This window comes from Eucalyptus grandis, chromosome 3, assembly GCF_016545825.1.
Source record: "Eucalyptus grandis isolate ANBG69807.140 chromosome 3, ASM1654582v1, whole genome shotgun sequence".
In the NCBI taxonomy this organism is placed as follows: domain Eukaryota; kingdom Viridiplantae; phylum Streptophyta; class Magnoliopsida; order Myrtales; family Myrtaceae; genus Eucalyptus; species Eucalyptus grandis.
In genome coordinates this window covers 53,702,588-53,764,625 of record NC_052614.1, presented here as the reverse complement: position 1 = coordinate 53,764,625, position 62,038 = coordinate 53,702,588, and the positions used below count along the sequence as shown (strand labels likewise).

General features: G+C 40.6%; 9 protein-coding genes across 10 annotated transcripts; 6 read left to right on the top strand and 3 right to left on the bottom strand.

The window, feature by feature from the left end:
• The first annotated feature begins 10,546 nt into the window (after positions 1-10,546).
• On the top strand, positions 10,547-10,953 carry LOC120291221. Its single transcript, XM_039308290.1, has one exon. The coding sequence runs from the start codon at positions 10,573-10,575 to the stop codon at positions 10,951-10,953; it is 381 nt and encodes a 126-aa protein (XP_039164224.1). The 5' UTR covers positions 10,547-10,572.
• LOC104437762 (protein tesmin/TSO1-like CXC 5) lies at positions 10,571-15,891 on the top strand. Its single transcript, XM_010050786.3, has 8 exons — positions 10,571-11,065; positions 11,364-11,471; positions 11,919-12,096; positions 12,210-12,560; positions 13,670-13,776; positions 13,864-13,958; positions 14,474-14,893; positions 15,420-15,891. The coding sequence occupies exons 1-8, from the start codon at positions 10,953-10,955 to the stop codon at positions 15,668-15,670; spliced, it is 1,623 nt and encodes a 540-aa protein (XP_010049088.2). The 5' UTR covers positions 10,571-10,952; the 3' UTR covers positions 15,671-15,891.
• Positions 15,892-16,798: 907 nt separating this feature from the next.
• LOC104437761 (D-amino-acid transaminase, chloroplastic) lies at positions 16,799-19,094 on the bottom strand. Its single transcript, XM_010050785.3, is given in 6 exon segments — positions 16,799-17,136; positions 17,224-17,448; positions 17,451-17,896; positions 18,211-18,389; positions 18,506-18,555; positions 18,687-19,094. Coding segments are annotated over 6 exon segments (1,185 nt in total). The 5' UTR covers positions 18,877-19,094; the 3' UTR covers positions 16,799-17,041.
• Positions 19,095-20,053: 959 nt separating this feature from the next.
• LOC104437760 (hypothetical protein) lies at positions 20,054-22,684 on the top strand. The gene is made up of 3 exons (XM_010050784.3): positions 20,054-20,703; positions 21,498-21,578; positions 21,826-22,684. Exons 1-3 carry the CDS (start codon positions 20,325-20,327, stop codon positions 22,245-22,247), a joined length of 882 nt encoding a protein of 293 aa, XP_010049086.2. The 5' UTR covers positions 20,054-20,324; the 3' UTR covers positions 22,248-22,684.
• Positions 22,685-24,043: 1,359 nt separating this feature from the next.
• On the top strand, positions 24,044-28,627 carry LOC104437759 (eukaryotic translation initiation factor 3 subunit L; the record flags this gene model as incomplete). The annotated part of the gene is given in 9 exon segments (XM_010050783.3): positions 24,044-24,478; positions 24,997-25,155; positions 25,989-26,320; positions 26,407-26,438; positions 26,441-26,745; positions 27,243-27,391; positions 27,475-27,568; positions 28,023-28,094; positions 28,181-28,627. Coding segments are annotated over 9 exon segments (1,623 nt in total), but the record flags the coding sequence as incomplete, so codon positions are not given.
• Positions 28,628-31,727: 3,100 nt separating this feature from the next.
• LOC108958668 (tetraspanin-19-like) lies at positions 31,728-35,959 on the top strand. 2 transcript variants are annotated; one of them, XM_039310209.1, is made up of 6 exons: positions 31,728-32,217; positions 32,371-32,643; positions 33,348-33,447; positions 33,636-33,716; positions 34,317-34,421; positions 35,063-35,959. In XM_039310209.1, exons 2-6 carry the CDS (start codon positions 32,480-32,482, stop codon positions 35,312-35,314), a joined length of 702 nt encoding a protein of 233 aa, XP_039166143.1. In that variant the 5' UTR covers positions 31,728-32,217; positions 32,371-32,479; the 3' UTR covers positions 35,315-35,959. The 2 variants fall into 2 exon arrangements, with proteins under 2 accessions (XP_039166143.1, XP_018726743.2); XM_018871198.2 differs by having other exon boundaries at positions 31,728-32,643; positions 33,368-33,447.
• A 954-nt stretch (positions 35,960-36,913) lies between these two features.
• Positions 36,914-42,048, top strand: LOC104437758 (aspartate aminotransferase, cytoplasmic). Its single transcript, XM_018871195.2, has 12 exons — positions 36,914-37,208; positions 38,373-38,444; positions 38,876-38,937; positions 39,008-39,091; positions 39,220-39,319; positions 39,423-39,543; positions 39,727-39,890; positions 40,009-40,146; positions 40,535-40,656; positions 40,805-40,899; positions 41,244-41,364; positions 41,739-42,048. The coding sequence occupies exons 1-12, from the start codon at positions 37,014-37,016 to the stop codon at positions 41,821-41,823; spliced, it is 1,359 nt and encodes a 452-aa protein (XP_018726740.2). The 5' UTR covers positions 36,914-37,013; the 3' UTR covers positions 41,824-42,048.
• Positions 42,049-43,612: 1,564 nt separating this feature from the next.
• On the bottom strand, positions 43,613-51,369 carry LOC104437757 (transcription factor MYB3R-1). Its single transcript, XM_010050781.3, has 12 exons — positions 51,133-51,369; positions 50,492-50,681; positions 49,991-50,045; positions 49,610-49,667; positions 49,116-49,210; positions 48,878-48,981; positions 47,683-47,811; positions 45,753-47,559; positions 45,039-45,373; positions 44,681-44,795; positions 44,348-44,581; positions 43,613-43,923 (listed from the first exon to the last, which is right to left on the bottom strand). Exons 2-12 carry the CDS (start codon positions 50,566-50,568, stop codon positions 43,798-43,800), a joined length of 3,135 nt encoding a protein of 1,044 aa, XP_010049083.2. The 5' UTR covers positions 50,569-50,681; positions 51,133-51,369; the 3' UTR covers positions 43,613-43,797.
• A 1,832-nt stretch (positions 51,370-53,201) lies between these two features.
• LOC104437756 (sulfite exporter TauE/SafE family protein 3) lies at positions 53,202-58,022 on the bottom strand. Its single transcript, XM_010050780.3, has 12 exons — positions 57,364-58,022; positions 56,833-56,992; positions 56,358-56,558; positions 56,220-56,284; positions 55,454-55,481; positions 55,266-55,348; positions 55,110-55,196; positions 54,942-54,992; positions 54,555-54,776; positions 53,972-54,065; positions 53,688-53,828; positions 53,202-53,547 (listed from the first exon to the last, which is right to left on the bottom strand). The coding sequence occupies exons 1-12, from the start codon at positions 57,577-57,579 to the stop codon at positions 53,462-53,464; spliced, it is 1,434 nt and encodes a 477-aa protein (XP_010049082.2). The 5' UTR covers positions 57,580-58,022; the 3' UTR covers positions 53,202-53,461.
• Between the last annotated feature and the right edge of the window lie 4,016 nt (positions 58,023-62,038).

The following is a 62,038-nucleotide window of genomic DNA, read 5'->3' as shown; positions in this document are numbered from 1 at the left end:
AGCCGGCACTTGAGTATGGATTTGGAGTTAGGTTTAGGCGGAATGCAAACCCCATCTTTCTTTTTATATCTATATTTTGATCATCATCCAAGTTGATATTTTATGTCGTGATTGGGCCTATTTCATCGCATGCTTATGTGTTACTGCTGTATATCTATATGAGTATACCTAGCAGTATTCTTTATGTGAAATTAATGAGCAAAAGAATTCAATTAGATTAGTTACGAATTGCGAAATAAAGATTATTGAAAGTTGTTTGTTGGATTCTACCTCAAAAGAAATCTAGTTGCTGGAACATGCACCTCAGAAGAGAAAGAAGCTGAGTTGTAGAAGCCTTGTCTGAATTTGAGAACTATGGAACATGTTCTTTGGAATTGTAGTGGAATTCTGAATTCCTTTGATTCCCATGTTTGGCTAAAAGAAGTCTGTATAAAGAGTAACTTGAATGATGATTCTAAAGGTACAATGACAAACTTAGAGTTAGGCGACTAGCTAGTTTTACGATCAATGAGGCCGTTTATAGGAAAAACTAATAGGTACAATTACATTCATTAATTATCCAACGTCCTAGTCACACGTGAGCTTTTGCGACACCACCAATTCAAGCCATCCGTGATGTCACTAAATCAAGCTAAGTCATGAGCAAACTTTTCATTAGCTTGCGTGGCTGGTGCCTTGACTATTTGATATCTTGCATGACGAGATTCCAAGGTTTCTAAAAGAATAGTGGGCACCGCGATGATAAGCTCGTTTAACCACAAACCTTTATGTCATGGATGCATGACTAGTTATGCCTCGAACGGTACACTGCATAATAAGTATGAGACCCTTATGAAAACACATCAGAGGGGTAGCTGTAATAATTGATCCTCCCACCCTTTCCCTAGAAAGACATTGCTTTCATCAATTTAGCAGTTCAATGTGCATGAGCCCATTGATAATGTGTGTCCCACAAGAAATATAGAGTTTTAGATGTATGAAATACTCCCAAACTAACTATTGATTCAGAATTTGAAGTTGAGAGGAAGTTGACTTGCAGCATACTTGCAAGGAAGGAAAAGCTTGTGTCAACTGGCTTGCCAATTTTGCTTTTCACTTTAGTTCGACAGTATAATTCATAAATGTTCCGCCAATTGGGATTATTTTTTTGTCAGCAGAAGACTTTAGGGCCTGGCTACTAAGGATTGCGGTGACTTTTGATGTAATTCTCTCTTTTAATCTCTTGTACCAAAAAAGAATTTTCAGGGTTAGCTAATTTAAAATATTTTATTACCTATATTATTGCAAGTGATTGAATCCCACAATAGATTGAGAGGGTGCTATTTTTAGGTTTTGTTTAAAAAAAAAAATTGTAGTGCCAGTTATTTTTATGATAAATAAGTTGCACAGTTATGAATATTATTGCGCGGTATGCCACGTAAAATCCCCTTATGGAATGTAGTGTGCTCTTGCAGGAAAAGGACTTTACTGGGGTATTCCCAAATATCCAAAACCAAAAGAAAGTCTTCTAGGTTCTTTTTTATTTTGGGATCTTGTAGGGAAACTTTCCGACTTTCTGCAGTAGGTTTCTGGTAACTTTTCAGCTCTCTTGTCGTTTTTGGACTTCCCTAATGCTAGTTTGAGATTACAATTTAATGATATAAATGTTTGATAACTTTCGTTTAAAAGTATAGCTTATATTTTTTGGGAATTAAGGATTTGTTTGGGGTGATTTATTACTTTTAATTTCTATAAATATTTTCTGGTGTTGCTTTGAAATTGGGCTTTGGTCTAACATTGGATATCCAAATCTTTCAAGATATTTAAGTGCTGAACGTGTGAAGTTATTTAGAATTCCCACAAAAAAAAAAAAATAGTAATTTAGAATTTTTGTAATTTTTAGATTTTAAAATGAGTTATTTAAATTTTCATAATTTTGGAGAGAAATATGGAAAGACCCTTTTGAGATGAGACTCAAACGTTCGATGAGGTAATAATCATTTCCTTTTACCAAACTAATAAGGCAATAATTGCTTCGCTTGCTTGTCAAACTTACTCTAATCAATTGAGAGCTAGCGCCAAATGGGATTTTCCAAGTGTTAAAAAAGAAGTTATGGCGTATCTCAAATTTTGGCGAGTGTGAGACATTTATGATAGCGTCGTTAGCGGACTTGTCTCTCTCCATTCTTTTATTAATATGAGCTCATGTGTTTTTTACGTGCGAATTTCCATTTGGCAATTCCTCTATCAATGCGGGAATGCGTGGTTTGGCTTACCAAGAGTTTTTAAAATGGAAATAGAAAAGGAACACCAATTATTTTTGACGCGCGGCTTCTTTTAGTTTATACCAAAATAAAATAATAAAAGGGTATTGAGTGTACCCAAGCCTCTTGTGCAACATGCTTGAGGTAGAAAATATTCAATTTTCAAGGCATTAATTGTCATAATTGTTTAAGATGAGTATCGTGAATCAAAATTTTAAATTTACAAATTATGAATCAAGAATCAAATAGAATTGTAAGTTTCAGTTACACATCTAAGATTAGCATTTTGCGTCATAATCTATAAACTCCGTAACAAATAATATAGATATGAAATATTAAGCTAGTTTAATGATCTACGAAAAAAGAACTCTTAATTTTGAGTATATATGATGATTACTATGCATAAGAAGATACTATTTCACATTATTTATTGACATAAAAGTTACATTCAAATATGAATTACAAATCTTTATCCGTCATTTCATTTATAATTGTTTTGTAACAGTGCAAACTTTACTTTCAATTATTTAGAAACTATCAAACGTAGCATATTATCACAAAATACAACAAAAAATTACATTATTTGTTAGGTAAGCATGCAAACAAGTGAATCCTTGAATCAATAGATCTGTGTCTAATCGTGACTTAATAGATTCACATGTAATTTAGGAGATTAACCACTTACCTATATATGTATTTATATATATATCATATATACGTATTGCTTAGAACTTGCCTTGTAATGAATAGTACAACAAGAATGGGGAATTGATCGATTATGATAATTATGTTGATTTCATTGATAGGGAGAACAGTCTATGTATTACAAATTGTGATAATTTTTATTTAGTTACTTAACAAAAGCTTTAGAGACTCTTTTTGACAAAATATGATTAAAAGAAAATCATTTCATTGTAAGAGTAGGAGAAATTTAAACAACTTTGATGTTTTGTCAGAGAGAGAAAGCAGGAGGAGAAAATGTGAGGCGGATGTGAAAAATTCAAGCTTAATTAACTTTAATTACCGAAATTACAAAGTGATTAACTTTAATAAGTATAACTCACTTCAGAAACACACTAAAAATTTCACTTGTTGAAAGCAAAAAGAAACGAAAAGACACACTACTGGTTCTTATAGTCTTCAGTCGTCTTTGCTTATTATTAAAATAATTGATGATGATTATGTTTTGTCAACTTTGCCATGCAATTCCCAGTTTTACTCATTTTTTTAAAACCACTCTCTTTAAGTAGTTATCACTATTTCCTCCACTACTCTCTCTCTCTCTCTCTCTCTCTCCTTCGACTTTGCAGCTCACTTACAATTACGATGACATGACATTACGATAAGTTTCACATATATAATAAAATTACGTCACAAATTAAAATACTTCCATAATGCGTTTCCTCTTCTTAAGATAAGAGAGAATCAAAGCGTGTAAATTATCTTTTTCTTAGATTATTTTTACCATACATAATATGGATCCTTTTTTAAGTAGGACGAGCAATTAAATCGGATTATAAACAATTAAGGAATGAGATATTATAAGGTGGCATATACGTAAAACACAGTAAGGAAGGAATAAATCTCTGCTTGCCAATGAATGATTTGCCGAATAAGAACAAACAAGAAAGCAATGGTACGGGAGTTTTTCACTGAGATGTGTCCCATGGAATTGATTGAACATGACAGAACTCAAAAATTCACATCGCCTCGGAAACAGACCCCTTGCGTTCTAAATGTAAAGGCTGAAGTAATGCTTTACCTCCATCTTGATTAGAAGCAGACCGATCCAAAAAAAAAAAAGAAGAGGAAGCAGAACTTTTCTTTTTTAATTCTCTAATATTTATTATTGTTGAATTTCGATGTAGATGAAGTCTTTAACCAATAGACTCAATTTGAACATTATTTTTCTTTTTTTGTAAACAATCCTTTGCACCAATAGGAAACGAAAAGAAAAGAAATGTGTAGGCCTTTGCCGATGGCCGTATTTCTCTGAAAATGTGCACGAGTTGACAGGAAAGAAACCCTTACAAAGAGAGGTGACATGGTCGATTGTTCTATGATCTGGTCCCAGGAGTTTAAGGTCCCTATTGTTCTTGTGCCCAACATTGTAAATTCTCTAGCAGCTCTTTTCTATCAATAAGGTTTCACATTCTAATAAATTCACTTTGATCTCAGTCATGCTTTTTGTAAATATTCGCTTGTTAAATTTTTTTTAATTATTATATCCTTTTGTATTTTCACTTGAGAAATATAGACTGCAGAATGTCCTTGAAAGAGATACCGAGTAGGAGCGTAGTGTACGGTAGGTATTGAATCCATGAAATGCACAATTTTCTCTATGTGGGATAATAGATTGAAAAAAAAGAGAGAGTAAATGATAGTTGAACATAAAATTAGACAAGTCGTGTAACTCTCGAGCTTTTTCCTTCTTTTTTCTTTCTTCTTTCTAAAGTTGAGAAAGTCCATCTTAGTAAACAAACCCTAAACCTATTTAACACTCAATCAATTTTATAGATCAGATAAAACTCGGGCGATGGTGCAAACGTTGAACTGTTTATACACTGCCAAAAAAGGCGTTCGTGAAGCCTTGTTAAATTAAGAGAAATGGTTGTTTTAGAGATGAAATTCGATGTTGTCGAAAGTGCACTTGAGCAATGGCGTGGTTCGCCGAGTAAGTTAAGGAAACAAAAGTTCTCCATTCAATTATGAGTCTTCTAAAAGGAGCTTTATCTACCTTGTTAAGCTGTCTACTTTTTTTTCTTTTTTTTTGTCCTCAAGCTAAGTTAGATCTCGAGAGATGCCCTTTTTCTTTTTTGCTGTCAGGTCTCAAAAGGGTACCTGTTAATTTAACAAAGGATCCAAATCCATGGAAAAATTATTTTATCGAATCTTTTGTAGTAAGATAGCTGTAGGGTTTTTACATGTTACGGAATACGTTACCCCGATACATGCCATTAGATGTGCTTAATTTAGTAACTAAAGTGTCCTAAGAGCATGTCAATAGATGTAGGGTACCTTTAGACTTTAATCATTTTTGATATGTGAAGAGATTGCATGAGACAACAACTCATTGATACTCTTGTTTTTGTGATCCGGGCCCCTTTGCTGAAAAAGACCTAAACAGATGGGGCTATTGCTTACCATAGCTATTCATCATTTAGTAGCTCTAGTATCTACATGAGTGATGAGAAAAAATGGGCTTATCCTTAAAGAGGTATGTGGTACAGACAAATGAAATTCCAAGACAGATATGGTATCTCTTTTAACACGGCCCTTCTCTCGACTTTATAAGGGACCGCCTCTTACTTTTTAAAATACCATTAATTTACACCATAAGGTTCTTGGGTCTAAAATTTTTTCTAATATACGGGATTTAGAGCGGTAAATGGAGAGCATATTCACAAAATTAACTTATTATAAGCCGAGCGTTTAACCTAATCAAGTGAGAGCATACTCTCATTCGTTCGACCTAATCGAACAAGACTTGGAAGAGAAGATACTCATGCGTCTCGATCCCACGTACCATTTGTTCAGCACGCTTTTGCAAGTTCTCCCATGTCACCATACTGGCCTCGGGCTGGTCGTCGGCAGAGAAGCCCTAAATGGATGGCAATGGAAAAAAAAAAAAATAAAAACAAGGTGAGTCGTGCAAAGAATTATTTAAAATTAGCAGCAATAATTACATTTACTCAAGAAATTTGCTTTGGTCCTATAATTGTATGACACCAAAAATATGGGAAAAATTAAGAGTATACGAACAGCTCAAAAAGCTAATCCATGAGGACCACATCTCATGTTCATATCAGTAGATGAAATATTATTTTGGAAAAAAGAAAGTTTATCTGAATAGTCAATTTGTTTCGGTTCATCTCGATTTGATTTTGGCATGAGTGTTTAATTCACGGAAAACAAATTATTTAGATAACATAACATTTTTTTGAAAAATGATCGCTTATATCATCAACAAAAACAAACAAACGAAAAATATTTTCCATCGCCTACAAAAATATTTAAATATAAATTATTGTTGATAATGGGGAAAAAACTTTTCTTTAGCTAATTATTTTAAGGAATATGAGGGATCATTCATAAGAATATATTTTTCAAATTATTTTATCTTTCGCAAAATAGATGAATCCTAAATGATGTCCGTACTTTCTCTTTATATACTAAGCGAGAATTATGGTGCCTTCGTGGGGTTTTTAATTTTTTTTCTTTATGGTCTAACGAGGCTAACAAAGTGGGTTTGCTATTGATTGGCCGTGCCCGAAATATTCAGATCACGTTTTGATCAGCGAGTCGTCCGAGGATCGCAGAAGGGTGAGAATGAAGCGCTGCGTATGCTTTGATAAAAGCTGAGGAATCTCCCCCATTCTCCATTTAGTGACGGAGGAAGAAGGCAGGAAAAGGGGAGAATCTGATGTTCGAATGATGGCAACCGGACATGTGTGGAGTTGTACCCACGAGGTTGACGGTGTGTCCCCAGGACCAAGAGGTCCTTTTTAGCTCGTACGATCCTCGTCATGGTCCATGCCATGCCATGCATCTTTTGTTCGCACTAAACACTTTGAACCTTTAACCTAATTTCGTTCTTTTAATGCTTCTGGGGGGAAAAAAAGAGAAAGATGTAATAAGAGGGAGGAGAAGGAAGAAACCCTCGGGCTTACGAGCTTAGGAGTGTGCAAAATATTCGGGAACCGTTCGGATCGCTCGGAACCGAACCCTAACCGCCGAACCGGCGGTTCTTGAGGAACTAGTCCGGTTCCCGGTTCCATGGGCGGGTCCACCCGCCCGCCCACCCGGCCAGAACGGAACCTTTTTAATATGAAAAAAAAAATTACTAAAAGAAACCCTAGATCTCACTCACTTCCTTCGTCTTCGGCTCCTAATCCTATCACCATTTCGCCGCGTTTACTTCTCCCACTCGTCCGCATCTCCATGTACTTAAATTTGGTTTTTCTTTCTTTGGCTTGCTTTGATGTTACGTAGTGTTCTATGTTGAAAACCAAAATTATTTCATGTTAAGATCGGTTCCATGGATCCACCCGGGAACCCACCGAACCGACGGTCCGGTTCTCGGTGGTTCCCGATTCCAATTTTTCTGGAACCCAGGTCCTTAGTGGGAGTTCCGGTTCTAGGTCGGAACCGCCCGCCGACCATGCACACCCCTAGTCGAGCCCTTGATGGATCTTGAAACTTTTTGTTTTTAGTTTTTATTTATTTTTGAGGAGGAAGGCTCGACTATTGAGTTGATGGTGTGTAAATTAAACTTGGAGAGGATGGTCTTAGTGATGATGTATGAATCGTAGTAGCAAAGAAACTCAATTGCAGATCGCAAGTATATGACGGGAAATGGCCCTCTAAATCACTCCCCTCTCTCTTCATCCAATGGTGGGGTATGCTCACGCACCATTCCTTTTCAATTGATACACTGTTGGGCGACCCATTTGATCATCATTGGATAAATAGAATATGAAGGTCAACTTATATCAAGGGTTAGCTTTCTCGTACCACTCACTACGTCCACTTTTTCCAGTTTAATCAAGGACAAATCGTCGATGCATCGAGATTAGGGAATTCACTGTGAATTGGTGCCTTAACCCCAAGTAGATGTCAAATACGAGACGTCATGTTTCCTGAAATGTACAAGGTTTGTTATTACTAACTTATGTAGCTAACCCCATAAGAGCAGAATTGGGTACCTACATCTTAAGCTAATCTTCATTTAAGACATCAATGAACTGACGCATGAGTCAATCTAAAGGAGTTGGCCGTGCTTAAAAGAAAGGACTTCTACTTGTTACCTCCACTATCAATGCAGCTAAACATAGTTTACACGTTGGATGATTGACATGTAGAAATACTCCACCGTAAATCAATTTGAAACAAACATATTGATGACCTAACGGTGAGTCAGTTACAATTTCTTCATATTGGCTTTGGGGCTAGTAACAATTCTAAAAGGGGGTCAATTTCATTTTCGGCGTAAAAAAATCGATTACCCATTCACAGTTGGATTAAATGCTCGGCAAACTCAAAACGTATAGTACCCTCAATTTGATGCCACCTAGATTAGTTTCTATCACCTTCAATGTAGATTGGCAAAAAGTTAGACAGTATGGAATGGACACCTTTCTTTAATGGAGTAGTGAATTAGATGCACCAAGTGCATTAGTCCCTGTCCATCTTAGTTCTTAAGTCACTGGTGTAGTGCACCTTATGCTATCTTAGCTCCACTCATTCAGAGATACTCAGGGACAATGCACCAGAGGGAGAGAAATTAGATTTTTATTAACACACAAATGATTCATAAATTATCCTGATTTGTGCATAACATTTTGTGAAAGAGTGCCCTAGGTACACTAAGTTAGCAACTAGCTAAAGAAGTTTTACCGCTTTTCACGTTGATTATATTACATGTGATCGTAACCTAGAAATGTGAATTATGTTTAACGAGTGTCTTCAAAGTACTCATCAAATATAATTTTCGTTACCACTCGCATAATTTGGCACAAGAACATAGAAAGTGAAAGGATGATAAGTTAAATGGGTTTTGAGATGGAAGCGGTGGATAGCTAGTGATGGGGTAAGAAGTTGCCATAGCTGCTCATATCAAATTACTACATCAACTTGCTGAGGGAGCAACTTCCATGAACAAGTTGAATTATTGCGAAGGGCAACCTGAGGAATTTCATGTTTAAATTTTGATGAACTATGATCAGAGAAGCAATTCTTTCTAACTAAGAGTAGTAAAATATAAAGTTCAACGAATCCTATACAACAACACGTTAGTCAAACCATGTTCTTGAAAGTCAAGTATGTCATGATGCTGCAAAAGACTCATTCATCTCCCATTTAACTTGTAGATCACGTGCAAAAATGATTAGCTGTCAATTACATTGCTCAAGCTACTATAGACACATCAAGATTTTAAGGTCTTTTGTAAGGAAAAGGATGATGCAAAAGCTATATCTAAGCACCTTTTTTTCTATATGCCCTCGAGATTTTTCAAAAGGATACCGATGAATCTATTGACTTCGCAATTCTAACGAGAAAAGTCCAAAATTTCTTTCTTAGAATAGACACTGATAAATCTATCGACTTCATAATTTTGACAAGAAAAGTTCAAAAAATTTCTTCCTCATAATGTACAAAAAAACTTGAGAAAAATTCGAATTTTTTTTTCTCTACTCCTTACGAAAAATTCAAAATTACCCAATTTTACTTAGATGAGATTTGCGACTACACAATAAAAAAAATCAACGCATACTTAATTCTTTACTTTGGTATCTTTAAAAACTCCTTACCAAAATAAATATTTTTGAACTCTTTGAAATGTTATTTAAGTTTTTTTATCGCAGTAATGGGCATCTCAATGATAAGAGATCACTTAATTAAATCTTAAACTTGATTTATTAAATTAATCGCTAGCTGTTTTACAATATTTAAAGCCATTTCAGTTTCAAATGCCCCAAGCTCCAATCCCAGCCAAAAAAGGTCAGCGTCTTGTTCCTAATTGGAGTTCGAGTTTCAAATTGCGACCGTCCATTCAGGGCCATCTCGATTCTCCCGTAGGATCCGCCGTACACGTGTCTTCACGCCAAAACGCCACCGACCCCTTACCGCCAAACTCGACCCCCGTCGCTTTACCCATTTTCCCAGCAAAAAGGGCAAACCTAAAGAGCCCGAGCTCATCCGACGGCTTTACATCAGTCGCCTCGCTCCTCTCCCGATCTCTCCCGTCCATCGGAACTTTCAATCTGATCCGCACGATCGTCCACATCGCCAGTCTCACCGTCCGATCGCGACAGGATCACAAAATTCAAAACCATTAGAGGGAGATGAACACGGACTCGCAAGCTTCGATACAGAATCGCAGCACCATCAGTCCCAACTCTCTCTCTCTCTCTCTCTACATCTCTCTCTAAACCCAAAACCTCTCCGCCGTCCGTACGGTCCGCCGCTCGCCGCCGACGGCCGGACGACCTCAATTCGCCGGAGCTTCGGTAACGCGTTCGGTCGGCGGCGAACCGTAACGCCTCGTCGCCCACGCAATGCCGTTTTGCTTCGTCGCCGTTACGGCAGAGAACGAACCTCCGGCAATCGTCCCTTCCGTTCGCGCCGGCGTCCTCGTCCTTCGGATCTCGGAGATAACGCGGTCCCGCCATTGGTGACGTCGTTCGTCGTTGGCGACAGTGACGTATGTGTGGCCTTCAATCTGCTCGCCGTCAATTGAGTTTCGTCTTGCGGAGTCCGAGGTAATCTCGACGACTCGATCGAGCGGCCGAGAGGGAAATCGTTTGGACTAGCGTAGGCCGATTGCGGAATGATGGACGAGAGCGAGGCGGTGTCCGATTTCGCGCCACAGAAGCCGGCGAGACAGTTGGATTTCACGGCAATCTGTAGATCGTCGGCGGCGGCGAGTGTGGCGTTGACGGAGCATCAAGAGCCCCCGGCCCAGCCGCAGCCGCCCCCGCAGTTCGGCACGCAGCTCGAGTTTCGGTTGCCGTCTGAATCGGAATCGCGGCGACAATCCCAGTCGGAGAAGGCGGTTCAGTGGCAGCCTCGGCAAATTCAGCCGCGTCTTTTCCGCCCGGTGCAACTTCAGTCGCCATTGCAGCCGCCGCAGGTTCAGTATCAGTTGAAGTTCTGTGTGCCACAAGGGAAACCGCCACAAGTACAGCTCAGTCTCCACCACCACGGATAATGATCTTGAATTCGAATTTGCAGCCGCAGCCACAGCCGCAGCTGCAGGTGATTCCGTCGACACAGCAGACACATCCTCTGCATAAGGTTCCAGTTCCGGCAGTGGAAGTTGGGTAAAGTTTCTTTTAACGATCACTGTACTTCTATGGACAAATAGAGGTCATTTGCTGCTAATTATTTGTGTTGCAAATCCGTTAGAAATTTCTATAAAAAAAAAAAAAAAAAAAAAGGATTGAGAATTTGAATATTGGGTGTCAATGGTTTCTCTTTACAATGGAATTGAGTTTTGTCATCATTGTTTGGGTGTATATATACCCACACCCACATACACAGACTCGCACATAATTATATCATAAGTTCGAGAATTTTTTTTATATCTGTCTAAACTAAATCGAATCACTTACATTGCAGCAAGCCAGAATCTCCCATTTCACGGCCACAGATTGCTACTGAAGCAAAATATTTTACTCCTACAAAGCCAAAGCTTTGTAATTGCAAGAGTTCTCGATGTCTGAAACTGTAAGCTTATCCTTGTCCATACTGACTTTTGGAATATACAAACTCTGCTCCAAATATTTTGGACATCTTTTATTAGGGTGATGCCTTTCTCTCGTCTCTCCGAGCATGGAGAATTCCGCTGCACGATGAGAGAAAACATGAATACTATGTGTGTGGGGGCTCACCGTGCGGGTGTCTTTGATCACTGGCAGTGGTATAGTACAATTAGGACTCTGTTTCTTTCCACTACTATGTTTAATCCATATTTGTGTCATGATACATAACAGTAGAGTCTCTGGATCTGAGAGTATCCTTGCATTCATGCCAGAAAAGATTAAATTGATCAAATGGATAGCCAGATTTTCATTTTATCAGTTCTGGGTAGTGTCAAGAGATGGTGAGAGCAATGCATTCATTTGTCTCCTGCATTATTATTCTCAATGAGGAAACTGACCTTGAAGCTTTTAGGTACTGCGAATGTTTTTCAGCTGGAGTTTATTGTGATGGTTGCAACTGCATGAACTGTCAGAATAATGAAGAAAATGAGCCTACAAGGAAATTTGCTGTTAGAGCAATCTTAGAAAGAAATCCGGAGGCGTTTAGACCAAAGATTGCTACCAGTCCTCATGGATTACAAGATAATGGGGTATGTGTCTTTTTGTGAATACTCTGTCTTTATTATGTCTCTGTGTGTTGATTACATAGCTACTTCATCTAAAAGTTTTGCTGGGTAATAAACATGTTGAAAACAAAACACAGGATGTGGGGGGAATTCAAATGGTGGGAAAGCACAACAAAGGATGTCAGTGCAAGAAATCTGGGTGCCTCAAGAAATACTGTGAATGTTTCCAGGCTGGTGTTTTGTGCTCTGAAAATTGTAAATGCAAGGATTGCAAGAACTTTGAAGGAAGTGAAGAAAGAATGACTCTCTTCCATGGTACCCATGATGCTATGGCCTACATCCAACGAGCAGCCAATGCCGCGATCAATGGAGCGGTTGGTTCCTCAGGATATGGGGTCCCTCCAGCTATGAAGAAGATAAAACTTGACAATTTTTCCAGTATGCCCCGTAATGGTAGATCCAGCCGAGCAAGTGCCCGGTATCAGCAGGTCTTTTCTCTTTTGCAACCTCGGCTGTACAAGTATATTTCAAAGTGACTTCTGCTTGGATAATTGTGTTTACTTTTCTAAGATGTATGTGTCATAATTGAGACTAACTGGGAAATATAGTCTTTGGAACTATGCGCACTTAAACACACATACACACACAATGTGAGATATGTATGTTTTAAAACTGTTGAAATTATGAAACATGGGTTTGATAGACAGGTCCTTAACCATAGTGTATTGTTGAAGGGACGGTGTGGGCATTTTCAGTGATAATTTGAAAAGGAGAAGGCTCAATCATTCAGTAAAATCCCCCCCCCCTCCCTTTTTTTTTTGTTGAACTACTTTAGCTATCTAATGAAATCACATAGATGGTACTGTGGAGCATATACCTGTTATTGATTGGATAAACATTTCTTATGATGCCCTTGTCACCCTTGGAGCTTAGTGGGGAAAAAGAATGGAGCAATAGAGGTGCTTAGTATCGGAAAAGATGAGTTATAGACTATCACATGATTATTTCGTGCAGTTCTGATACATTCCTTTTTGGGTTTAGACTAGTGTTTGGAACTATTCGGAATATACAAGAAGCGTATGCTTCAAGGATGTTGGAATCTATGAAACATGGTATCTGTAAACCAATCCTTATCCATTTTCATCCATAAGGGACTTCCTGTACATCTCCTGGGGTACAATGGGAGAAAGAGAAGGCGCAACTCTATCACCGGATTTGTCTTTGTCAATTTATTTTAGCTATTTCTAAGTTTGTTAAGAAGATTGGTGGGAAACAAAAGAGAGATTGAAGAAAAGATATTGACTGCCAAATTCATGTGCCTGTGCATGCACTCACATTAGACACACATAAGCATTTAATTTACAATCATCTGCAATAGTGGCTTAATGCCCGATTCTGTTTGAAAAGCTCATGTTTGTGAAACAGTGACTCATCATACACATTTCCATGCTTCTTGAGTTCTTAAGAGGACAAAGCTCTTAAAAAAGAACATTTCAGTCAATTGCCTGGATGGAATTTAGATTCAAACTCTCTTTCTTTGCATTGAGTATCTCTCTTCTCACTGGCCTGTAATGGTGAGTTCTTGCAATTTCTTTAGGAAAGAAAGTCTGGAGCTTATGTCGCTGGTGTGGCTTCTTCCCCATCCACATCTATATTTTACCCAGCTAATGCAGCAATGCCAGGACCTTCCAAATTCACATACAGGTTCTACATTGTTTGTCGAAAATTGAGCATGCTATGGAATAGGGTGATTGTTTTTATCTAACCAAGCATTGGTGATTTTCGCTGAAGATCTCCGCTGGCAAACATGCTCCAACCAGAGGACATGAAGAAATTCTGCTCATTACTGGTTTCCATCTCTACCGAAGCTAGGACTACATTTGCAGGTTCCCACTTTTACATGCAATTGAACTGTAATTTGGCTGTTTTTATGAACTTCGTCTCACGTTTAAACTTATTAATAAGTATGAGGTTTTACAGCTGCCATTTGTTTAATTTTGTTTTCTTTACTAGTTAAATCAGAGCTTTTGAGGCTTTCAACATGCCAATGCTTAAATCTCTGGATGATTCTATATGTTCTTGGACATGTATATTTCGACTGTCTCATTTAGATGGCAATCAAAACTTAGGATGATGGATATTACTATTATTATTATTATTATTGTTATTATTTATGTTTTTTAATATTTGCTTAACTTGATTGTGGAATATCTATTGAGAGTTGCATGAATTGGACCTGCCTTTATGCCATAGTTTGTTGTTTTACATTTTGATGTTTATTTAGTTTTTTTTGCCAGATTTTTTTTTTTATAGTTATTCACCCTTATTTTGTATGAGTTGGACTAGGTTGTTTTGATTTGGTATAGTTCTGTCATCTGAATTTGCTTATTGCTCTATCTAGAGAAGGAAGCCCAGACAGATCAGCAGAAAGAACAGGAAGACATTGAAGACTCACTCCCTCTGTTTGCTAAAGCATTAGAGCATGGTCAAAAGGATAGTGCTGTTCAGAAAGGCATGAATGATGACAACTTGAGTAGGAGTCTAGCAGAAAGAGAAGGAACAATTGATTGTGCGTCCAGTGGAGAGGCTTTGCAAAATGATCAGCCAGTTTCCCCTGAAACGCTTGCATTGATGTGTGAGGAAAAAGATGCTATGCACATGTTAGATGGACTTGAAAATGGAGTTTATGACCATACCTGTCCCACTAGTGCTAAATTTAATAGTGGAGGAGACCGTAGGGGGGCCTATGTGGAGCAGGAAAAGGTTGTCCTAACAACATTCTTGCACTTCCTCGACAATCTCATCACTCATAGAAGTAAAGGTAAGTACCTGGATATCCTTCCTTGCAACCTTTAGGGGTTGTTCCTAATCTGTAGTATTTTAGTCAGTCTGCAATCGATAGCTGCTTGTTCTGTAAATTGCCGTGATGATGTGTTGGCATATTCAACTCCATTTGACTCTTGATGAAAATAATCATTTGCTTTCAAAAGGGGTCCTATAGAGACAACTATTAATGGTCATTTACTTCTCTTTCTCAATATTTTCTTGCCGATGATCTCTTTCTGCATTGTTGGCACAGTTGTTGGCTTTCTTTAGTAATTACAATGTGGCATTTTGTGGAAGTCCACTATTTCTATCAATTATGACAGATATTCTTTGGACTATCATTCGTCATTGAGAAGCTTTGCTCATAAGATTCTACAATGTCTCTAATGTTAGATAACTTGGAAATTTTAATATCTGGTTCAAAAGGACCATTTATGGTTGACCTCAAAGTGTAGATACTCTTATTTGTGTCCTACCAATCTACTCTAAAGGATGATTATGTCCTCTCCACCATGCTGCAGACACATTGTTCGGTCCAGCACTTCAAACTGAGACAAGAAAACGGCCAGAACTCCAAAATGACTGCACAACAGCTGGAAGTGAGCCAGAGAATCGCCCTAACTGCAATGGGGTAAAGTTTCCTCCTACAGAAACTATAGTGGAATCTCAGATAGACAGTGGAGTCTCCTGTTCTAAAGAAAGTTCAACTTTAACCATGGGATTGGCTACTGATAATGCTCATCTAACCTCCAAGATTGAAAATTTGTTGTGATTCGAAGAAAACAGCTGATGAGGCACATTTTTGGCTTTTCATTACGCAGATGCAGCATTTTATTAGGTCCAATAGATATCCTCTGGCAGAAACTAACTAGAGCTTCACTCATTTTTTTATTCGTTTTAACGATTGGGAAGTGGTTTTTCTAGTTTCCCCTTTTCCCCATAATTAACATTCTATATTTAAATTTGGCTAATTATTTTTCTTAAGTTCATGCACGATTCATAAGTGTACAGACCCCGAGCAGTACATATTTCTGGTGGAAAACTCATTATCAGGCTATAGACCACTAGGCTCAACAAAGAATTCAATTGCATGGGATCGTTTGTTAAAACCGTAGTAAATGGGTGGCTCATGAAAGGATAAAGCATTGATTTTTGCACTGCCGGAAAATCATTGCGCTGATATTGAAATCTGTTCTTTGCGTCCATGCGGCGAAAGGAAACCGCAGCAGACAATGTGGTTAAGCAGAGATAGTGAGTACTCATACGTAAAGGTCAGTGCATCAAGCGAACGGTGCTTGAAAAGTTCACAACTAGCATATGGAGTAGAGACGAGCTCAAATATTTGGAAATCATCCCAAATGCTTGATTGAATTATCATTCTGAAAACTATCTAGCTTTGATGAAATTCCATGCTTGTCCAGTTCCCTCGTTTTGTATGGATTCGGAATGAAGTAACACGGTTACAGGGTTTGAATTATGGGTCAGTGATCTGCAGAAACCATATACCGGAGATATACGAAAAGATCTATGTACTGTGCGATAAATTCGACTTACTGAGGATGATATGCCGACGGTATGTTGACTTGCTCATTCGCGACAGAGGTTGCCTTTAGCTTTTCCCAAGGATCCTCGAAAATTATGCATACGTTGTCCGTGACTTTAATAAGTGCAACGCTTGGGTTATGTTAGGCCAGTTCGCACGATAAAGGTCCAATTTCGTTAGCAGATTATAAACACGAACTTCATATCTTCTTGTGGATTTGAGGGAGTTGCAACTTTGATCAACAACAATTACGTCGCGATGGACGATGGAACGGAGAAGACGAGAAGGGGAGATCCGACCTGGTCAAATTCATTAGACGCACGTTTCGATGTCAAGACTGGAAAGGATGCCACGGTAGATTCGAATATTTGCCTGCTTATTCACGCAAGAAGGTGTAACAGAGAGGCAATGGCAGAAACGCTCGCTGGTTCACAGCGTTTTTGAAGTTGCTTAGTGATAATACATTCGAGGCCAACATTTTATCGACGAGGATGAGCATACCCTTTTACAAGACCAACGGATGTGCGTAGCTGTACATTCAAATTGTACGATATGGCGTCGAGAGAAGTCATCTCGGCTCGGCTCAGCCCGGCTCGGCACTCAGTACGGGACGGGAGTACGGACTGTCGAGGGTCCTGATTTCATGTCCTCGATGATGGCATTCAAGAGAAACTGAGTCACGGGACCTTCTTTACCTATCAAAGAGAAAATGCGAAACGCAACTAGTGAACTTGATGCGTGCGATGCTACTAAGACGAGTTGATGCAGCTTATTAAACTTACCGTTGCCGATCACCTGCTCGTCCCACTGGACGACGGAGCGGACGAGAACTCCGCTGCCGATGAGCATCATCTCTTCTGCTGCTTTTCCTTCCTCTACCGTCGCGTTCCCTAGCTTGATCCCCTGAAGTTTGCCCTCGTTCACCAGCGCCTCAGCAATGGTCAGGACCCTTTTCGCGGTGCACCCGCTGAGGATTTTGTCGAAATGCGGCATCACAAGTTCCTTCTCTTCGTGACGAACGCCACGTTCATGTTCGGCCCTTCGGCGATGAATCCTTCGTTATCTAACCATATGGCGGCGTAAGCGCCGTTTTCTTCGGCTTCCATCTTCGACAGCACGTTCGGGAGGTAGTTCACGCTTTTCATGGTGGCGAACTGAGGAGGCTTTATCGGAACCGACGAAGTAACGACTTTGATGCCGCTCGAATCAAATGGCGACTGATCCTGAATCACAATTGCGTACAAAGCGGGTTCGGCACAACCGGAAGGAGAAAGCTGGAAATCACCGGGGCCGGCTGAAAGCCAGTACCTCAGAGACCCTTTTCGACACTTAGAAGCGCTCACGGTTCGGATGAGGATTCTCTTGATGCTTTCTCGATCGAACGGAAGACTGATCTTGGCCATGGATGCCGATCTTACGATGCGATCGAGGTGCTGGTCGAGCTCGTAGAGATGTCTGCGACAAGCGTAAGGAATTACAATCAGCTGTGAACTAAATTTCAGCTACTGCATCTGTATAATTAGAGACACTGTCTCTGTCAATCGACTTGAACATGATTTCTCGATCTCGAACTTGCTACAGCCAGGCATTCGACAAGCATCGGCATCATGAGCGACTCTTAGAATTATCAAAAAAACCATGGAGAGCAGTGGAAAAGAATCGCGCCGACATCGAATCGCTGACGCGCATGCCGACAGTACAATGCCATTCTTCTAGGAATGAACTTTCAGTTTGCGCTTTCAGTTTGCGGAGGCGAAACGCGAACTCACCCATCCGTTATCGCGGCGGTGTCGAAGACGCCGTGCCCCCTGTGAACCATGTGGTCGTCCATGGGGATGACCATGGCCGCCGGATCCGTCACGATGCCGCCGAAGACGCTCGAGTACATGGCGAGATACTGCTGCTTCCCTTTCCATCCCCGCCGCTTCGCCTGCAGCCTCTCGACGGCCTAGACTCACCCCGAAAACGAATTCATCAACCCAAATAGCTACTTTGACTTCGGCCCTTTTGATCAAGCAGCAAGCCACCAGCAAAAACACTCGAACGAGAGAGAGAGAAACTGACCTCCGAGAAAGTCAGGAGCGGCACGTCGGACGCTCGTTGACTGCCGTTATCTACAAAAAGCATCGACATCACTCGAAAACCGATCGAATCACGAAACGGGGTCGAGCGAAAAGAGCGAAGAAGAGCAGTCTGCGGTCAAACGGAGAGGATCCAGCGTTCCGGAGAAGAAAACAGAACTCACCAACTAAAGTCTGCGCTCCCTGGCAGCTCCTGACGATCGCCGTCCTTCCGCGAGTCGCCGCCGTCGCGCGCCGGAGCTTGAAGTCGCGCGGGACCGAGAGCTTGAGCAGGGCCGCGCGAGGACCGGAGTCGGGCGCGCGATCGGCGGGCTTCGCGGCGGATCGAGAGGGGTAGAAGGTCAGGGACGCCATGGGGGAGAGAGAGAGAGAGAGAGAGAGAGAGAGAGAAGGGGGAGGATGACGACGAAGCTCGCCGGAATCGATGGGCAGAGGAGGAGAAAAGAGATGCTGCTGCGACGAAATTCGAGCGGGCGGCAGAGATTCTGGCGGCGCGAGTGGAGCCAAGGAGGTGGCGACGGGGACGACTCCCCGAGCTCCGTCGGAACAAATTCGCCGGCGCTACGGGACGCTTCCACGTCAGCGGCCGGCATTTTGACAAATCAATTTGGCTTTTTTTTTTTGGGAATTTTATTTTATTTTATTCACTGCGTGCGTGTGCAAAGCTGCTCGCCTTCTAGTTAATTAACTAGGGTTCGACGACGCACTTAGCTTAGTAAAAAGCATATTTTAAAGGACGCCGTTTGGTCGAAAGCTTTGGGCCGTAACATTATTTTTTTCGCCGTTGCTTGACAAATGTCTTAAAGTATATTTAGAACTTTCTTTTTATGTCAATTCAAATCATATCGAAAGTAAAAAGACAAGAATTTGTCGTATTAAGAATAAAGAGTATTGCTAACATATAGCCTCTTTCGATGATTGAGTAAGGGTGATTGGCCTCTCACTTCGACCCAAATGCTGTTTGAGTCATCATCACTCAATAGTCAATCAAATTGAAATCAATTACTCAAGGCAAATCAATTAAGCTAAGTGGCTTGATTGCACATTAAAAGTTTGAGAGTACCAATCCCATTGGATAAGAATTGGGTGACGAAAAGTAGACTCAAACTTTAATTCCCTTTGAATATAACTCGTTGGACAAATAAGATAAAAAAAAAAAAAAAAAAAAAAAATTTAACGTGTTTTACAAATGACGAAAATCGAATTATGTAAGTCACAAAATTTGTCGGTCGTAATAAATTTAAAGTAGAAGTCATGCCAAACAGACTTAAGTACATTGGCAACAGAAAGAAAGATGTCCCACAAGGCTCCATTTATGACATGGATGGTACATAGTTATTTACCGTGCCGATCATGACTTATGAACACAGATTACTTTTTTTAATACAAATATATAATATATGTATTCAATTTATTTATTATTGAATAAATTAAAATTTTATTAATCATATTAAATAAATTAAAATTTTATGAATCATGTTAATATTAGATGAAAGTTGGCTATTTTTGTCATCATTCCGGAAAAGAAAAAGAGAGAAGAAAAATGGAGGCACTGTTCCAGAGCTCTCTCCCCATGGGCCCCAAATTCGCGATTCGAAAATTAGGGCTCGCTTCCTCCCCCATTCAATCCGACCCAGCAACCGATCTTCCCAAATCATCCGATCGAATCCCACTCCGAGGAAAATTCCTTCCTGTTCTCCATTTCCGACCGACCATCGATCCTCGAAAGCTCGAACGTTGGAGCGATCTTCCTGCTTCGAATCGGAATTCGACTCGCCCGATCGGGCCTGCAGATTCCCCAAATGGCGATAATCGGCGACGCGCTGCGCCAGGCGTTCATGCCGAAGCGCGAGTACGAGAGCCTCCGCGACGAGGACAAGGCGTGGCTGAAGCTCCAGCGGCCCGCCCTGGTGCTCGTGACCTCGGCGGTCTGCGGCCTGATCCTGGCGTGCACGATCGTCAGCCTGAAGATAGTGTTCCCCGGGGACGGTACCCTGAAGAGGCCGTTCTGCAGCGACCGGAGGGTCCTGCCCCTGTCGATCGACGAGAAGGGCGGGGACGCCGACGCGCTCCCGGGCGCGTTCTACCTGACGGACGCGGAGACGGTGGATTATTATTGGATGGTCGTGTTCGTCCCGTCGGCGATCATTTTCGCGGTGTCCGCCGTGTACCTTGTTGCAGGTGAGCTTGAGTGAGCTCTTTCTTGCTGGGGTTTTATCCTTGAAGTTATTGCGAAAGTTGGCGGTTGTGAGGAAGAGAAGGAGAGCTGAAGAAATGAGCTGTGTGAATTGAGTGGTTGCCTAGTTATGTCCCAAGACTTGATTTTAGGTTCAACCCATGTGTTGTCTTATGAGAGGTCTTTGGAAGGATAAGGTCTTTCAGTATTCGAAACATGCTTTACTGTAGAGAGCCGACCGGAAAATAATTGAGGAAGAAATGGAATGGTAGGTTGGAAGTGAAAATCGTGGATGAGCGTCCATGGCCATCGGAAGAAATGGGCTAAAATGGAAAATGCTGTTGGGAATTCTCGTAGGACTACCTTGCATTCTGTGCAGCAATATGGGAAAGAACAAGTTGAAGTTGAAACTTTGCACATGGTGGTTTTGCCCGATCCTTCTTTGGTCCTTTTGAGATATCGAGTGGACCGTGTACCTGAAGTGTTTCTCTAGTTGGTTATCGCTGCTAATGCACCCTGTTGGCCCAGGGGCTTTGACAAAGAAACGATGATCACACTAACACGTTATGGATTGATAGTTTGATCCTTTCTCCGCCCTTGTATCATTTGGGTTGTTATATATTATATATTCAATGGCCAATCAGTGCGTTGCAAGTCTGCTCTCCATTTTTGGGATCTCCAATGTTGTGCCTTCTTGCTAGATGTCTCAATTTTATCTTGATTATTGTATGAATATGATCATCAAGACGCATAAGACACGATCATTTTTCAGTATCTCATGGTTTTGAGTATTCTGCAGGGTTCACCGTCGCTTACTCTGCTCCAACAAGGCATGGGTGCTTGAAAGTGGTCGAGAATAACTACTGTGCTTCGAGAAGGGGTAAGTGCTGTTTCTTCAATGTTGTGGACACGGTTTGCTCCACCCGCTCCTGCTAATTGAGAACTCAACAACCATTTGCAGTTGCTTTTGGTGGTTGTGTTGCTACAAGTTTTCTCTGTTTGTTATCTGGGACTTCAGAAAACTTCTTTATCAACTTAAATGGATTCCGCCTGGTGTGTGAAGTCTAAAAGAGAAGAAAAGTTCCTCACTGTGCACTGTTTTTAACATTCTTAGTTCATATATGCAGGTGGTGTCCGCTGTCTTTCTATTCTCAATGTCGTCTTTGCTATCATATTTGGCCTTCTGGCGATATTTCTGGGTTCAAGCCTCCTCACATTGGGCAGCAGCTGTTCAGTGCCCCTGTTTTGGTGCTATGAAATATCAACTTGGGGGCTCGTTGTTTTGTACGGAGGGACTGCCTTTTTCCTGAGAAGGAAAGCTGCTTTAATAATCGATGGAGGAGAATACGGTAGTCGAACCCTTGGTCTCGAAATGCTCGAAGCTAATCCATTGGAAGTCACTCCCGACGTGGAAAGACGTGTCAATGAAGGGTTCAAAACATGGATGGGATCATCCCTCTTGTCCTCCGACGAAGAGGAGGATGAGCCGGAAAGCTACGTGGAAGTGCCTCAACCAAGTCTCACTGACTTCAGCGGGCAAAGAGTGTGACTTCAGAAAGAAGAGGTGCCTGGATTCAGACTCGATAGCATTTGCATTTTACCCTGGACCGCTGCAGAGCATTATCGGATTCGGATTTGCTTAAAGCAAATCTGCACTGATGAACTGACACCATCTTAGATTAGATAAGTTTTGGCAATGCTGGGTCAACTGAGGCCTCGTCTCTGACGTCTGGCTATGACCTACTCCGCGGGCAATCCTCATAGCTTGTGAATAATAAATGATTTTTTGCCCTCACATTCTGTAACAGTGTACTTACATGGTATAGCAGTAAAGGAAGCACCATTGCCCTGATGGCTTCTGCACTCAATTCGTTTTGAGTTTTCTCAGTGACAGAAAATGAAACGCTGTGTAGTTTATGACCTTGTGTCACGTGGTTTGATTTGTGACGGGAAAATCACATAAATAGTATTTGAATTTTGTCTCAACATACAATGTGTTTTTTGAACTTTTTTTAATTTGTTCAATATAATCTATTAACTTAATTCAATGTGCAATGTGATTTTGAACTTCTAATTTGTTTAATGTAGTTTATAAACTTTTGTTGAACATTTAATTTGTCTCCAGATTAGATAATTCAAAACTAGATTGAATCAAGTGATATAAAATTTTAGGGATTAAATAGATTATTTATCAAAAGTTGAGGAATAATATTGTATATTATGATAAAACTTAAAAATTATATTGAATAAATTAAAAGTTTATAAATTATTTATATAATTATTTCATTTGTTATATGTGGAAGAATGCACCTGCCAATCTCAAGAAGAGCTCAACTTTGGAAATTGCAAAATTAAAGTGATATCGCATCAACAGGTTGAGTGGAAGTTGCAAAAGTAAATTGAGGAAATTTAAGAACAAAATAGCCAATGACAGTAGAATTTAAGAATAAAATAGCCAATGACTCTACTGTTTGGAAATAGCGCGACTAAATAGTTCCATATATTAATGTCGTAATTATATTGTTGCTTTTTACACGGAAAGATGTTTTAAGCGCAAGCTTATCGCGTTGATATGTTGTGACAATAGTATTTATTAAAGGTGAGCATGGTCCGGATTGAATCGATCAACCCCTAACCTTAGAATCGACCTGTACAGTATTAATCCTCAATTTTTTGGATTGAGAACCAACCCTATTAAGCCTGTGACCAAGGATTGGATCAACCCAAATAGGTTAGATTTGGTTCTAATGTTAATCCGATATTAATCGATAATTTTTTTGTTATATTTTTTTGTACTTTCTAAAAAGGTAAATCTACTATTTCAAATTACATATCCATTGACAATGTGGTGTTGTGCAACCAAAATATAAATACCAATACATATTTAACAAATTTAAGATAAGACAATAGTAGAAATTTCACATACACTAAAAGTAAGAAATCGAAAAAACAATTTAAATCGCTTATAAAGATACGAAACAAGATGAAAAGTTCTCGTAATCATTTATCAACAATACTCGTAACACCATATGCAAAAATTTTACATCCACGAGTGAAGAAGTATGTTGATTAGCGTACGATGTGATGTCGTATTTCGGATTTTCTCCTCATGAATCGTATTTTTGTTCCGTACCATTTTTGTTATCACTTTTCAAGCTGGGCTTTTTGGTCCTTTGACCCAAAAAAAATATGGGCTTTTTGGTCCAAGAAACAAGCCCAATCTCCATCTCCTTCTTCTCTTCTCCTTCTCCGATCCATCCCTCCCGAAACCCTACCCTTCCTCTTTCTCTCCCTCTCTCCGAGATCCATCCTCGGCTCTGTTTCTCTCGCGCTCGCAGCGGCTGAAGCTCGTCTCGTCGTCAGTTCGCCGACGACGATGGCCGCTTCCTACGAGTACGACGATGCCCCCGGCGGCTACGACGACGGTCACCGGCAGCCCCAGGCGGCGGCGGCGCCGTCGCAGGCGGACGCCGCCGGGTACGACCGAACTTCGTGCCCGACTCCGTCAAGTCCTTCGTCGTCCACCTCTACCGCCACATCCGCGAGAAGAACGTGTACGAGATCCACCAGATGTACGAGACCTCGTTCCAGACCCTGTCCGACCGGCTCTTCAAGGACACGCCCTGGCCGTCCGTCGAGGCCGTCGCGCACTACGTCGACAACGATCACGTCTTCTGCCTGCTCTACCGCGAGATGTGGTACCGGCACCTGTACGCCAGGCTCTCGCCCACGCTGAAGCAGCGGATCGATTCGTGGGATAACTATTGCAGTCTCTTCCAGGTACGAGGGGCTTCGGAGTAATTGTTTCTGTGGCTAGAGATGTTAAATCGATTGCGCAGTCTATTGCTTCAAAAGTGACGATGTATTGGTGCGTTTGTGTATATATATATGTAACGTATTGCATTACCTTAACAAGTTAAGTTGAGTGGCATTATCAATTGCGCCAACATTTTCATCTTTTGGGAATATTGCAGCACTGGTCTTACGAATGGTAGTTTGGAGGACCTTATTGGTGGGATTTTGCTGTATGAATGGGCACGGATTATGGGTTTTTGGGAGGATACATTCTGCTCTTATTTGGAAGGCATAGGTTTTGTGTTCATGATGGGCACCGGATTACTGTATGCATGCCCTTGAAAGTAGATTTCTTGTCCTAGTAAAAAATTTTGTGGTCTTTGATGTGCAAAAGACTGGTGATTGGTGGATGCGTATCTATCGGTTTGGGTATCTTTATTGTCATGAAGCTGAACCAGAGGAATGATAGTTTCGGGATTTTTTCTTTTGGTGTCACATATCAGGTAGTCTTGCATGGAGTGGTGAATATGCAATTGCCAAACCAGTGGTTGTGGGACATGGTGGATGAGTTTGTTTACCAGTTTCAGAGCTTCTGCCAGTATAGGGCGAAGATGAAGAACAAGACTGAGCAGGAGATTGCATTATTGAGGCAGTATGATCAGGTAATTGTAATTGGGAAACATTATGACTCTCAGGACTTTCCTAATTTGCATTTTTCTGCAGTTTTTCTGACACTAGTCTACATCAGTTGCTAAACTGGGAAGAATTCCATGGTCCGGTTCATTTTTTCAAATAGATTGTTTAGATCAATAACCAGTCAAATGCAGTTTACTTGGTCAAACTGGCAGTTCAACTGGGAGAAGCCCAATTGGATTGGTTCATATAGACTTGCTCTTAAAAAAGAATAGTAGCAGCTTTCAAAAGACGGGATTGGATGCTTTCCACTTTATTGTGGAGCCCCAACTGCTAAGCTACAATCTATCTGTTTCTATTTTTTACCAGACTTAATTTCAAGCTCTTTTGTGGTCTTAGAAACAAGTGACTGGCTTGATAGATGCGACTCAAAAGACCTGCACCTCTCAATTATGGCAAGTGTGTCTTTAACCTGCTGAACTAGACAACAAGTGCAGCATACGCCACCATGTTTTGCTTTTAATATATGAACAAGTAGATGAATTCAGCATCTAATGATCTGGCAACTTAACCAGTTGAAGTGGTTGACCTGTGAACTGCTTCCCTGACTGGTTCTAAAGACCAGGGCTGGGTTCATAAATGCTTGTATTCTGTTGTCAACTGTGAAAACTGGGTTCCACTTCCATGAAGCGTATTCTCAAGTTTAATTCTACCAATGGATAGTTTCTCCTTAAGTCGATTGATAGGCGTACACTCAAATGCAAGCTCATGTTCTCATAGTATGCCTTTGTTTCTGCAGATTTATTAAATGCTGTTGTTGCCTGTTTATTACATATGTCGGTAATATAGTACTCTGTTGCAGGCTTGGAATGTGTATGGTGTGCTCAATTTTTTGGAAGCACTTGTGGAGAAGTCTATGATCATTCAGATCTTGGATCAGGAAAAGGAAGGCCTTGAACAATTCACTGCCACTGATGGTTATGATTACGGTGGTGGGAGCAATGTGCTGAAGGTGCTTGGTTACTTCAGCATGGTGGGATTGCTGCGAGTTCACTGTCTCTTAGGTGATTATCAGACTGGCTTGAAGTGTTTACTCCCAATTGACATTAGTCAGCAAGGCGTTTATACTAGTGTCATTGGAAGCCACATTGCCACTATTTATCACTATGGGTTTGCCAATCTTATGCTGCGGAGGTAAATTTCTCTTGTGATCTTTGATTTTGTTTGGTAGCTTTACTGTCTCTCTGTTTTGAGCCAACTATTTACACAATTTTTAATAGGTATGTTGATGCAATTCGAGAGTTCAATAAAATCCTTTATACATCTATAAGACAAAGCAATACCATCAGAAGTCCCCACAGTATGAGCAGATACTCAAGAAGAATGAGCAGATGTATGCCTTGTTGGCTCTTTGTCTTTCACTTTGTCCCCAAGTGAAGCTTGTTGACGAGACTGTGAACTCTCAGTTGCGAGAGAAATATGGTGAAAAAATGCTCAGAATGCAGAGATATGATGATGAGGCTTTCGTCATCTATGATGAGCTTTTCTCATATGCCTGTCCTAAGTTCATCACACCCTCAGCTCCAAGTTTTGAGGAGCCTCTTGTCAACTACAATCAGGTACGTATCATTTAACTTTATCTCATGAGAAGCGGTATTTAGTGGTTATTTGGAGCTTTCCATTATGCTTTTAGTGCATTTAATCTTGCTGAGAGTTAATTGGCTGATATCTGTTTGGCTGTCTATGGCATTGACAAAATTTATATGAGGCTGGATTGCATGGATAGGTCAATTGTCATTTCATTTCCTTTGGTAGCGCTCAAATGTACCTTGATATGAGGTGTTGGTATTCAGCTGGTTGAAATGGATTCCTGTCTGTCCAAATGATGGCATTAGAATGTCTATTCTCCTATCCAGTGCGCATTGCGCAAGGCTGCATGTGCATTTGTATATGTTTACCTTTGGTCATAATGCCGATAATCCTATGCTAGGAAATACTGATTGTCTTTTTTGTGCGTATTTGTCTTGAAAGCAGCATTTTGTGCAATCTTGTCTATTTTTTCAACATGACTGGTAACTTGCTATATGCCTGATGCACCACTCATCAATTATTGCAGGATGCCTATAGGCTTCAGTTGAAGCTGTTCCTTTATGAAGTGAAGCAGCAGCAACTACTATCAGGTGTTAGGACTTTCTTGAAAGTGTATTCAACAATCTCACTTGCGAAGCTTGCAAATTATATGGAAGTCGATGAACCCACTCTGCGGTAAGGAGTAAGAGAAATCTTGTTTTTGCTCTGTCCTATATAGGTGTCACTGCTTATTTATGCGTTGCATTTGTCTGCTGCAGAACTATATTGATCACATATAAGCACAAGACACATGCTATTGATACAGATGGAAAGGTCATCTCAAATGCCGATATCGATTTCTTCGTAGATGATGTAAGCCTGTCAGCTTTCTGCTGTCATGTTCTCCTCCTGATCGGCACACAGGCTTTTTGTTCAATTCTACCTGCAAGACATTTATTTTTTGGAACAACATGCTATTCCTTTCTGCTTAATTGTAGAAACTGTTAAGATTGCTTAGGCTAGCAATGTGATGCAAAATTATCCTTATTAAGAGTGACACTGGAGTTAACATCCAAAACATTTCAGTTTTTGGATGCATTTGCCAAATCAGCAGATACTAATGTCTACTCATATCTGTGAATATATATGAGTACAAGCCTTATGTCGGAAGTGTCACAATCAATTGTAGGTTCTATTGCATTGAGGTTGCAGATGATAGGGCAAAAACTAACCACATTTATACCTTGGGAAACTCTTCTTGGGTTGATATTTGCTGTCAACGATTTCTTTTCTATGGACTGGGGGCTCATATGTCATGTTAATGCAGGACATGATTCATGTCGTTGAATCCAAACCAGCAAAGAGATATGGAGATTATTTCTTGCGCCAGATTGTCAAGGTATGTGTAACCAACCTTGTCTTCATGACAATTATTAGCTGTGTAGGTGGACAGTATTTCACGATTATATGTTGTTTCTCTGACAGCTTGAAAGCATGATGAACGACATGGACAGAGTTAAGCTGGAATAACCGCACTGTCTTCCTGATTTGTCTGTCCCCTCTGCCGGCTGTCTTTCTCCGAAGGTCGGCATTTTTTTGGCACTACGATCGGCCTTTTTCTGTAGTTTCTAGTTTGACTGCATTGGGTCTCCGTGTGCTAAAAGACATGATAAGTATGGAGACCTCACTTAGTCGGTGTGCCCACCGGGTTTTAGAATTATTTTTTCGAAATGTATCTTTTTGGCATTAATCAATGAGCTTCCTACCAGTACAGCGGACCAAGCTAGTTGTTATCCTTTTTATCTGCTGTTACATCAGAAACTTAGAATGGGTAGCTAAACGCAGGAGCCAACTACACGGCATTTACATTATGGGTTATGGTTCACTGACATTGTAATGCACAGGTGGGAGTATTATTGCATGTTCAACGGATAGGGCAAGGGCCCTTCGTGTGTGATTGTGGTTCATCCGTGTGGAAGGAACATGAATATGTGAATAGGATTGGATGTAGATAGGGTTGGCTGATCCTGTGTCGTTGTGTTTTTTGTCATTTGTCCTCTTTTGGGTTGTGAAAGCGACGACAGACATGCTAAGCATCCTTTGTTGGTCGTGTTTGAGCAGTTCATCTCAAGCCAAAGCCCATTTGGTTTAAAACGATGAGCTGGTCGTTTGATTGTTCTCCGATTTGGGTTATAAGACATGCTATGCGACGACAGCGATGGCGGTTATGAATGGGTGACTCACTGACGGAGGAAATAAAGTAAATATTGAACGTCCGAGTAAGAGCGCTAGAATTGCATACTAAACGAGAATGTCTACCACCTTCTTGTAAATTCATTTATATGAAGTGATGATTGTAGTATATTCGGCTTTACTTTTCAAAGAAATTATAGCTGCAGCAGGTTCCTGTAGCGACGGAAAGATCGATTCCCCTTCCGTCGTTCCGCTGCTTTTGTTTGCCTCCTTTTGGCTGGCGATCATTCGACCTGGGAGCTAAAAAGATCATTGAACGACGGCTGGTTCAATTGTACTGGCCTCACCTTTACGTCTCTTCGTTGCTTGATCTTTTCGTCTGGTCGAGGATTCGACGAGACCCATCGAACGCATCGAATAATTGTAGTTTGGACTAGTTGTTCCGCCAAAATGAGACCCAACACTACCAATAACGATAAAACTGCGAAAAGAGTATTAAAAAACCTAGATAACGATTTTTTCTTTAAAAAAATAAGAAGTTTCACTTTCGACAAGATTGTGATGATTCTCTTCCGCTCGATATGTGGCTGTTGATGTTCACCGGAGTTACATCCGACGACGGCCATCTTTGCAATAATTGTGAATTACTTCTTGGACGTTCCGTCGGCGTAGGCACGTGAATTACCTTTTTTATTTCTTTACATTTACGTGGCGCTCTAGGATCTGTTTAACACGTGTTGGGGTAGTACATCATATCGCATTCATTTATGTAGGAAAGTCCAAGGTACAAACGGTGATGAATTGCTAATTTTCGGTGCTTACGTGTCATGTCCGACACGTGTCGGAGCGTGTCGAACACGGTCGGACACGCGTGTCCAACTTTTCAACACGCGGTCAACATTTCTCGACACGCGTCGACACGCGTGTCCGGAAGACTGACGGAGGGTGGAGGCCAGGGAGGGCGAGGGAGCAGAGGCCGCGAGCGACGGCGAGAGACGGCTAGAGAAAGAGCCGAACAGAGAGAAAGAAGAGAGAGAAAACAAACTCCCGCCGGCGAGACGAAGCCACGCAACGGACCACCGCGACGGCGAGAGACGGCGAGAGAGAGCAGCCGCCACTGTTGCGATGGATCGGCGACGAGGAGGAGGAGGAGAAGGATCAAGAGGAAGAGGAGAGGAAGGGGGACGTGCGGAGAGGAAGGTGGTAGTGCGGCGAGGAGGAGGAGGAGAAAGATCGAGAGGAAGGGGGTCGTGCGGCGAGCGGCGAGAAGGAGGAGGAAAAGTTTGCTAGGGTTTTAATGAGGGAATAAAAAGTAATAAAAAAGGGGGACGATGGAGGGAAATGAACGAAGGAAGTGGCGTGACTTTGAATTTTGGGGAGGGGAAGTGGTTGACAGCCTGTCTGTCATTGGTGGGGGAGGAAAAAATGTAAATAAATTTGGGGTGAAGGGAAATGGACGGAGGATAAAAGGGGTGGATTTTGGGGATTTGTTTTTTTAATGGGAAAATCAAATAAATAAGATTAACAAATAATTTCAAAAAATAAAAGTATTGAATTTTGAATAATGATAAATTTTGATTATTATAGAAAATTATGGATTTATTTAAATTAATTGATTCTAATTTTTATATTAATTATTAGTTTCATCAATAACTTTTGTTAAAGGTAAAAACATGTTTCGCATTAATTATAAATATATTTTTCGATTTTTTAATGACTTGATTTATTAATATTATTAGTGTATTTATTATAGACTCTTTTTTTCAATTAATTATTTATTTATGAATTTGAATCAAATTAATTAAAAATAAAAATATTTATTTAATATACAACGCGTCGCAACATATCTAATTCTCATTTTTGGTTAGAAATGACGTATCGATACGTCAGATCATGCGCGACACTCGTGTCGTGTCGCGTGTCGGTGCTATATAGATGATTTGTCTTTCTGTATTCCATCATCCAAAGCATTGGGTAAAAGTAGATTGTTTTGAAGCTAAAAATTTCGATGTCTATGTATAGTACCAAAAGATATATGGATAATAATGGGTAAATTGGGGAGAAATTTGAAAAATCATCTGTTCTTTTCATTCTCATGTCTACTTATTCTGAGTTTTGAAAGTTTATAATTTGTATCTCCAAATGAAATCTTCAAATTGAAAAGACTAATCTGTTGAAACTCATCTAGAATCTGAAAAGAGTAATCTATCCTTGAAACTCATCTAGACCTAAAATTGTTTGCCACTCATTTGCGACAGATCCGGCTCAATGGCTGCAGAGATTGGCCAAATCTGGGACCAGAGGCCTGCCTTGTCGATGGGTCGCAGCTCAATTGGGGTGGCAATTGGCAACGACATGGCAAGCATCATTGGCACTGAGGAGGAGAGGGGCAGAGGGGCGGGTGGGCGGATGGGTTAAGGTTTTGGACAAGTGATTTCATCGTGGGTGGATTTGAAATTGTTGAGGGGAGTGGGGGGAGGGGTGATGTTGGAAGAAGGAAAATAACAAATTCATATAGATATGATTAAACGGTCAATTATAAATTTTCAAAATTCGAGATGTTAGGTTAATATGAAAATGAAATGTGAAGATACTTCATTATTATTGTTATTGGTGTACACTTTTTTATATTAACGCAAATTTCGTTAGTAGGAAACTTTTTTTAAGTCATAGGATTATAAATTATCGAAGAATCCTAATCACGTAATCTTGTCCGGAAACAAAGAGTGGTGGGATGCACGGACATTCAACTCTATGGACCCCCCCTCCTCTGTAAGATAATGGTAGGCGGAAAGCTGCGTGATGCCAATAGATTAGAACACCAAAGCATCTTTCATGGCCAAAACGCGAGAGATCACTCCAATTCCTTCTCGCCATACGAATAAACAAACGCTAAAAACGGGGACGATAAAAGAATCCTCCCAGGTTGAAAAGAAGAAGTCGTCGTCCTTCATGATCGGGACCCGCGACCTACTGTGGTCGTTCTGATCGTTAGGTGAGCGGGTGCGTCCCTGTCTCTCTCGCTGCCCACGTGATTCTCCGTCTGATGGCATCGCCTTGTACGATGCGCCGACGGGTTTCTTGAAGCAGCGGGCGCGCGGGCGGGCCAAAGCGGAGCATCTTCCTCGTAGGGAAATCCCTCGTACTTGCTGTGCGAACCGCGATGACGATCTTTCCGTTTTCGTGGCCAAAAGGGTTCCCCACCCGTGCGTTGCTGACTGCTGAGCTCTGTCTCTCCCAGCGTGGAAAAGAAACAATAAATTAACAGAGGAAGGAAGAAGGAAGAAGGAAGAAGAGTGAACAGAAAAGAACTTCACCAGCTGACCCAAGTGAGTAGCGCATGCCTGTTCCCCCACCTGCTCACTTACCACCCTCCCCAACATTCCCCCTCTCCACCCACCACCCGCTGATTCCCATCTTGACTTTCTTGGTCCCCTCTCCTCGCTCCTCCCCTGTTCACTCCCTGCCTCGCGTGGCTACAGAGTGCTCGATAAATCTTGGCGAGAGCTCAAGAGAGATAGGAAGCAGAGGCTGGTCTCTCTCTCTCTCTCTCTCTCTCTTCTCTTTCTTCGCATCTTCGCGGAGGGCCTTATGGCGAGGTGCGCCAGGTGCTGGGTTCGCGGCTCGATGAGAGCGATGAATGTGATCGTGAACATCTGTGGGGTCGGCATGATCATATACTCCCTCTGGCTCCAGAAGATGTGGGACGATGGCGTTGCTCTGCTTCCCTCTGTCGCCAACCTGCCTCTGCCATGGTAAGCACTCGAGATAGCGGAAAAGAAAAGAAAACAAAATACTTCTTGATGCGTTTCTTTCCGAATGCTGATGCGGAAATTACCCAGATTTGCTACAGAGCTTACCGTACAGCATTGCTTGCGGATTCTTCCATTTCGTGTTTGCTTCTTCTCTTCAATGAAGAAGCCCATCGATTGTTTATGATGGTTTGTCATCGTCAAATGTCAGTCAGTGTATCAAGCTAGTTCGGTTCCTTCTTTCCAGTTTCTAGAAAATTCAATGAAATTCGATGTTTTCTCGTCTTGATAGCCGGTTAAATTTTCTTCTGTAACCATGATATGTTAGACTTGGGCTATGAGTTTTGTTCCCTTTCCTTCTGTATCGTTGTCGCGGTGGCTGCTAATACCATATTCTTTAGGCATGAATGAGGCAATATGCTAGATTATATCTTAGTTCGGCATATAATCTTTTAGCATGTTTTTTTAAAGCTCCTAACACCAAATTGGAGAGCAGTCCTCATTTTACCTGAAACTTACGGCATTGGTTGAAGCACTAGAATGAAATTTTATCACGAAAAGATATCTCAGCTCTCATCAATCAAGTTCATTTTCTTTATAACGTAATGCTTACTCTGAGAAATATGAACATTGCTTCATTCTTGTATAACGTTCTTTTGTTCAATGCTATTGAATTGTACAATGAGGATGGTTCTTCCTTTTAACAGGTTTATATTCACATGTTTAGGCATCGGTATCGCTGTCTGCTTCAGCACGCTCTTCGGCCATGTGGTTGCTAATTGTATTGGCAATTCTTCTTTGTGCATAGTATCCTTCTGAACTTTTTACTGTCTCCTTCACGGAGTAACTTTCATTGAAGTTCTAACACTTCTGTCAAGTTTGGTTATTCTCGTTATTCTTATTGGCCTTTGAGAGAACCCGAGCTTCTGTCAAGTGTCCTGTGTATTTGATCTTTTCTGTAGTTCACTCACGGTAATCCTCAACCGATTTATCAGTACATTATCACTTTGTTATCCCTTCTTTTTCTTGAAGCGACAGTTCTGGTCTTGATATTCTTCAAGATGGATTGGGCAAAGGTATGCTCTCTCAAAACTTCTCAAAGTCTAGCTCGATTAGTAGTACCTTGTCAATAGCATTTCTCTTGCCTTATCTCTGAGATGGGGGAAATCTCATTGGACATGTTATGGTTTTGGACTTGGTGGATGCTAAAATCAAGAGGAATGTTCGACGGAATGGAAAAACTTAAACATTTGTGGCAGAAATAACTGTTAATTATGTGACATTCTTGGTTGAGTACAGATTGTATTTTTCATGATCCATGAGGCTAGTTTCACTTTTACTAGAATGTAAGATATCCTCAATCCGCTCTCGCAATTCACATGTCAAATGACTAGTTGGATGCGCTACATGAAAATAAATTCTTGATGAAATGCCCAGAAACTGTCCGTCCGTTCTTCACATCCTTGATGCTTGAGTTCATAAAGTTTGGCGAATTTGTAAAGTGAAAGTCTAGAAGTATCTCGAAGCTGTTTTTCAATTCTAGTTCCTGTACTTTCATCATGGAGTCGCAACCATGAGCTTCCGCATCTCACTGAAAGCTGATTCTAGTTTCGCTTTCGATCGATGGGCCCTGCTCCTTTTTAACTCCTCTTCTTTTTCTTTGGCTTTATACACAGCTAATTTCGGAGTATATTGATGAGCACAATGAGCAGTTCAAGGTTTTCGTGGTCTTCCACTTGAAAATGTGTCGCCTGATTGTAATCCTGATTTTGTTGCTACAGGTAACTGATTCTTCTCCGAATAAAAAGACTGTAAAACTCTTGCATCGTTTCTGATTTTCGAAAGAAAACATCTACCGCTAATGTAAAAAGAATGAATCTTTAACAATATCAAACAGAAACAGAAAATCATCTCTAATCTGATCTTTACTGCATTGAGATCATTTCTTTTAACTTTTATGATCTGAAGAACAGCAGGTCGCTACCAGAAAAACCCCTTTTTTTCCTGTTCTTTCATGTATGACAAGGTAAGGATAAGATAGTGATTGATCACATGCTTGACCAAGTACGCCGAGTCCATGCTGTATTGCATAGAAAATCTTACTAAAAAATGGAGTTTCCATCTCCTTCATTGTGCTCTCAATTCCTCTTGGACGAAGTTTCCTGATGAAATCTGATTCTTTTGCTATTTTCTATGATATCGGTCCTCTTTATTTTGGTCACTTGAAGAACTTTCTTTCTTGGCATTCTGTATGAATTTAGAATCTTTGTGAGCAAACTGTCAAAAAATGTGGCTTACACTTCCGAGTTTGCCGATTGTTTCTCGGCACTGCGTTCCACCTACCATCTGTAACTCTAGCGCATCTGAAAGTGAGAGAGCATTTGGCGCTAGAACTCACTCCTTCACTCTCGATGTCTTGCAGATCATCGTCATCGTGTTTGCGGTAATCCTCTGGGCTGTTGGTACGGGACCGACGACTGATCAGACACCGGACGTCAGTAATTTGAGACAATCCTTTCTGGTCTGGCCCAGCGCACCGGCACTCATCGAGAATTCACAAACTTGCACAAGATGCGGAGAATTGCAAAGTAGAAACCTGCTCCAGAGCTATGCATCACGTCTCAAGCGCGCAATCATGACCAGACTTAACCGGACATCAATGAATGACAATTGATTCTTTCTTCCTTAGATGAACTGATCAATCTGCAGCAAGCTCATCCTCCACAGCACAGGTTCAGGAGCAGTACTAGAGGTCGTGGAAGATCTGTGCATTCAACCCAGATGAGTAGAACGTTTGGAAATCGGTCCCGCTGCGATTACGCCACAAAATAGAGGCTACCGGAGCTCTCATTCTCAACCGGGTTTCGCAATCGAAGAAAATGGGGTTCTCATAAGCCACAGGCTTATCGGCTCGGCAATGCAATACGTTGTCCTGATCCTTCGCGTCATCGGCGGTGGCGGGAGCCGCCCTATACGGTGGAACTACAGTGGGGAGAGGTCCCTAGTTCTTTGGAGACATCCTTAGTTTGAGCACAGGAATCAGTACGAGGAAAATGAGAGTCCTGGGATTTTGCCTCTTCTGATCTTACGGGCGCTATAAGAAACTTCAGTTTAGGCTGAACAGGGGAATTACACAACGGTCGCATCGTCGAAATTCATGTCCGGATGAGATCGTTGTCGTCCCAAAAACGGCCAATGCCCAAGGGCGAGAGCGATATTTCATCTTGATTTTTGTGCCGAGTTTAGCATTTATTGAAGTTTATCTCTTGGATGAGTTGATCCTATCTTATCCATTCTTAATCCGTAATTTCCATATTTATTGCTAATCTTCCCATTTCTTTTTGGAGTACGTTTATTTTGCAAAATGAATAGTTTAAAAATTATTTACTTAAGAATACTTGTTTATATTGTTTAAATGGACGAAAAATATATTTATCATTTACAAAAATATTTAAGTACAAATCATTATCAGTGATGAAAATAATTTTTTTATTAATTAATTATTTCAATTGACATAATCCATAACTTTCAAATTTCAATTATTTTAGATTGTTAAAAGAATAATAGAATGTCCATTCAATCGTTTGCTTTCTAGGAAGAATTCGTGTAATGACAAAAGAGAAATTTGATATTTTGATCCAATTATTCTATTGAAAGTAAATGACAAAATTTATACCGTGATCGGAAAAATTTATTTGTTTAGCAAAAGATAAATAATATGAAAAAATTTCTAAAAAATTATTTATATTTTTGAAATAAATTGTCAATAAAAATATATTTATTATCAACGATAATTTATGATTAAAAAATTTCATGGACATTAAATATATTTTTTGTTCATTCATTCTTCATAAATGATAAAAGTAAACTTTTCTTTTTTGGGAGAGTATTTTTCACTTTATTCATTTTCTGTACCTATTTTATCTCTCCATCCAATTAGAATTTGTTAGTCTTTCTATAAAATTTCATCTTGAAGTTGTGCAAAGGAAAGAAAGATCCAGCCGGAAACCCAGCGAACGGATTAATTACCTCATAATACAGCGTGGGAATGAAATACCAAATCTTATCGGGATTTGAATTATTTCTGACGAAGTGGCAGTAAGCTCTTATCTAATCTTAACGGAATAGAATAGGATGCGTGCTCGAGGTGGGTCCCACCCGCGACCCGCCGCATAAGGAAATGCCTAAATGACGAAAATCTCCCCGGGCTGCCTCCTCCATCGCTCGCTCGCTCGCCGCGTAACTCCCTTTTAAACACGCAAGCCTCCTCCTTCCTCCTTCCTCCTTCCTCCTCTCCCATTCAACCGCCCCGAGATCGCGCACGCCGCCGCCGCACCGCCGCCGCTGCACCACCGCCGATCGGATTCCCGAAGATGAACCCGCGCGACTCCTCCTCTTCTTCTCCGAGCGATCGCAGGCTGAGCGCGCTCGCTCGCCACCTGAGCTCCCCCTCCGCCGGCGGCGTCGGCGGCGGCGTCTCTCGCTCCCTCGCTTCCTCGTCCTCCTTCGCCCGCGGCGACTCCGTCTTCAGCCACGTCGCTCGCGCTCCTGAAGATCCTATTCTCGGCGTAACTCTCTCTCTCTCTCTCCGAATTTTTCTTTCGTTTCTTTGCCGGCTGTTTCCGGTAGCGTCGCTGTGGTGATCTCTGCCGTGCGCAGAGCCTAGGGAGGATGTTCGTTAGGCCGTGTAAGTTTAGCGGCGTTTTAGGTTTTGCTCGGTGGAAAAGCGACGAAGAAGATGGGGACGGAGGATCGATCGCGATCCGTTTTGATTTCTCGCTCTTCTTCTTCTTCTTCGGAGACGATGATGTATCCTGGCTAGCTGAAGTGGCTCGGATCTGTACGTGTTGTCCAGTCGCCGTATGCGATTTCAGGAACTTGTCGTGGAACTCCTGTTCGTCGTTATCTAAGTTTAGGAATAATATTGGCCTAGGATGTTTCTGTGTGAATGTCTCTCAATCGCGCTCGCAATGAGGATGGCCTTTGTCTCCTTCGCTCCGTTGCTCGGAGAAAAAGGAAATGGCTATCGAATTTTTGTTGCTGAGCTGGGGAAAAAAGGTGAAGGTGGCGTTGAAATTGGACAGTTAACCAACAGTCTTTTCGATTTTGCTATCTGATGAAGAGAGCGCGTTACTCGTTGAAGGGGCTATGGTTGTTGCGTATTGGCTAGATCATCCTTAAAGCTCCTTGTCTTCTGGTTCCAACTGTTGATCCTATCGTCATAGTTGGAGTGCATCATTATCTATCTCTATGTATCTCAAGTAGTCATGCTGTATGGTGTCTGCACGTGTTTGTGTGAAGGTACGCTGCCTCGATGTGCTTGTGATACCATAAGATCAGAGGGAGATGAATTTGTAGTGATGCAATTTTGCTGCTGCTCTTGGAGTTGGATCCTTTTGCTTTCTAAATGGCCATCGCTTACTGTGATCGTCATTCTGTGGAGTTCAACAGCGGCTCTGTTTGGTAGTTGAGTTTTTGGGAAGGAGACAAATAGGATTATACTTCCTATATTTGGCTGAAGGCTGTTCTGTTGTGAAGATGAAATTCTCTATTTGGTGGTAGCTGAAAGAGCTTCATATGTGATTTATGGAGTGTTCCACTTAATTTCTTCTGAATTATGACTAATGTAAAACTTGTTCACTCAGCTAACGTGTGTCAGTGCAAATGCTGTTTAAAGGCTGTAATTTGTGTTCTCCATCTCTGATGATTTCATTCTAATGTATAATGAATAGGTGACTGTTGCATTCAACAAAGATCCAAGTCCTGTAAAGTTGAATTTGGGTGTTGGTGCTTATCGTACAGAGGTAATTTTTTAAATAAACTTGATTTCACTGTTTCAGTCAGTAGTATACTGTACTTATGATGCTTCTGAGAAGATATTCTTTTTTTCTGCACTACTCTAACTCTCCTCTCTCTCTCTCTCTCTCTCACTTTTACCTTGCCTCTTTGCGGAGCGTGAGGGTCGAACCTCACACCTGAAACTAAACGTCCCCACCCCAATTAATTCTCTTACCACTGGGCCGTGTGCCCGCTGCTCATACCTAGTGGTAGAGACAGATTCTTGTGTACTCACTGACTGTATTTTCCTTTATGATTTTCATAGCAATATGTGAGTATCTACTGTGCTATGCATTATAAACAAACAATCACAGATAGTATGCATTCATTAATCCTTCTGGCCTGAAAAACCATTAATCTTTGGATCGTTTTCTTGTTTGGCTCTATATGCCTACAGGAAGGAAAACCTCTTGTTCTGAATGTTGTGAGACAGGCTGAACAGCAGCTTATAAATGACAGGTTTGTTTGTGATGATATGATGGATGGTAACTTTAAATACAATTTACTAACTTGTCTTGTCTGGTTTCAGGGCACGTGTTAAGGAATATCTTCCAATTGTTGGATTGGTAGAATTTAACAAATTGAGTGCCAAGCTTATTTTTGGTGCTGACAGGTAGAAAATTTATGTAATAAATGATTGCCCGTGAAATAATACCTGCGATTAATCTTCTTATGCACAACATTTTATTGGTGGCATTTTGTGTTTGACTTTTTTTTTTTCCTTGATTTCCCTGGGAATAGCCCTGCTATTCTCGAGAACAGGGTCACAACAGTGCAATGCCTGTCAGGCACTGGCTCACTAAGAGTTGGGGGTGAATTTTTGGCAAGGCATTATCATCAGGTAAAATGCATGTTTTACATGAGATGATTTCCTTGTCTTTGCAGGTCTAAGTGGATGGTTGTATAATAAAACTAATGGCAAATATCTCTACCATGTGGTGCAGCACACAATATACATACCCAAACCAACCTGGGGGAACCACCCGAAAGTTTTCACTCTGGCTGGGTTATCTGTGAAATACTATCGTTATTATGATCCTGCCACTCGTGGACTGGACTTCCAAGGTAAGGAGCAGTGACTCATGATTTTCTATCTCAGCTTATATTTCTCAGATCCAAACAGTGCCAATGATCCCACATTTAGTTGCACACTTTCCCCCCTTTGTAAAGAATGATGCATGATTGTTGATGATGCCGTGCAAATTTGACAATTTAAATGAATGCAATAATGTTGTCTCTGAAACATAGGGCTGCTAGAAGACCTTGGTTCAGCTCCATTGGGAGCTGTTGTCCTTCTTCATGCATGTGCTCACAATCCAACTGGTGTTGATCCGACTATTCAGCAGTGGGAGCAGATCAGGCAGTTGATACGATCGAGAAGACAGCTACCTTTCTTTGATAGTGCTTATCAGGTATCTTCTTGAAGCATAGTGGATACAGGAATTACACAGAAGCTCCATTTACTGGGATTGAATTAGCTGCAGATGACTGATGAGTTAATCTTCGTCATACCCATTTTGTTTGGTCCAGGGTTTTGCGAGTGGAAATCTGGATGCAGATGCTCAGTCTATTCGTTCATTTGTGGCTGATGGTGGTGAATGCCTTGTAGCGCAAAGTTATGCAAAGAATATGGGGCTCTATGGTGAGCGTGTTGGAGCCCTGAGCATTGTAAGACTCAATCCATGCTACTACTATTGATTACTGCCCGTTCCTCTTCTTTTGATAGGGTCTTTCTTATGATTCTCGACTTTTGGATTCAAGGACTTTGTTCATCTAAGCCAGTCATGAAATTTTTTGGACTTTTCTAGAATATGAATTAATGTGAATTAGTCAAATTTAAAATGGGAAACAATGATTTCCTTTTGGTCACTAGTATGGCCCTGTTTGCCAACATTTAATTTAGTTGGTGGATCAGGCCCTCCCATCATACTTCCTTTCACAAGTATTATGTGCAAATATGATTGAAGAACTAGTCTCTGGTCTTTTGCTGCATCACACTTTGAGGAAAATGTTTTTTCCTCTTGAAGTTATATTTGTGACAATTGAATTTCGCCAGGTCTGCAGGACGGCTGATGTGGCCGGTAGGGTAGAGAGTCAGCTAAAGCTCGTGATAAGGCCTATGTATTCAAACCCACCAATTCATGGAGCATCTATTGTGGCTGCCATCCTCAGAGACAGGTCAGATAAAAAACTTTTGCAGCTTGATGTTGTTTCTTCTTTTCTTTTTTTCCCTATATCCATGGCCTATGCCCGTTGCTTGATGAATTCACGCTTAAGCTGCTATTTAAGCAATTACTTAGTTTGATCTTCAATTCTTCTCCTGCAGGGAGATGTACAATGAATGGACTATAGAATTGAAAGCAATGGCTGATCGTATTATCAGTATGCGCCATCAGCTTTTTGATGCCTTGCGTGCGAGAGGTAAGAACCCTGTTTTTCTAAGAATATTATCCATGCTCTCCCTTTGTTTGTTTCTCATCTTCAGGCCAGCGGCTTAGGGACATTTTTCTTCGATTGCACAAATAAACATGTCACAGCCTGCTGAGTGCAAGGCTTACCCCAATTGGTTACCTACGCTTATTGCACTTAATCTACAATACGCGAAAAGCTTACAGCTCATGTATAGTTATCAGTTGGATAAATCTCTACTGTAGCAGCATCTTTGCCTTCATTCTGTTTGGTCATGCGTGCATAGTGCATATCGTTTAGGTAGCTACTCATTTGACTTTTACCATGCTGTGTCGATTAATACATGTTTCGGTCAGGCACACCTGGTGATTGGAGCCACATTATCAAGCAGATTGGAATGTTCACTTTCACGGGGTTGAACTCGCAGCAAGTTGCTTTCATGACAAAGGAGTATCATATCTACATGACTTCTGATGGGTAATAAATTCTTCTCCTTTTGTGCCACTAACATCATGCGGTTATTTGGCTCATATTGACTCGATTTAATATTATAATTATCTTGGGAATCTCCTTTCCTCCTTCAGAGATCATTTTTTCTTTCATTTAGCACATGTTGTAGAATCGCAGGTGGAATAGAATGAATATTGGCAATTTTAGTTATTAAATCATGTTGCAATAGTTGAGAACTCTCACTTGTACTGAGCATATATAAGCTTTTCTAGTCGCCACATCGACCCGCCTCCAAAAAATTTGTCAAATGTTTGTCCTTTGTTTGCAACTTCATTTGTATATTTGATCAATTGTGCAATTGCGATGCTTATGACACGCCGCCACCGCTTCTTTTTATGCAGGAGAATTAGCATGGCTGGACTGAGCTCTAAGACAGTCCCTCATCTTGCGGATGCTATACATGCGGCCGTCGCTCGTGCTGTTTAGAAAATGTCAGCGTGTTACCTCCATTTCTCCGTCCCGCTCTAGTTATTAATTTCCCCATGGTTATGTTGTAATAATTATTGCCTCAATGTATTTAGGCCCTTTTTATTTATTCATTAATTTTGGTAGAATAAACGGGGAGTCTTTCTTCTGCATGGTTATGTAATAATTGGGGAGCACGTATCCCTCTGTCATTCCAAATTTTGCCTCAAGTTGAGAAGTGGTAAAGTACAAATTGTCATTCAAAAAGCGTTGTGTGCCTGGGCCTGGCTGAACCCGAACCAAATTTTAGGCCCAGACCAGTTTTTTGCGACAGCGACGAACTTGTCGGATCTGTTCGGTTGGGTCTCAACTTTGTACCGAGATGGGGGGCGAGGCCATGGACCGTGGCCATTTAAAAGGTTCTTGTCTGTGAAACGTCTAAGGTTGGGCGTGGATCACCCAGCCCAAGATCATCAGATTTTAAGCTAGTCTTAAGGCCCAAGAAAACGGAAGGTTGAGCTTCCTGAAATTTCTGCCCGAATAGTAGGGAAGGAAAGGCCCCAGTGTCGGGCTTAGACGGTGAAGATTGTGGTGCAATGGGCTGAGAAAGTCTAAGTTAAGGCCAATTACAAGAGTTGTTTTCCAGGACCAGCTCAGGCCCAATTGGTCGAGAAAGCGCAAGTTTAAAGCCCCTAATCCCGAAAGAGAGGGCCTCCAGGCCCAATTTAGAATGGGGCCAACGAGAAGAGAAGGCCCAAAGAAGTGGACTGAAAGGGCCATAACTTCAGAGTCCAAAAATTGGGTTGGGATCAATGGGCCGCGAAGGCCCAAACAATAGGTCTTGCCCAAGTTAAGGCATAAATTCTGGGCAAGGCCCAAAGAGTTAAGGCCCGAAATAGTTGGCATAACCCAATATTGCCCATGTTAAGGCCCGAAATAGTTCGGTTGGACCACAGCCTAATGGGCCAGACCAGGCCCATTTTTAGGTTCAAGTCAGTTGGGCCAGAACCAAGTTAAGAGCCCAAGACTTCCGTGAGGCGGGAGCCCAGCTTAAGGCCGAAATTGGGCAGGCCTGTTTTAAGGCCTTGCAGATGATCCTTAGTCGTGTATAATTCAATGGGCCCATATTAAGGCCCAAAAAATTGGGCTTACAGGCCCAATGTGGGATGAGCCCATCAGGCTATTAGACCAAAAGAATTGGGCTTCCAGGCCCAATGGGCCATATCAGCCCAGCTTGGGCTGAGCCCAATGGACCGTTACGGCCCAAATATTTAGGCCCGAAGCCCAATGTATGTCATTACATCTAGGCCCAATGGGCCGATAACCTGTCTTTCACTTCCAGGCCCACGTTAAGGCCCAAATTATGGTATGGGCCCAGAGGTAGGCACAAAGAATTGGTCTTCCAAACCCATGTGAAGGCCCAAATTTTGGGCTGAGCCCATTAATTCCAAAGGGGTTTGTACTAAGTTTCCAGATCCGATGGTATTATGATATGAGCCGGCCTTAGCTGAAGTTACTGGGACTGTTTATGCCGACGTTTTTTAGTAGAACAGGGCGCCAGTTAAGGCCCGCTTTCCAAGGAGGCCCAATCCTGATTAAGGGCCCAAGGCTTGGGTTAGGCCAAGCCCAAGTTGAGGCGGAAAAATTACGCTAGGCCGGGCCCAATGTGAGGCCCAGAAATTAAGGCCAGCCGGGGGCCCTTAAGCCTGTAGATGAGCCTCAATCGTTTTAGACGGCCAGTTCTTTTCTGCCAAGACAAGCCCAACCTACGTTTTACGAAATTCTAAATCGAACGGAAAGGCACCATAAATATGAAGGAGCACAAGCCCTGTCTCCAATAATTTAATTTGAGTTCCCAATCGACACTATGACTTGACAGTTCGATGCTACATAGATGACATGATACAAGACGAACGCGTCCATATATACTGTATGAATTTTTATGAATAGTTAAAAAGCAGAGAGGTGGGCCAACTTTTCAGCACCTAGCCATTCCTATCTGCAACCTTTCAACAGATAGGAAGAGGGACTCGAGAAGCTCATGGCGATGGAGGATTTCCCATTCTCTTTCGGTTTTCCGGGGGTTCCACATTCGCTGAAATCGAGCGTCCGGCGCTCCACCTGCGATGTTTCAAAATAAATCATCAAATTTTGATGTCCATTCCATGGTCCACGATGATTTTGCTCATTCAATGGGCTAAAGAAATAGCACAATCCCTCCCCTACAAATAGTCTTGACCTCGTCTGGTATTGAAGCCTAATTATTTGCTGATGTTATCGAGGTAGGTGTACCCTAAATAATGCCCGGAACCCCTTTCTTTTCTACGATAAGTATTGCTGAATACTGCGGAAATCCAATTAATCAGATAACATAGCCATCTAATGACAGACTTCATGTAGAGAGCAGGTCGCATGTCCACCACGTGCAAGAGAAGAACACGTCCGGACTAGGAATTTCATAGTTCTGTTCAGTCTATGGGATTGGTTTTCTTAAATTACTTAAATAGATAAACAACTTATTATCCGAGAATTAAGAGAATCATACCGGAAGAGCTGAACCCATGGAAGAGCAATTCTCCATCTGCTGTTTTGATTTACAATTTTCTTGGTCGGGATTTTGGTGATTAAGGTTTTTCTTCTTGGATACTGTCTCCGGAGTGTCATTTCCGAGAACCTCCTGCGCTGTAGCAAATGTAGCAGCACTTTGTTCACTTAGATGTTTCATGAGCCCAAGAGCGTCATAACTTCTGTCACCAGGACTCATGAAATACCCTATATCCTGAAAACAAACCAGAAGACGAAAAGACATCATGTTATATCATTCTCTTATTGTGTGCCAAGGACAATGTTGTTAGCTGTATAATTGACACAACAATACCTCGACCGTTATTTCAGTGCTAATCCTGGGCCCTGGAAGGAAAGAGTTTATAAACCAAGGCGACTTCCATGCTGAAGGAGATTCAATAATTCTTCTAAATGGAGTCCCTCCAAATCTGAAAGAGAATGTCATCAAGTCATCAATCCCCTCTAAGGAAAAGCAACAAGGAGAACCTAAGCAACGGATTCTAATATAAAGTTTGGAATCATAATCAAGCTTCACCACTGTCAGTTTAAGTATATGGAGGTCATTTTAATACCCAAGGAACACCTCAAGCAACATAACAATCTGAAAAAACTACATACAATTTCTAGGAGAAGACAAATACCCATACTGTAATATTTTAGCACAATCTTACATGCTTGAGTTCTCAAAGCTGGCATCATTCAAAGCATTGTCGACAGTGATCTCCAAGGGACCTGAAGGAAGCGACAACGTAGATTTAGCGACCTTGTGGCTTCCACGTTTGGCTTCACTAGCAGGAGAGCTGAGAGGTTGGCATGAATTCCCAGACGAGGACTCGAAGTTAACTCCATGAGTCAAAGAAGGTGCCACGACTTGAGAGGACTGTCTTCTGGGAGTTTCATCTGTTGACCCAGTTGCTTTATGAGCTTGGTTACTAGTTTGATAAGGAGAAAACAACAGGAGGTCATTTATGTCATGTTCGGTAAGCACATCAGGAGGCTCTGGCACCTGCAAAGATAAGAGCAGGCCAAGTGTCACTGAGGAATAGAAAGAAAAAGGACAAATGAAACGGCCAAGTCACTTCCAGCAAAGAGAAGAATTTGCAATTTGATCTAACTGCTCCACATGGAAAGAACAGAGATTTGAAGTGCTACTAAATCCATGATATGAGACGCTGCATGTAAAACTCTGTAAAAGAGTAACCAGCAAACTAATAGGAAGGATAAAAATTTGTAGACTGTCCCATGCATAATAAACACAAGACCACAAATATGTCGATAACTTGATAGATTCATACTCTCACTTATTCTGGCTGGCATTCTCTTGCTGCAGAATCTTGGGCAGATGTATAAAAAAATAAAGAAATAAAGTGAAATTACAAACTCACACTTTCGGTTGTGGCATCAGCTTCTACACCAGTTTTAGCTTTAATATCATCATTAACAGTCTGTTGCTCTTCTTTCATATAATTGTCCCTACTGCAATCATCCTCTAAACTTTTATTGCCTGGAAGTCCACTTCTGTCATTCTTTTCCTGTCTGCATTCTGAACCAATACATGAATTTTCTTTGTCTTCAGCACGGTTCATCAAGTTCCTTTCCATGCCGATCAGTGGAGACAGCATATATGCCCTTTGAGTGTCGGCCTCATCAAACATAACATCCAGACGAGAAAAGTCTCTAGTCAAGTCAGATGTTATATCTTTTTCCAGCTTTTTGTCAATTCTTCCATCTGACAAAGGGGACAACAAGTCGCGACATCTTTTCTTTAAGATAGAAGGGGTACTCGTGAATGTTTTGGCGGCACTTTTCAGTACAGCATCAGGACTTTTGTCACGTGAAGGAGAATCCCATAACCTAAATGGGGATATGCAGTTGATAGAAGACATCATCAGCTGTCGGATACCAAGGGGACTATATTCTTGCTGCATGTCATTAGTTGGTTGTATCAGATCACAGCTGAAAAAAGGAATATCCAAGCTAGGAAAACGTGGGGGCTCGTAGCACAGTGACCCTGGCTCTTGCTTGAATGCTCCAATTCCTGGCCCAGCTTTCGAAGGAGTAGTTTGCATGACATCTGATCCTGAACCAAAAGCATTTACAGGTACTAATTTCGATTGATCAGGTGGCAATTCTAATTGCTCTAGCATACCGGGGCTCATGCCATTATCACAAGGAGAATTGGCTGAATTGTCTGCAATAACAAAACAACTATGCATGCCAGTTTCAAAGTCTTCTTGAGTGTCAAAAGAGGGATACTGGCTGGTTTTGCTACCAGATACTGGTGCGTCACCATCACTCGAGAACAATAAAGGAGCAGAATTAGAAGGCTGCGCACATGAAGTATCCACAGCAACAGCTCCTGAAGGATCATACAGCTGAGAAGATTCGGATAGTTGAAAATTTGATGATTGGCTTATTAGCGCATCTATACATCCACCAACATCAGTTCTGATTGATTCCTTGGCAATATTTTCAGAGGATAGAGATTCATCGGCCATAGCATCTGAGAATAAAAACCTGCAACATTCATCATCAGAAATCAAAATCTGATGCAATTGGTCAGCTCCTATGCCCAAACTGCCAACAGAAGGAACCGTCAGTGCCAAAGAAGTTTGAAAGGGAACATTAAGCCCCCCATGGCTCTCACTGGCACCTATGGACTCTGTTTTTGCTCCTGATGATTCTGGCCCAAAATCCAAAAAGGAACTATTTGGTAGGTCATGTCCACTGAACTTGTAATCCTCGAGAGAAGTTTCATTGCCACATGAAAAATCATGATGCACCAAATTAGAAGAGCCACATATTTCAGGATGTACATCTGGAATAGCGAGATTGACATCATCCATAGATGGGTAATACTGCTCTGAACAGGAAACTGGACTGGAGTTGTGATCTCTTCCCAAGGCAGACTCTTCATTCTTAGGTATGCCTACAGCCATGTCATTAGTAGACTGAGAGCAACCCACGGTCGAACTTTGACTGCATTCTGAATTTTCCTCTGGCTCTACCCCACACTTATTACCAGTGTCGACTCCACTGGTCTGCAACCTTGAGGAAGATGAAGCAACGAGCTGATTCTGGAATCCAACATGAGGCAAAGCTGGAAACTGTGCAAGTAAACCTGATGCCAAGTAAGTGTCCAGTTTCTTCTTTACAGAACTGTTCCAATGGTTTTTTATAGCATTGTCGGTCCTGTTCATGCAAGAACATAATTCTAATTTATCCACAGAACGAGAAACATTTCCTGTTGCACCTTAAGCTGCCAAATATATATATATATATACACAAACATGAAGAAACACCAAGGACACAAACCTGCCAGGCAAGAATTTGGTCAGCTCTGCCCATCTGTTTCCATAGATCTGGTGAGCCCGAATTAAGGCCAGCTCCTCTTCTTGGGTCCATGCCTCCTTATTTATAGCAGGATTAAGATGATTATGCCACCTGACATTATATATACATGAAAGCGATTTCAGACATAGCAATTTCAATTTCAATTTGGACTCTCATCTACTTCAGCATGGCTAACCCAAACTTCAAAGTACCTTTACAATAAGCTTGAGGGCATAAACACTTCCGGTATAGGACATTAGGGTGAACAATCAAAATATAAAAGCAAATAAAATAAAAAAACAATCAAAAGTATCTCTATGGTGGTATGAAGTGTGCAATTAGCAACAAGAGGAAGCTTGCAACACAGAAGAACTCAAACTTCATTGAAGGAGGAGAAGAAACAGGGACTGCCTGACGTAGTGTTTGAATATTACTAGAGAAGCCACAACAATTGTCGTTCAAGTTCAACTTTTCACTCAATTTTGTCCTGGTGACTTCCCCTCTACTCAGTTACAAATTCAAGCCCCAAAATCAGCTTCAGTTCACCCTAATACTTCCTCATTCTTCTTCATTCCACAACCCATAAGCTTTCTCCATTTCTCTTGGCTAAAAGAGCTCTTCAGTCGCCACACGCAGTGTGTCCTGGCCTAAATATGAGTCCCTGACCAGCCTATGTCAAAAAGCTGGACATGGCCATAATATACAGCAATCACCTTCATTTGGCACATCCTTCCAGATTTCTTAGCTGTTTAACACCACATGTAAGCTGTAGTCTCGGTGGTTTTGCTCAAGTGACCATTTCATACTTGTGGATTGTTACAAAAACTAGTTGACAAGCATGGCAATTTTGGTTTTGGCAATTAGTATCACTTCGATCAACCAATTTACAAATCAGCATCTGAAATGAGCAGAGGCGGAAAACAAGTCTCGGAACAATTAAAATAGAGAGGACAAATAAGTAAAAATTTAGTTTTAATTGGTTTCAGATTGAGACTGCTAGATTTTAGGTGGGTCCTTCGTTATAGAAAATGCAAAATGTTTTTTCTATCAAAGGGAGAAGGATGTTTTGACATAATTCAGTATAATGGCAGCACATCACATGAAATGATGACTAGACATTCTCATCAGAAGGGCAACAGAGGACCAAAAAAGAAAATCATGAAACTTTCTGCCAAACCTTTCTCGACATTGCTTTCCAATTCGCCCAGGCAAATGTTGTGCAATTGTGGACCATTTTTTTGGACCATATTTGTTGACCAACTCAACGATGATTTCATCCTCCTATATCACATAAGCAAGTAATCATGTGATGTTATGGAAACGCTGTGTGAATTTACATGGTGAAAATGATAATCATGAGAATTAAAAAAAAAGTTTGACATGAAAAAGGATATAAAGGAAAAATGATTTATTACCTCTTTAGACCAAGGACCTTTCACAAGTTCAGGATTCAAGACCTTTTGCCACCTATGTAGACATTGTACATCAGTCCGATCTTTGAAACACTCGGCTACAAAACCAGTATTATTCATCAAAGCCAAGAAACTGTTGTAGAAATTCCAGAAAACTAAAGTGAAGGAATATTTAAAAAAATAATTAGTTAAAAACAAACCAAATGTGGCCAGCACATACAAAATCTATGCTCGAGAATATCGTTACAACATAATAATTCTATTTTTACAGAAGAAAATAGCAAATATATTTGTCTCAGAATAGAATTCAGAAGCGACAAGCAGATGTTCATCAAAGACTCTGCATTCGTCTGGCTCACGTTCATACAACTTCAACTTCGATGATTGATAGTAAAAATTTTGCTTTCCTTCGAAGAAAAGCTACATATGATAATACAAACAACCAGCAACTTTGGGATAATGAAAACATTGCTAAATTGCACCATCAAAAACCATACCTATCTTTTTCCAATTCTTTCCTTTGAAGCGCTCTACTGCCTTGCGCAAAATCTCATCCTGACAACAACATAACCTCAAGTTATTATAGCATTATCTAATGCTCAGCCTATTGTCCCACTTGCAAATGGATGAACATCAGTTAATAAACCAAACTTAAGGTGAAAAATGATTTTCCAGGATATAACCATGAATAACCCATCAGCAGAACATCAAGAAAGTCACGCCGAGAATTCATTTTTATGAAATGAAACTGTGTTCCATCTAATCTATCATTTTGCATGAGTGCAGCTAAACTAGTCAGACATCCTAGTAAGTATTGAAGTGGAATTACTCAACACAGAAAGAAAGTTTTGACAGTAGAACAAAGTACAAGCATTTACCTCTTCGGCTGTCCATTGTCCCTTTGTTGAACGTCTAGTTGGCCCACTAGTCCTCCTAAAAAACAAAAGCACCGTACAATGAGAGCTTAGCATTATGGTACGCAGTTGAACCTTCTATAAATAATTATAAAGTAACGCAATCTGTGGAGGGTGAGCATCAAAGTAATTAAATCATGAACACTAACTGAGCACTTGAGCACACTAATAGCCATAAGAAACTGCAACAACCGATTTAATAAATTGATAGCCTTTGCCTGATTTCACACTCAGCAGAACTGCAGCAGGGAATGATGAGAAAAAAAATCAGAATTCTTCTTCATAAGCTTTTTTCCTTGCAAAGGTAAAAAATAATAATACCACATCACATCTCAAAGATGCCATTAAGTGAACTCTCATCCATCCAAACCACGTCTCTAGTTCTGAGTAGCAGCCTAGTCACCAAGCATATTGATTGAAGCCATTTTGCATAACATGTATGTAATAAGGTTTCGAATGCAGTACCCATGCAATGGCCGCGCTCTTGGTACACCATCTCTGCTCCCGTCGGATGGAGCCGATGCTGTCCTTTCACTTTCCATAGTTCCTCGATAAGCATGAAATGCTACATGTGCCGATTCCCACTCTGTGACTGTATCCAATATGTAACCTCCAAATCATCATAAACCGGCCGCCAAGATGTTTGGGCCCACGTCTTCAAACCCCAAATTCAAACAAACAAATAGCAAAATAAGCACCGGGCAAGTGCCGATAATGAAATGCTAATTACGCAGCTTAAAATTGAAAGAGAAATGAATAAGCAGACGATCTTCTCACGACTCGCGACTTACACGCACAATCCGAACCCTAGAATTAAACAAAAAAACTCGCCAAATCGCTCAATTAAGTAGAAGATGGAGCGCTGTACAGCACCGAGAAACCAAATCTCCAACTCCAGCTAAACTCGTTGAGATCGAAGGAGTTCCGAATTTCTTCCAAACCGAAAGCATCGGACCGACCGAATCGAAACCTCCGCGACGAGCGCCCGAATTCCGGCGAATCTGAATCGAACCGACTCCAACCTAGAACCGATCACCGGCAAAAAAAAAAAAGAACCGCGCCGACGTGCGGCGACCGACGGAAACGGAGACGAGATCGAGGCTTACCAAGCTGAACTCCGACGAGCGGTGCGGACGGCGTCGAGCCTCGGCGGGAGGGAGTCGGCGGAGCAGGCGCCTCGCGCATTTGCAGATCCGGCGGAGCAGCTCCGGAGCACCGCCAGAGGGGGACGGCGGGGGACGGCGAGCGAATCTGCAGATGCTGTTGCTGCTGCTGCTGCTGCTGCTGCTCTGCGAACGAGAGAGAGAGAGAGAGAGAGAGAGAGAGAGAAAGAGAGAGAGAGAGAGGAATTTGAAAGTGGCGTTTGAGTTTTTTTCTCTCTCTTCTTTTTGGTTTTTTAAGTGAAACGGTCGTGAGGAGATCCTCCTCCTCCTTCTTGGTTATTCAAACGCGAAGGGGCGGACTACGATGATTCAAACCCTATGCTTTAAAAGTCGAACACGTTCGGTGGGTGCGATGATGGAGATCCGGCGCATCTGGGCCGTCCGTCCGCGCTCAAGTCTTTTTCGGTCCTTTTTTTTTTTTTTTTCCTGCTGAGCTTCTCTCTCTCTTAATGTTCTTTTCTTAAGTCCAACGGCACACAAACATTTCCTCTTTCTTTCTTTTTTTCTTTTTTTGTTTGCTTTCAAAATCGAATAATTCAAATATGGAAGTTTCAATTTCAATAAGTGTAAAATAATTAAACCGATGATAACCTGCTTTGTTTCATATATGACATGTTTGATGAAAGAGATATTTCCTTCTTTTTTCTTCCGTGCTCGATTAGATGAGACACAAATGGAAAATATTTAATGAAAATTGAAAAATAATAATTCGAGCAGGCAAAAGTTCTAGAATTTGGCAAAATTTGCCTACAAGACTTTTTCATTTTGTTTTTATGGTTTTATATTGGGTTTTTGATGCCTCAGATTAATGATCCCAGAATTTCAAATTTTCGATTTTACCAAATCTACATAAAAAAAAAAAAGGCTCAAGTGGAAAAAGGAATTCAAGTGTGAAAGATAGCTTTAAGACTTGGGTTGAAAAAAAGTTGGACACGTTGACTTTTTAAAGAGATGTCTAAAATTTGAATATGGTCGTTTGGTTGGGCGTAGACATACTTTAAAGACTTGAATATTTAACGTGTTGAGCATTAAAAGAATATTCAAATCCAATAGTAATTAGGGCAAATATTTAAGAATATCAAATCCAATATTAATTAGGGCATTTATTTGTCAAGATTTTAAGTCATGCTTTTTGCAGACCGTTTAGTATATGAGATTACTTAAGCCAATTTTAATTTTATTTTGTGATTTATGATGTATCAATTCTCATTTTTACAAGAAAATATTACAATATCACCGAATTCGAGAATCTTACTCATTTCATCACATCAAACTTCCACTAATTTATTTTCACTTTTCGCGTAATTTGTTGATCAAATATAAAGATGCCCTCATCAAGAACCGAATCATGATTGCAATCCATCAATAGCGATAGATAAGTAGGCATTCCATCATCCCATCGATATGAGTCAATTTACATAGGCTTAGTTCACGTGAACCGTGAAGCACTCATTTCTTCCTAAAAAAAAACGTTGATGCTAGATTGGCAATGGGGTTTGTGAGTTGGTAACTTGGTACCACTCCCTCTCAAATCATGTGATTGTCGCACGAGATTCATCTAATCTAAAAGTTAATCATTGAGAAAACAATTTTTTTTTTTTTAAACAATTGTTTGTATCATTTAGAATAATTAACCAATAAAAACTATTTTTATTATTAATAAGAATTTTATGTCTAAATACTTTTTTGGATATTTTTCATTTATTTATTTTTTAAGCGATAAAAGCAATAATTTTAAAAAATACTTTTCAAATTATTTATTTTTTTGCAAAGTCCAAAACTAAAATTTCACATTGGGCATATTATCATTGTGTACGCGCCCAAGATAAAAGTAGCGCATTGAGCATTCACTTGCGTTGCAATTATTCACTCTAGACCAGGTTGATAATGTCCTTAGGATAGGGCAAATCATGCATTGATGCTTTTACTTTCCAAAGCTTTTTGAGTAAGTTTGCAAGCCTAAATCAACTTAGAATAATCTGTTTTAAGTAAAATTCAAAAGTCTGTCCATATTGCAGGATTCAAACCCAAGTCTGATTTATCTATTTCCAGTTGGTCCTGTCCGAAAGAGATTGCAAATTACAGAGTATTAGTAAGCATCATTGACTGAGATGTTTAAAACTCTTGAGATGATGAAAAGGAGAGAAAAAAAAATGGAAGAAAAAACAAAATTGTCTCGGAAGAGAAGAAACCAAGACAAAATTTTCAGTTGGTTGAAAGTAGTATCATACATTACATACAGCAACAAAGAGAAAGAGACTGAACACAGATGTCATCCATCATACTTGCAGAGGTTCTCGAATCCCATATACTCGTGGCGCTCTATCTTTCCAACCATGTTTGATATGCCAACCCCACCTATCAAGCAGAAGCCGAGACACTCCTTAAAATTTTTTAATATCTCAAGAGTATTAAACCAACTGGGTTTGAACAAAGCTGTAAAGAAGTTGCATATAATCTCCTAAAGAAGGAAACCGGTGAAAAGCTAATGTTCTCACCTAGCGAGATTGCGCTAACAAATATCGTGAAGGCTAGAATGAAGATGATGAGCGATGCCCTTCCAAACACAATGATCAGCTTCCTGACAATGTGTTGCCCGAAAAGAGCCGCCACGGTAGCCACAATAACAAAGTACAGTGCTGCAGAACATATTTGACAGCGTGTGAGAATTTCGAGAACTTTTTACTTTGTTCTTCGCGGAGATGAAGATAATGCATCAGTTCAGCATTGTAATGCCTATGGTTTTATGCATTCATGACAAGGGCAACATCTATCGACTTACCATAAGGAACAGGAAAGCGATTGAGAAGATAATACTCCACGACAGACATGGATGAGGAAAAGGTCATTGCAAATGTGGCTGTGGCACTTGAGACCTGCGAGTACCAAATGGTTGGCAACAAAAATTAAGCATGGGCTTATGTCTCTAGTAACATGAACAGACCTCCTCAATTGATAAAGTCAGTCTCACAGACAGGTTTTTCACTGGTACCATAAAATTGTAAGCAGTTTTTAAGCGATAATTTCTGCTAACATGGTGGAGCTACTGAAGTATATATTTACTTAAGGATGTAGCAGAAACTTTCTGGACTTCAGTTAATTACCCACAGGAAAGAGAAAGTACCAAACTCAATTTCACTAGAATATAACCACCCAGAGAAAAGATAAAGCACATAGGCATTGTCCATGAAGCTCTCAATAGCCGAAAAATGGTGCATCCCAACCGTGCAAAAGACATAAATAAATAATAAAGAAAGAAAAATAAACATGGTAGTTTTTCATGAAAGCAAATTCAAGAGAAGGAAAGTTACACTCATGGACACCGATTTTTTTTACTGCCATAGCTTCCTTTGCCGTGAACTCACCTGTGGAGGGACGCCCAGCTCTAAAAACAGTGGACCCATGATGAATCCTCCACCTAATCCAAGAAGCCCTCCGACAATTCCAGCCAGGACTCCACAGGCACAATAAAACACAAGCTGATGCACTTGAAAAGTAGTTTCATGATCTCCTTTAGACGAAATTACTCTCCTTCCCTTATACAAGCTAATTGCCTCATAAAGAGACACCGAAAATGAAATCGGGACCTGCAAATGATCACAAAAAATGTGGAAACGCTGACTAAGAGGAACTGGTAGAATGTGCATTGTTGGGATCAATCTGGCCTCTTGTGCCAGCGCCTATAGTCCAAAGCCTCAATATCTGAAGAGACATGCAGACATTCAACTATTTATATATAAAGGGAAAAGTACCTGCAATAAGTTTAATACCCAGTAGCCAACTGAACAGGTAGCTGTATGATTCTGTCAGCAAAAGCAGAAAATACTAAAATGAACACATGTACATCAGGAAAGAGGAAAGTGACACAGAGTGATCTATTGCATTTCCAGAATTGTTAGAAAGCTAAAGGGGAGAGAAACCTTGGCAATTTGAATTCCAAGAAATGCAACCCAAACAAGAACGAGGAGTCCAAGTTCCATCCAATAAACATTTTCGAGAATGGTCACCTGCAATGACATGCCAAATGAAATTAGGCATTCATCAGCATCTCATGCGAACTACCAGGCAATACTAACCTCCGATTCCCTGCTGTTCCTTTGAGAGACATTGCCTGGGCCACTAGGAAGAGCCTTGTATTCCACTTCTTGGTTTCCAGTGTCTGAGTAAAAGCCGGGAAGTGACAATCAGAGAACAAAAGAGAGAGCACAGAGCAGGGCAGAGAACTGAAATTCAGCATGATAAAAGAAATAACATCACGACACACCATCAGGCACCAAGCGCTTGGCAGCCTCCTGAAAACAAAAGCATGTGAAAATCAGATGGTGACATTACGAAGGTAATGGTCACCCATGAAGAAGGTAAAAAAGAAAATCAAGCAATCCAGCACGAAACGAAGGTAAATAAGCATATCAACCACAGTTTGAAGGAATATTCATTTTACTAGGCACACTAAAAGCTTCTGTCTATGGCAGTTTTAACAGATCGAGAGGCATTTGCTCCCAGGTAAAGTGGGGTTTAAAACCTGTCGTACGTTTTTAGACCAATAGAGAATTGCACATCCCACTTCATCAAAGATTTAACTATGGTTGCTTAGTTTCTACATATTTGAACAGAATCAAAGTGCCATTTTTAACACGACATGCAAGTTATGTCAACGCAATGAAAGGGGGATGGTAAACTGAGGTAACAGATATTGAATAGTTTTCATTCCAAAAGAAGTATATGTTGTCGAATTATGATAATCCGTTTTAGTAATTGGTCGAAATGATAAGAGAGTCCTCATGCATAGAAGGCATTCATGTCAATAAAGACTAATTGTTGGCAAGAATTTTCAGCAAATTCCTGGCAATGATATCCACACTACTATCATTTTCAAAGAATGTTAGCAAGTTTCATTAGAATACTTTTGCCTCACACACCCCCTAGTCAATCTTTTTAGGTGTTGTACAGTGGTAATTTTTCAGAACTAGGAGGTGGCACTTTAGTTACGCAACATAATTTAATTTACTTCACAAACATAACAGACCTACCTTCTTCAATATGGTTTCTTTGTTCCATGTTTCAACCCCCTTAAAGAACGCCTTAGTCGATGTGCCTGCATGTGTAAATCAGGTAAGTTCTGTAGGCACAACAGTGCTTTACCTGACAAAACTCACAACAAACATTACCTATGAAGAGAATAATCAGCAAAACCGTGACCATCCAATCAGCAAATATCACATTAAACGCAACGCCTATGCTTATGCCAAGCATGAGCATCGGTTGGATAAGCAGTGCCAAGTCATAGTCTATGATGGGCATATCCAGTGTGGGATGCTTAAGCTTAAGATTGTAGTAGACAGTTGACCCCGCAGCACCCATTATCATACCTGAAAAACAAACATGCTCGGAACTTCCTAAATATTAGTTTCAGAGTGCGTGAATGACTGCTTTTTATGTTAAGTAATTCAGTCAAATGAAAAAATACATCAGTTTCCCTTCCTTCTTTTATAGTTTCAATCTCGTCTTTCAACTTCATTGATTTAAAACATCTGCTAAAAGGCTTGTGAATTAACCAGTGTCCACTGAACTGGAGAATTTTATCAACTTACTTTGTACTTTGGAAACCAAAACTGTTCTGTAAAAAGTTTAACTTGTGCATACATTTTGAAATAGCAGTTGCTGACTTCGGATCGAACCCCATGATTAGGCTAAGCATGGGAACAAAAATCCCACCACCACCAACACCACCCACGCTCCCGAATGCCGCTCCTAAGAACCCGATTACAGTGCCGATGACAATTTGCCAGCCAAATTTCATTTCCTGTTGATGAAAAATGAACACAAACAGCATTCAGATTTATATATATAAAAAAAATGGTTCATTTTTAACTTCATTCGGTAAAGAAAACAAAGGGACACGTTCAGGGGAACAAAACCCATTATTTAAACAATTTCAGAGATACCTACAGAGGGAGACAAGACTAAAGAAGATCTGGATCCCACACAAATAATGCCAATGGGATCAAACCATGAATGCACAAAACAAATTCAGAACCCGAAACCCGGCAAAGCACGAGAAGTCATGAAGCAGTGATTGACATGAAGCAGACAAACCCATTTTATGTAAGGCAGACAAGATAATTAGATCACGCTTAACGTAAGTATGACCGAGTCAAAAACAGATGCCTTTACCGGCCAGACGTGTTGATAACCGGTCTGGTCAGATTGCCACAGGAAATCCACAGCCCTCGAAAGGAAGTTGGGAAGGGGTCCCTGCTCCGATCGACTGAGCGCTGGGACTTCATGCTTGAAGCTCCTCTGGGCTGAAGCAAAGAAGAAGGCGAGCAAGAGGTGGAACGCGACCACGGACAATCTGCACGTGACCCATTTGGCTCGAAACGAAGCCATCTCGCGGACAAGCACTCTCGCAAAAGATGATCGAACAGCGCGCTCTGGGGTGTCAGAAAAATCGCAACTTGAAGGTGGCGAGCACTACTGGGACGCAGAAACAAGGACGGGCAGAGCTTCCCTCGGTGCTCCCTCGGCGGTATGGAGAGGAAAGGAAGCAGAGAAAGCGACAGGAGAACGAAAAGGACGAGGAAGAAGAAGGCGAAGAAACGCGGGAGCTTTACGGGCGTGATGTGATCTGCTCGGAAAGCAAAACGACCGAGAGTGGACGCAGTGCGAGAACAAGAATTTGAGAGGGAGATGGAGGATGGGAAAACGGGGAGTGAACTGATGCGGGGGTGAGAAAGAAAAGGAGTGTACGACGCAGGCGTGTGAATTTGAGAAGGAGAGGAAAGGGGGAAAGGATATTGGAAAAAGCTGGCGATGGCCCCTTCTCTCTGTCCATAACGGGGGACGTTTTGTCGTAGAATCTTAAATCGGAGATGGTGAGATTCCTGTGTCGTGTCGTGTCGGACGATGACGACGGCATCACGGCGCGGCGCGGACGGACGCACGGCGCATTTCGCGAGTGTCGAAAAAACGGAGCGATGGGGTTCGTACGCGATCGTCATTCGTCTTTCTCGATCGAAAGCCTTGCGCGAGAGGAATGGCTGCTGTGGTTCGTTTCGCTCGTGGGATCGTCGAGGTCCGCTACCCGTTCGGGGATGCTGGACCAATTGTACGAGTGAAATCATTAGCAATGCACCTTTTACTTCTACTTGAAATAATGGGTTTATAGATAAAGATGTTTCCTCCGGTGCCCAGTGTACCTGTTGACTACCCGTTCCTTCACTACTAGTGATTCGCATGAATGAAATTGGTATGAATAGATGAGATAAGTTGAGACACTCATAAGAATATTTTACAAAAAAGATCGACGAAGTAGGTAATTTCACAATTCTTAGACACATGAATGAGATTAGTACAAAGAGATGAGGTATGTTGAGATAATCATTAAATAATTCGAAGAAGCAAATCAACAAAGGTTGGTAATTTCATGAGAATGGGGCTTAGGCTATTTCCACTCTTGAAATCGTTTTAGACATGCCCTAAAATTTAAATGGTCCACAATAGTCCAGTGAAATTGATGACAGAGAAAATATGTCTTTAGTGTAGATTAGATTATTACAACCTTTTTCTTCTAAATAGTTGTCTCTTCTTCTTTTGTGTTCAAATCCATGAGTTTACATATTTGTTACTTTTTCTACAAGAATCATCTAAGTTTTATTAATATATAAGAAGCAAATCAACAAAACTTAGTACTTGACACAAATTTGATGATCGAGATACATTAAATAATTCGAAAAAAATATTAATAAATAAAGTACATTTATTTACAATGTTTCTCTAAAGTTCAATCTCTAATATTTCCTTGTGATATATAATTCTCCCATTCAAGATCTTTTAGGAAAATTATTCAGTTAAAGTTGTGGACTCTTTATGATTATACTCTATGATTACCAGTAAGATTCAAACTAATTAGAAAAAATATTTTATGAAACCAACCTGAGCACATTAGTAAGCAGAAGAGAGGAAATGAAATTTCTACAAAATGAACGGAAAAAAAAGATGGTGGAATAAAATATCATTTTTTCGACTAATGCGGACGTTCTTGTATTTTCATGACAATGTGCGGTTTTTGCATTTTCAATGTATATTAACTTTCACCATTTCCGTTAATGATTCTAAATAATTGCTTCTTTTGGGGTTATTTTCAGTAATCAATAAGTTAGGGAGTACTATAGCCATTTAGAGGTTGGATATAGCGTGAACTTGAAAATGGATATGATATTAGAAAAGTTAGTAATTTGGAATCGAACAAATAAACTTAAGTAAGTAGCTTCACGTAACAGTTAGTGAACTAAAAGTAGTTGGCAATTTTATTAGGAAAAAATGCTAATGAACCACTCAAACAGAGTCATAATTCAATAGAAGAGACAGTAATTTCAATAAAAATCGATAACTTAGTAGAAAAGTAGTCAAAACAAAATCGATCAAACATAAACATTCATAAGCAGTCTGTAGAGCCTGTGACTAATTGGTAATCTCATAGGAGAACCGAACACGATAACCTAAATTAAGGTTGGTAATTTTGTGTAAGAGTTGATAAATAACAATCAAATAAACATCGGTAAATTAATGCAATAATCAATAATTTACTAAAACCAAGTTATCTAACAATCAAATTATTGATCCCTTCTGCTTACCTATAGCATCTGAAACCTACCAACCATCCTAGAAATTTGATTAAAACCCTCTGTTTCTTCCCAAACAACCTATAGAACCGTCCACCAATTATAATGAATGACTCACATCTCACGTGGAAAAAGCAAGAAAAGATAATTGGAGGGCTTCGATATAATATGCCGCTGTACTTTGTCTTCTCGAAGCATGTTGATTAGTGGATGTAATTGAATGTCTATTTTAATTAAAGTACACGTGGCCCTTAGTCATTTGACTCACATCATCTTCCTTTTTTATTTATGCAATTCTTCTTCATCATCTTAATTGTTTATTTGTTTATTTACTTATTAATTTTGTGGTGCACCCCTTACCATGTTCTCGAACTCGTAAAGTAATGCACCTTTCTAGCATTAGTGGGGCGAGACTTCCAAAAAATGGGCAGACAAGAAAATTGAAAGATGTGGAAAAAAAGAAGAAGAAGAAGAAGAAGAAGACGAAGAAGCTGAATTTACGCCCCAAAAATTCGATACTTCTTGCTAATTCATATGGTGATATAGGAAATGTATTGAAAAAAAATCAAATTTTCAAGAAGGGTTTAAAGAATCAACCAATTGTCATAGTCAAATCAAACGGGAATTTGAAATTTGGATAGAGCAAAGTGTGATATTAAATGAAATTAAAAGTAAATTGTTTGAAAAATGATCAAAATATGATTATCAATCAATACGATCAAAATTGTAATTGTATTTCTCATGCAATTATGTCAAAGTTCGACGAAACTTGCCTTTATCTTCAATAATTTCGAATTGTTAGAGTACTCGTGGTCCTTAAAATATTTATTTAAGAATCAACTAAGGGAATATTATAATTTTCGATGAATTTTTCTAGATATATATATATATATGATACCTTTGTAACTTCATCACTCATATTCTTATAAAGCACTTTGAGTAAGCGTCCTTGATATGCTCGCTTGCACAATCGTGGAAAGTAGGACATGGCTTTCAGGATAAGATGGGGCTCGAGACAATCATGGCAGCATCTCCCGGGGGGGGCTGCATTTCTTTGCAAGTGGACGCCAAAACGTGATGAAATAAAGAGCAAAACGACGAGATAGTTAGACTAAACCCAATTCGCCACCCACTTCTTATCATCCCTTTGTTTAACATAATTATTTTAAAAATAATATATTATGATAATATTTTTATCGTGAAATTTTTAAAGAAATAACTGGTAATCTTAATAACTTGAAAATCGATTGATGGACCGGTCAGCAGTGGCACGCGGGCTCAGTGATGATCATACCTCTTTCGAGTCAGCAATTTGGGGAGCTTTTGACTAGTGCTGATTGGGACAACCCCCATTCAGATCTCTGTCCCGTCCAATGCATCTAATCATGCGGTTGCAGGCATGCCTCGGTGTAGGAAGTACATACGACAGAAATACTAAAGCGAAGTTTAAGTCGTATGGTAGAAGACAATATGGAATCTTGTCTAGATCTATATACTCTCTTGTATTCTATGGTGGCCTTAACCATGATAGTGGCCGTCCTTCTCGAGCTCCATCATGAACACTCCTTGTCAAGACTAATAAGCGTGGGGCAATTTCACTTTTCCTCCTCAGTTACTGGAATATGTGCTTCTCTTTTTTACCTTCAAATCACCTTTTCTGATCCAGCATAAGGAGATTTGACGTCGTGTTTAGGAGATTCGGAGTGAAAATGCTTGTCATCTCGTGGCAAGGCAAATTGGAGTTGGAATTGAGTACGGCGGGTGTTGTGGGGGCTCAAAACGAAAGTTTTTTTTTTACACCGGAAAGCATGGTGGTTCACTTTGATGGTTTTGTACTCATTCGCGTCTAACCGAATTACATAGTAAAAGAATCTTTGACTGAATTCACTTTGTTGAATGCTGTCATCTCACAAGAAGAGATACAAATTGTCAATGTGTTGTTTGAAAATGTGACGAACATCTAGCTAATCTCATTCTCGAGAGATGGGTCAACCGAGTGGAGTAACTATCACTTGAATCAAGCATTCCACGAGGGAAGCAAGTGAATACCAATAATCTTCTGACCTTTTCTAACTTTTTAAAGAAAAAAAAATCCCTGCCAAGACCATACTAAACTTTTGCATTTTAAGATACAGAAAATGACCCCAAAAACAATTCTTAGTTTTAGCGGTTGCAATTTAGTCGTATTTCAATTTTCAATTACTACCCCCTTTTTTTTGCCCTTC

What these genes read in the sequence shown, in the direction of transcription:
- LOC108958668 (XM_039310209.1), top strand. Translation starts at nt 32,480, where the DNA reads ATGGCGAGGTGCGCCAGGTGCTGGGTTCGCGGCTCGATGAGAGCGATG. An exon ending in GCCAACCTGCCTCTGCCATG is followed by an intron (nt 32,644 to 33,347) that starts GTAAGCACTCGA and finishes TCCTTTTAACAG; the next exon opens with GTTTATATTCACATGTTTAG. An exon ending in GCAATTCTTCTTTGTGCATA is followed by an intron (nt 33,448 to 33,635) that starts GTATCCTTCTGA and finishes CCGATTTATCAG; the next exon opens with TACATTATCACTTTGTTATC.
- LOC104437757 (XM_010050781.3), bottom strand. Translation starts at nt 50,568, where the DNA reads ATGGAAAGTGAAAGGACAGCATCGGCTCCATCCGACGGGAGCAGAGAT. An exon ending in ACCAAATTCTTGCCTGGCAG is followed by an intron (nt 47,560 to 47,682) that starts GTTTGTGTCCTT and finishes TTGCATGAACAG; the next exon opens with GACCGACAATGCTATAAAAA. An exon ending in CCATGGGTTCAGCTCTTCCG is followed by an intron (nt 43,924 to 44,347) that starts GTATGATTCTCT and finishes GAAACATCGCAG; the next exon opens with GTGGAGCGCCGGACGCTCGA.
- LOC104437756 (XM_010050780.3), bottom strand. Translation starts at nt 57,579, where the DNA reads ATGGCTTCGTTTCGAGCCAAATGGGTCACGTGCAGATTGTCCGTGGTC. An exon ending in GCTGATTATTCTCTTCATAG is followed by an intron (nt 56,285 to 56,357) that starts GTAATGTTTGTT and finishes TTACACATGCAG; the next exon opens with GCACATCGACTAAGGCGTTC. An exon ending in TGTTAGCGCAATCTCGCTAG is followed by an intron (nt 53,548 to 53,687) that starts GTGAGAACATTA and finishes TCTGCTTGATAG; the next exon opens with GTGGGGTTGGCATATCAAAC.
- LOC104437758 (XM_018871195.2), top strand. Translation starts at nt 37,014, where the DNA reads ATGAACCCGCGCGACTCCTCCTCTTCTTCTCCGAGCGATCGCAGGCTG. An exon ending in TCTTTGATAGTGCTTATCAG is followed by an intron (nt 39,891 to 40,008) that starts GTATCTTCTTGA and finishes TGTTTGGTCCAG; the next exon opens with GGTTTTGCGAGTGGAAATCT. An exon ending in GCTGCCATCCTCAGAGACAG is followed by an intron (nt 40,657 to 40,804) that starts GTCAGATAAAAA and finishes CTTCTCCTGCAG; the next exon opens with GGAGATGTACAATGAATGGA.
- LOC104437762 (XM_010050786.3), top strand. Translation starts at nt 10,953, where the DNA reads ATGATCTTGAATTCGAATTTGCAGCCGCAGCCACAGCCGCAGCTGCAG. An exon ending in CCTTCCAAATTCACATACAG is followed by an intron (nt 13,777 to 13,863) that starts GTTCTACATTGT and finishes TTTTCGCTGAAG; the next exon opens with ATCTCCGCTGGCAAACATGC. An exon ending in AGCTAGGACTACATTTGCAG is followed by an intron (nt 13,959 to 14,473) that starts GTTCCCACTTTT and finishes TGCTCTATCTAG; the next exon opens with AGAAGGAAGCCCAGACAGAT.
- LOC104437760 (XM_010050784.3), top strand. Translation starts at nt 20,325, where the DNA reads ATGGCGATAATCGGCGACGCGCTGCGCCAGGCGTTCATGCCGAAGCGC. An exon ending in CGCCGTGTACCTTGTTGCAG is followed by an intron (nt 20,704 to 21,497) that starts GTGAGCTTGAGT and finishes AGTATTCTGCAG; the next exon opens with GGTTCACCGTCGCTTACTCT. An exon ending in CTACTGTGCTTCGAGAAGGG is followed by an intron (nt 21,579 to 21,825) that starts GTAAGTGCTGTT and finishes TCATATATGCAG; the next exon opens with GTGGTGTCCGCTGTCTTTCT.
- LOC120291221 (XM_039308290.1), top strand. Translation starts at nt 10,573, where the DNA reads ATGATGGACGAGAGCGAGGCGGTGTCCGATTTCGCGCCACAGAAGCCG.